The following is a 72,089-nucleotide window of genomic DNA, read 5'->3' as shown; positions in this document are numbered from 1 at the left end:
TGAGGTGCTTTGGAGAAGCAATTTGCATTCCATTATGAACTGACTCATTGGAAAAGACCCTGATGCTGGGAAAGACTGAAGGCAGGAGGAGAAGAGGATGACAGAGGATGAGATTGCTGGATGGCATCACTGACTCAGTGGACATGAGTTTGAGCAAGCTCCAGGAGTTGGTGACGGACAGGGAAACCTGGTATGCTGCAGTCCATGGGATCACAAAGAGCTGGACACGACTGAGTGACTGAACTGAGCTGATGAAGCCATGGTGAGACACTGAAGCGTTGTATGGAGAAAGGGGGAAAGACAGATATGGTATTTTTCAGAAATTACTCTGGTTGTGTGCAGATAGTGGAGCAGAGAGGTGCAAGCCCAGAGGAAGGTAAATTAAACAACTATTTTGGCAAAATGCAAGAAGAATTTGATGCCAACCTGAACCAAAACAATGGGAATTTGGATGGAAGGGAAGGGTTTGAGGACAGGGAAACATATGCCAGGCTTGTGTTAGTCAGTTATGCCAGTCTTCCCTGGTGGCTCACATGGTAAAGTGTCTGCCTGCAATGAGGGAGACTCAGGTTCAATCCCTGGGTTGGGAAGATCCCCTGGAGAAGGAAATGGCAACCCACTCCAGTACTCTTGCCTAGAAAATTCCATGGACCGAGGAGCCTGGTAGGCTACAGCCCACGGGATCGCAAAGAGTCGGACACGACTGAGCAACTTCACTTCTACTTCTTCTATGCCAGAGTAACGAACAATCATAAAGCCATATTGATTCGCAACAACAACAGTTTTTTGGTAGCTAATATTTATGTTCATCACAGGAACCACAGGAGTGCCATGACTCTGAAGCACCCCTTCTTTATCTGGGACATACTGGTCTTAAAGATGAGAGGAAAGAAGAGCCGCATGAGGATTCTAAACACTTCCATTCAGATTATCACATGTCACTCTCACTCACATTTTCTTGGCCACAAAAGCGATGTGACTGAGGCTGGTATCACTGTGGCAGGAAGGATTCTGCTTCCACAGAACTATTATTTCAGAGTAGAAAACATTTGCACAATCGTGTAGTCTTTCACCATCTTCCACACTGGTCACAAGTATTCACCTTCCTCCTTCAATCCTGCAAAATGGATTCATCTCTCCTCCAAGAGAGATGCTCTAAAAATCTCAGCCAAATCTCTGTGTTAGGGATCAAAATCCAGGGTCACATACCATCAGTATGTGAAGTCTGAAGATGGCTCTTACCCTTGCTAACTCTAAGAGTTAGCTGTAAGCCCAGCACCAAGGACAATACAAACGTGTTAGAAGGCGAGTGGCAGGGTAAGGGCAATGACACGCCTATTAGAGAAGGGAATAGTAAGAAGCAACCAGCACATTAGCTCTCACCAATTCCGAAATTCCGCTGGGCAGACATGTAGACACTTCCCTGCTCTAGGGATGAGGGAAGTCCTTGATGAAGTCTATGTTTTCCCAGGGTGGACCCTTCGATTCATCACATCATTCTGCAGGGTTTTGGAGGAAAAGGCACGCATTCAGAGGTGGTGACAGGAGTGCAGAATGAGGAAGGTGTTCAACTTTTTGTAGCATTTTGATCCAGAATAGTTATTTAAATCAATTGTATGGGTGTTGGATGTGTGTTTGAGCTACAGGTCTTCCCTGTCGAATTTTCCTGCAATGCAGGAGACCTAGGTTTGATCCCTGAGTCGGGAAAATCCTCTGGAGAAGGGAATGGCAGTCCACTTCAGAATTCTTGCATGGAGAATCCCATGGATAGAGGCGACTGGTGGGTTACAAAGGGGATGCAAAGAGTCAGACACGACTGAGCAACTAGCGCTACACTACCTTGAGTGTGTGTTTAGAAATACACTTAAAATACCAAGTTCAAGCTTATTTGCAAGGTTGGAGATCACACTGAAACTCTAATGGCCTTCTCTCTGACCTTAATTTTGTGCTTCTAGATTTTTCTTTGGACGTGGGCACTCTTGAGATTTCACCAGGGACTACACATGGTGCCAGTGAAGATTGCGGGTGTTGGGAACGTGGCCCCAGCTTGAGAAGAGAAAGGACTTCAAGATTTTGGGTAGGTTTCTAAAATCTGTGAGCTTTTGCCTTTTTAGTCTATGCAATAATGCCAGCAGCCCCACTTGACCTCTTTCAAATGATACTTCTCACAACCAGATTTCAACACCAGAGAGTAGGTGTTATGATTTCCACCATCCCCTCTGGGTATCTGCGAACTTCAATGATGCAACAATGATTCAGTCACTTCACTGGGGGCTGGGTGGGAAGTTTAGTCAGAATATGAAACGATGAAGACCACGCACTATTTCATCCCTTTTAAAATGTAAACTTGTATATTTGGGGGCCATTCAAATCTCACTCCACTCTATTTTAACTTGTTACTTTCATCTTCTTTTATCAAAGAAAAGAGACTAATTTATGACCTTATTATGGCAGATGCAGTGGGGATCAGCAAACATTCCACTTGCTTCCCTGTACATTACAGCCACCTTGCAATTAGGCAGAGCCATGTGGTTACTTCTAGACAGGGCTTATGCATAGAATTGACCTTTGAAACTTCTAGAAAAAATGTAGAAGACTCCATGTGCCACCTTTCAGCAATTTCTGTCCCTACCATGTAAATGAAAAGATGCTATATTTAGACAAAACAGTGACAGATTGATGGAATATGTGTAAGTGCAGGTCACTGGATGAAATCCCATAATGAGCTGCACAGGACACAGAGCTTGATCAAAAATACCAGTCATTATGGTATGACATCAAGATTTGGGAGTGTTTGTTACTGCAGCCTATGTTAGATTTTACTGACTAATATACTAAGAGCCAAGAGCTCTTCTTTGGCCCATGAAGGAGAATTTGATCACTGATCTTTCAAAAATAGCACTTTAAAGACATGTTAGTCTAAAAATCCTCCAACGGTACTAAGAGAAAGTAATACCCTGGGAAGAGAATCTGCTGGTCACAATTATTTAACACTTAGAAGAAGGACCAGAAGCACACGATTTGCTACTTAAGCTCCTGTCCCACAATGCAATTAAAATGAGTATTTTTTTTATATTTCATAGAGCCAGTCACATGCTTGATATCACATTCAATATTCAAAATTATGCAAATAGTTTCAACATCAGCTACTCTACCCCAATTAAAATTAAACTATTTGTACTACATGCATATTTATACAATCATCCCCTCTGACTAGATGTAGTCATGTGCACAGACATTGGAGCTAAATCATGTATTGTCTGAGCAAAACAGACGCCAGAGAAGGACGGATTGGTGTTGGGAGCTGGGGATAGCGTCTCCATTAGCCAGACAGTTCATTTAAAGTTTAAAAAATGGATTTTCAACAGCTGATACATGGCAGATTTAATAACCTGACATTTTCCCTCTCTCTTCCTAGATAGTCCGCTCAACTTTGACTGGACCTGTTGCGGGATGATACGATTACCACTGTGTGCACCCTCTGGCATTATTTTTTTTAAAGTGAATCCCTAATCCCTGCTTAATTTTATGAACTGTCAAAATGATTCTAAATATCTCCTCTGTTTGCATTTTCACCTCGGGACAGGAGTCCAGAGGTACAGATTGGGTGTACAACAGTGGACTGCAGGCAATTTTCATCTCTTAATGCCTGTAGCGTAAGAGGCTGAATTTGTAATAATCACCAGATTATCTCTAAAGATCGCTCTGTTGTACCTGCAAAATGGTTCTGCAGGAAAATGCAAAAGATATGGGGGAAAGTAATTGATGAGAGGCAGGAGATGATTGCTCTTCCTAATCCCTGATGGAAAAAAAAAAATGCATCAAGACAAATGTCGGTAATTTCTGTTAAATGCTGTTTGAAATTTTCAGTGACAGAAACCTGCCTGGGAGTCAAGGGTGGCCTCTCACCACAGGAGACAGCTCACCAGGCTGGGGCAGAAAGGCTGGCAGACAATGTTCAAAATAGATCCAGAAGGAGAAGCAGGACTCTAGCCCAACACAAGGATAAAGAAAGTGCCCCCCGCAGAATATGTGGAGTCAGATAGTGCAAGAATGTCCCCAGCGCATCACCTGGCACCTAGCAGGGTCTCCAAACAAGTGTGTCTTTTCTTTCTCTCACCCTGCTGGGGATAGGCAGCCTGGGGATGCTAGGTATAGGCCGGGGCTGAACCCCAGAGCGTGTGACTTTGGGCAAATGGCACTCTGACCCTCTCTAGGCTTCTGTCTCTGCACCTGCCAGTGGAGGATGGTGACAGCACACTGATGCCAGCAAGGATGCCATCAGCTCCCATGGGCAAAGCTGAGGGGGAACTGCGTTCCTTCTATTTGCTGGGAACTGGATTCAAAGCTTCTTTTCATCCTCGTTTCCCTGTGCAGTAGGTGTCAGAGAAGGGAAGGATTATGACTGCCCCCACTTCTGTAATCTCAGGGAAAGGAGAAAAGACTGAGTCCACCGCTAAGAAAAGGCCACGTGTTTGGGAAGACCTCATCTTACCCTGCAAACCCCAAAATTCGTGGGATTTTCAGACAGAAGAATCACACAGATAAAAGGCCACTGTGAAACCACCCCCACCTCAAAGCTCTGAGAATGGAAGTCCTAGGTAAGAAAATACTCTGGAAAATTGAGGCACGCTTACTTAAAAATCCTGCTTCCCCTCTAGTTCACTGGCTGAAGGGGGCAGGATCTAAGCCTTCCACTTTTAGTTTTGAGTTCACTGGGTGTGGAATGTGAGAGTCAATCACTTTTTCAGGTTTGACAGAAGAGAAATCAGAGCTTCCCATGCTCACGTGTCAGTGTACACATTTGGAAACAATGGCAACAGATTCCCGGGCAAACTGTCTTCCTGTGATGCTTTTCCTCTGAGAAAAACCCAGTCCACTTCCAGTTCTGGTGAGGTAAATGGGCCGCCGAATCCAGTCGCCCTTCTCACGAGGCCTCAGGGTTGTCACTGGGCAGAGAGCAGGCAGGGTGACTGGTTTCACCAGCCACAGCTCTTCTGAAGGAAGGGCTCAGGATGTGAATCTCAGTATGTCAGGGTGTTTGGCAGGGGGTGGCTGTTGTTTTATTTGAAATCTGTGAAACGTAAATATGTTTTAAATTTATTTATTTATTTTTAAATGCTTCCTCAAATATAGTTGATTTGCACAGTTGTGTTAGTGTCTGGTGTACAGCAAAGTGATTCATATATTATACACAATTTTTAGATTCTTTCCCATTATACGTTAATCTAAGATATTGAGTATAGGTCCCTGTGCTTCCTTTTGGTTATCTATTTTATGTAGAGTAGCTTGTATTTGCTAATCCCCATGTCCTAATTTATCCCTCTGCGCCTTCCCCATTTGGTCACCAAAAGTTTGTTTTCTGTGTCTGTGAATCTATTTCTGTTTTGTAAAGTTAATTTGTATCACTTTTTTTTTAGATTTCACACATAAGTGCGATCATATGATATTTGTCTTTCTCTGTCTGACTTACTTCACTCAGTATGATTATCTCTAGGCCCATCCATGTTGCTGCAAATGGCATTATTTCATTCTTTTCTATGACTCAGTAGCATTTCATTGCATATTTATATCACATCTTTTTCCACATATATGTGTGTGTTAGTTGCTCAGTCATGTCCAACACTTTGCCACCCCATGGACTGGTAGCCCTCCAGACTCCTCTGTTCATGGAATTCTCCAGGCAAGAATACTGGAGAGGGTTGCTGTTTCCTTCTCCAGGGGATGGTCCTGACTCAGGGATTGAACCCGGGTCTCCTGCTTGGCAAGCAGATGCTTTACCATCTGAGCTGCTAGACACTCTATCCATGCGTATCTCAGTGGACATTTACATTGCTTCTTTGCCTTGCCTATTGTAAACAGTGCTGCTATGCATATTGGGGTGCATGTATCTTTTCAGATTAGAATTTCTTCCAGACATATGCCTTGGAATGGGATTACCGGCTCATATGTTAACTCTACTTTAAGTTGTTTAAGGACTTCCATAGTGACTGCACCAACATACATCTTGGGGTCAGTTTATCCGATTTTCCTAAGTAGGGACTTTGATGCAAAGTCCTCCTATTGCATGCTAAGTTGCTTCAGTCGTGTCCAACTCTGTGCAACCCATGGACAGTGAAACGCCAGGCTTCTCTGTCCATGGGATTCTCCAGATAAAAATACTGGAGTGGGTTGCCAAACCCTCTTCCAGGGGATCTTCCTGACCCAGGGACTGAACCCACATCTCTTGTCTCCTGCATTGGCAGAAACATTCTTGGCAGCAACTAGTGCCACCTGGCAAGTCCTCATAGGGATCAGCTAAAATTGACCTCAAACAATCAGAAGGGGGAAGTTTTCTGAGGAAACTGGTAGAATGAATTTTTTATGCCTTTTCTTTTTTTTTAGAATACCCTGCATCAATAAATGACTAAGCTAATTCTCTTAGAAAAGAAAGATTTACATCTCTTTTACATAAATACATTAGATGCTAGAGAAAATCTAATGATACTTCTTGCTTTAAAACATTATAACATAAAATGATGTTTGTACACATTATAGCTTATAAAAAGATTTTTATACACTGTACATAGTACCAACAGTGTGGCTTATAACATATTTTAAATAACATATTGTTGACTCACAACATATTTTAATAACATCAATAATATTTAATAATATTAATAATATTGGGCATTTCACACATATTCAAATCAAATGAGGGAGAAACTGCTATAAAAACCCATATAATGTATGTTGTTTAGATAATCTTGCTTCATTTTTCACAGCAAAAGGTAGATTTTTATTAATCACATGATATATTAAGAAAATGAAGTTCAGATAGATAAAGCAATTAGTTGTTCCGTCCAGGTAGCACACCTGGATGATAGAGGTGTGCTCTATGATAGAGGCAGAATACAAAATCCGGTCCTCAGAGGACAACTGAAATAACGTTGAGATTGCATCTTATTAGCCAGGTTTAGATATGTGTTATTTGCAAATTATATAACTCTGTCTATATGTTTTACCATTTGCAGAATTTTCCAATGGTTTTCCAGAGTAAATTGCCACTCTGAGGTCCAAACACTGATTTGATACAATGGAGGTGTCTACCTTTTATGAAATCTGGAAAGGAATTATTAAAAACAAAACTATCTGGAAAACAAGGTGAACAGGCATTCTCATTAGAGAAAGCAAAATCCTTTTTCTTTTTTTTCAGAGAAGACATTTTGTAAATCATCACATGGGAGATACGTGTGCAAATTTTGTACGGCAGGGGCCCTGTGTGAGCATATGGGCCCATTAATCATGAAATATTGATTGTGGATTGAAACTATGAAACAGGTTCCATGACACATGGGTTTGTTTTGTTGGTCCGAAGTGTTAAGTAGAATAACACAAAGCCGTGTTAACATTCATCGGCCACTCTCCTTTTGTGAGCAGGTTAGTCCTCACCAAATTCACATATCCTCAGGTTTATGAATTATTAATCAAAAGAGCTAAAAAGTCAATCCAATCTGGTTAGATACTGTAGTTCTTGTGGCTTCCAAACTTTTAAATAATGAATGGTTTCATCACTTCCCCAGTGGATGTCGAGCAAGTAGAATGTCTGGAATCAAAATCCCGCTGGGTCACAAAAGCAACAGAGTGGAAAAAAAAACGTAGCAATTTTTAATAATAGCAACTCCTATCTATTGTATCATCACTGCCACTCTCTCAAAAGATCATTTCAGAATGGGAAGGAGAGGTGTCTTGACAAAAGGGCTATATGGGATCAAATACTGCCAGAAAAAGTAGTATATCATAAGGGGGTTAGTAAGTGATGTGAATATCTCCACACACTTATATTATACATTGTTATACATTGCTGTAACATAAACAATGCTTCTGCTATTCCGAATTATTCAAAAGAAAGTTTACCTTTAATTATTCCTTAGATTGAGGGAATTCTCTGATTAACCTCTCTTCACAAACAGGACCTTGGAGAAAATATCATAGAATTAAGGGGAGAAATAAATGGTGTACTTATATTGGCTGGATTGTCCTGAAAAATTAGGACCCCGTGCTGTCAGAGAGGTAGTTAGTGGGAGTAACAGAACAGAAAGACCAACTTAGAAATAACTGTTTGTATCAGAGAGGGAATGTGATAGAGAAATGCAGTTTGAAAGTGAAAAAGGTAAGAGAAGGAGGATTAATACTGCCGAGTACCAGGTTGACATGACAAAGCGTCGACTGTAAAGAAATGCTGTAACTAAATCAAAACAAATGTCCTAGAACTCTCCACTGTTTCCATAAGTCTGTTGAGTCCCTTTTGCCTCTAGGTGGGGGGGTCACCCCTGAAAGTGAAGACTGGAATAAGTGAAACTTGATTGGTCCCTTAATGGTTAGTACATGGTCCATCCTGGCCATCCTCTTGCATGCTAAACATTTCCATTCATTCTGAAAAGGCTCACTCACTCCAACAGCCCCATTCTTACAGCAAGTCCCAAGTCCCAAGTCCCTCGAGAAGTTTCAAGTCACTGGTGTTAGGAACCATTGGCTATGTTTAGGGTGATGTTACGCCTAGTTGACTAAGCGGGCTGTCTTTGGGTGATGTCTGTGCAGTGAACACTGGGAAAAAGGTGTGTGTTTATTATTCACCAAGTTTTTGCCCTGAATCCCACTGGGTAGCTTTTTGGTAAAATGGGCTCCAATATGCATATATTAATAACAAGCCCAAAGGCCTGTTATTTTTTTTCCCTTTCCCTAAGCTAAGATTCCCATACAAAATATGTCACCCAGAATGCATTTGAATTTCAGATAAGCAACATGTTTTAAGTATAAGTGTCTCTCAAATATTATACAAAGCAAATTAAGGAAAAAATATCCTTTGGTTTCCTGAAATTCTAATTTAACTAGGTGTCCTGTGTTTTTATTTATAACACTACCCTAAAGCCCAACTCAAATCTCCAGATAGCATCATCTTCTAAAGTTGTTTCAAATGGATAAAATACTAATGAAAGTACCTTATCAAATAACTCAGGTTTAAATTCTGTTTCCATTGCCTTTCCTCTCTCTTATCTGGTCTCCCCACTGCCCCCTCTTTTCCTTCTTTCCAGTTTTACTGAGTAGCTGTACATGGATCTGTTCTACTCCTGCTGCTCCAAATTTTGAAACTGAAACAGTCCCTGCCTCTTTCCTGGGAAAGCTCTCAGTCTCCCAGAAGAGAAAGGCATGTCCTAAAGAAGTACTTTAAGATAAGACATACCTAACTCTTCAGCCAAATTTCCATCATTCATCCAGGCATCCACTCACCCACTTACTCATCTATCCATCAGCCCATAAATCTATCCACCCATCCATCCATTCATTCATCAACCAACCATCTCATCCATTCACTTTTCCATCCATCCAATCACGATCCATCTCTCCACCCTCCACCTTCAGCTGGTCCACAGAAAAAGAATTCATTGCTTCTGCATCAAGAGAAAAAGCTTGGCTACACTCCGTGGTGCATCTCTAATATAGATAGCTCCTGTTATGGATGGTAGAGCTGAGTTTAGAGAAGCTACTCAGCCCTGCAGGACGGATAAGAAGCCAGTTCTGGATATAAATCCCAAAACCTCACTCTCAGAACACACCCTATTTTGATTCACAAGAGACAGAGCTAAATATTCACACCACCACCTTCTCTCCTTTGGCTGTGTTTTTTTTTTTTTTTTCTTTCTCACAGAACCTCTCCCTTCTCTGTGCCAACGCTCACACCTTTCTCTCTCTTGACATCTGTGGCGTTGGGCCCTGTGGCCCCGTCACCTGCAGGGAGCCCGGCTGCTCCTTGCCCTCCCCCGCCTTCCTCGCCCTGGGTCTCTGACCGCAGGGGCTGACAGTCTGGCCCCCAGCACCACTTTCTCAGCGGGGCACTTCCTCCGGCGCGCGGCTCTGGCAAGTTGTTTATCTCTCACAAGGATACTGACAGAGATCGTATCGGTGGAACTCTATCTGTCTGGGCACAGATGTCTGCCTGCGCAGCAGACGCCTCATCTCCCTGCTGTGTCTCACCTTCCAGAAGCCTCTTCTTCCTCCCCTCCTCCTCCCCCAGGCCCTCCTCTGTCCTCCGGAGCCCCTCCTCTCATGTTGCCGAAGATGAGCTTAAACCCGGTCAGGCAGAGCGAGGGACCGCAGCGCTGCACTCGAAGCCTTTCAGCTGCTGGGGGACACAGCCCAGACTGGTGTTCTTGCCCCAGTTTAGATAGTGGGTAGCGCCCGGGGTGCTGCGGATTAGGAGGGGCAGGAGGGGAGACCACAGGAACCCCTGATGGTAGTCAGGAAGGCAGCTCGGGAAGGACGTCAAGCATAAGGGGGACGGTCTGAACAACAGGACTCATTTATGCATATGTGTTTAGTCTAAAATTTATTTTATTGAAGTATACTTGAGTTACGTGTTGTAAGTTTCTGCTATACAACAAAGTGATTCTGTGTGTACTTAGTTGCTCAGTCTTGTCCAACTCTTTGTGATGCCATGGGCTGTAGCCCACCAGGCTATGTGTGTGTGTGTATGTATATTTATATATACATATGCATATATGTCGGAGAAGGCAATGGCACCCCACTCCAGTACTCTTGCCTGGAAAATCCCATGGATGGAGGAGCCTGGTAGGCTGCAGTCCATGGGGTCGCTAAGAGTCGGACACGACTGAGCGACTTCACTTTCACTTTTCACTTCCATGCATTGGAGAAGGAAATGGCAACCCACTCCAGTGCTCTTGCCTGGCAAATCCCACGGACAGAGGAGCCTGGTAGGCTGCAGTCCCTGGGGTCGCTAGGAATTGGACACAACATTGGAGAAGGAAATGGCAACCCACTCCAGTGTTCTTGCCTGGAGGATCCCAGGGACGGGGGAGCCTGGTGGGCAGCCATCTATGGGGTCGCACAGAGTCGGACATGACTGAAGCGACTTAACAACAACAATGCATATATGTATGCTTATATGTGTGTATATCACACACACACACACACACACTAAGTCGCTTTAGTCGTATCCGACCCTTTGAGACCCCATGGACTGTAGCCTGCCAGGCTCTTCTGTCCATGGGATTCTCCAGGCAAGAACACAAGCCAGTTGCCAGTGCTCTCCTCCAGGAGATGTTCCTGACCCAGGGATCAATTATATATGTATATGTATCAGTCAGAGCCTGCGTGCTCAGTCATATCTGAACCTTTGCCACCCCATGGACTGTAGCCCACCGGGCTCCTCTGTACCTGAGATTCTCCAAGCAGGAATACTTGGGTGGGTTGCCATTTCCTTCCCCAAGGGACCTTCCCTACCCAAGGATGGAACCTGAGTCTCTTGCCTTTCCTGCACTGGCAGGCAGGTTCTTTACCACTGTGCCACCTGGGAAGCCTTGTATTCTTTCCATATGCATTCTTAATCATATTCTTTTTTCATATTCTTTTCCATTATGGTTGACCGCAGGATACTGAATATAGTTCCCTCTCCTATACAGTAGGACTTGTTTATCTATTCTCTGAAGTGAAGTCGCTCAGTCGTGTCCAACTCTTTGCGACCCATGGACTGTAGCCCACCAAGCTCCTCCATCCATGGGATTCTCCAGGCAAGAATACTGGAGTGGGTTGCCATTTCCTTCTTCAGGGGATCTTCCCAACCCAGGGACCGAACCCAGGTCTCCCACATTGCAGGCAGACACTTTAACCTCTGCGCCACCAGGGAAGCCCTACATGATAGCTAATCGTAAACTCTCACTTCATCCCTCTCCCACCTCACTCCCCCTTGGCAACCACGAGTCTGTCCTAAAGTGCCTGGGACCAGTGGCCCTAGTGGGGCTCTCTAATAGAACTTTCTGCCATCGTGGACATCTTCCATATCTTTGATATCCAATAGAGTCGCCACCCACCCATCACATGTGGATACAGAGCACTTGAAATGCTGTCAATATGACTGTGAAATGCAATTTCTAACTTTAATTAATTAACAAGGAGATAACCACATATGACTAGTAGGAACTAAATTAGCACGGATACAGAATCTGCTGCCAGGTGCCCACATGGAAGCTACACCCCCGTGAGTCTGATCACATCTCTTTTCTGACCTCTTGCTAATGATCAGAGCAGTTACTGGCCTCTTTGCTCTTAATTCATTAGTTTCCCAATCTGCAAACCAAGGTTAATAATCTTCACTTTAACTTCTTCACAAAATGTTGGGAGAATCCAGTGAAATAACCACTAGTCACAATGGTAATCAATAAAATAATTGAGAATGAAGGTGCTAGTGTGTTAGTCACTCAGTCATGTAAGAAACTTTTTGCAACCCTGTGGACTGCAGCCCAACAGGCTCCTCTGTCGATGGGATTCTACAGGCAAGAATACTGGAGTGAGTTTCCATGCCCTCCTCCAGGGGATCTTCCCAACCAAAGGATCGAACCCAGGTCTCCTGTGTTGAAGGCATATTCTTTACCATCTGAGCCACCAGGGAAAACAAGAATGAAGGTAATCAGCCGTCAAATAAGCAGCACCACTTGGTTAGCATTCTGCAGTGTGTTCTACGTGCACGTCTCTCCCCTGGAACCTCCACACTGACTGTTTTAAGACATCTGAACATTTTCAGAGCTCCACACAAATGCGAGACTCACGGCCACTACCAGCCTTGTGTGCACATCCCTGCGTTTTGACCACACCCTCAGAGAGGTGCTGTCAAGGGAAAGCGAGTAATGAAGCACTCCGGTGTCTGAACGACCTGAGATCCAATTGCATGGAAACGGATGACATGGGATCAGATGGACAGGGTCCTTCACCTCCTGGAGATCCTGCTTCCTTTTTGTGAAACAGAATCATGAATGCTCATGGCATCAGGCTGTCAGTAGCAGTGATGGGGAGCCTATGTTTGAAGTGCCAAACACAGGGCCCAGGGCATCCAGGAAATGTCATCCCCTGCCCTTCCCCGTGGAAAACAATCCTTGATTTTGATGAAACATTTAGCATGAATGGTAGCCTTTGAATACCTGACTAAGGGCTACAGGGAACATTACAAAGGAAAATTCTGTGGGTCTGATTGCGGTTCTTATTGAGTGCAGCGAGGATTTTAGCTGCTTCCAAACCTCTGTCAAATGCCTTGACATTTCTAGACGAAAGTCACTCCTCTCCAGTGGGTTTATTTACACTCAGCAAAGCAAAGTCTCTGGCTTTTAAGGAAAGGGACTTTTAAAATCCTATTGAAACAATCTCAAAAGGTTTCCTAGACATCAAACAACCCTTAAAATAACATTTTGATGATTTAATTGTAAATAAATCAGGAACATGTGGATTATATTTCGATCAAAATGCATATGACTTTTAAAATCAGGGCACAGGGACTTGGCTTAATGCAGTTGGGAATTTTATTGAACTTGGAGTGTTTGAGCAAATCCTTGTGGTATGAAACGGGGCTCAGATGGAGAGGGGTGCACCCTGCCCTGTTTCTTTTACAGACGCCAAAGGACACTTTAGCCAGAAAGTGAGTTTTAAAGCTTTCACAAGATCTGATCTGAAGTGGTCCTAGTGACCTGTCCAGTGGGCAGCTCCCAAGTGCTGGAAGTCCTGGAGGTGTCCAGAGGGGGAAAGGGGAACCCAACATCCATCTTGATGGCAGAGTCAAAGAAGGGTGTTTTTGCAGTCAATTTGGTTCCTCCAAGCACGTAGAGAGGAGGAAGAGGAGGTCTGGCCACTGGTCCCATTAGCAGACATCCTCAGGCACACTGGCTAAGGCACCAGGTGGGCTAGGAGATGACCCGTGAATCATTCCCCCTGCCCCACACACAGACACACACATACGCATCCTCAGACGTGCATGGCCAGTGGAGGAAGTAGCCTTAGAAGATTGTCTCAGCCTGCTGCTAGGGCGGACCGACTGCCTCGTTACCCTCTGACCTCAGACCCTTTGCTCCTGCTAAGTGGAGTCCAGCAGGCACGGTGGAGTGGGAATGAGAGGTTCTTCTTCTCCTCTTCCTCCTCTGCCCTTCCTCCTGCTCCCCCCTCTCCTTCCTCCTCGTCCTTCTCCTCACCTCTCTCTCCCCACTTCTCTCTCTTTCTCCTCTCATTTTCTTCATTTATTTCACCTCTTTCTCTCTTTTTCTCTGATCTGGTCAATTTTAGCCCAAGTTTCCCATTCAAAATCTGCTAAGGTATGAGCTTCCCCGGTGGCTCAGTGGTCAAGAATCTGCCTGCCAATGCAGGAGACACAGGTGTGATCCCTGAGCAGGGAAGATCTCCTGGAGGAGGAAGTGGCAACCCTCTCCAGTATTCGTGCCTGGGAAATCCCACGGACAGAGGAGCCTGGTGAGCTACAGTCCACGGGGTTGCAAAGGAATCATACATGACTTAGCGACTAAACACCAACCAGGGTGTGGGACTAGGCATGCCGGCAGAGCTCTGGCTTATCTCCCGTTCTATGCACTCAGGAATCTGAATGCTGAGTCTTAAAACATGTGCTGTTTAGATGTGCCCATGTCTTGCGTTTCAAATAGACAGCAATGAATTACTCTGTCGGTCTTGGTCTCCTCTCAAGAATGGTCCATCCTTCAAAGTCCAGCCCCATCCCTGCCTTCTCTCAAAGGCCATCCCAAGCACAGGGTCTCTTCTCTCTCCCTGGATGTGCAAGGCATTTTTTTGCTGGTTGTTCTCACTGCCTTTTGTTACTGCCTCACAGCTGTATCAAAGACCCCAGCTGGGCAAGGGATGTTGGGAGGAGATACAGAGCTTGGCTTGAAACCGATTTCTGGTTCTGCTGTGTCCTAGCTAAATGGCATTGGCCAAGCTAGTAGAGCTCACTGCCCTTGGCTTTCTCATCTTGTCCATGGGGCTCAGGATCTCCATTGTGGAAATTGATGGCAACAGCGACAGGTCCTGCCTCTAACGGGGGATAGGGTCTCCCCCTCCCAGGTACAGACTCCACTCATGGAAGCACAAAGAAAATGCTATATCAAACATCCAGCATGGCGTAGCCTGGAGTGGGGGGGGACACAAACACACAGATGTGGCTCCAGTTCTATGTGCACAGAGAGACAGACATAGGGCAAGGCTAAGAATATTCTAGAGCACTGGTTTTCTCATCTCCAGAGAGAATGACGCCTGCTTCTCAGGATCAAGATGAGTTAAATGAGCTTATGCTGCATCCGCAGGTCTGGCCCTTGAGGATGCCAGGAGTTATTTTTATAAATGCTTGTCCTCTTTCGTTTTTCCCAGAGCTAATGGTTTCACTAATAGTGATAAAGAGGCAAGTAGGGAAAAAACATGGGGGAAAAAAGATGAGATAGATTCTCACTGTCATGGAGCACTTCATACAATCTCATATAACATTTACAACCATCTTAGAAGGAAGGAATTACACCCATTTTACAGATCTAGAAACTGAGGTCCAATTGGCTTTGATGAGATGTCAAGCTTGCCCAGGTGGGTCCATGGAATGTCCAGAAGAACTGATGCTCACAGATGCCCCCACCTGATGGGAGAGGTCCAGTTGTGGATGTGTGGATCCAGAGCCAAGGACACAGACATTGAGAACATGCCCTGTCGAGTCCCAGGTGGACTGAGATAACTGGGAGTAGGATGTTGTGGGGAGGCATGGAGGCTGACTGATGATCCCATTCTTTTGCAGCTTGTCTTGGAAAGATGAAAATATCCAATAACCTTTCTCTCCATGTCTGTAAGAATGAATGGCATTCTCTTCTAATTTTTCCCTTCAATTCTTGGCTGAAGTTTCAAGCTGTGATCAAAATAGGAAAAGGAGACTTTGTAAGTTAGCTCTCTGCATCTGAATGGCCGAGGCAGAAAGGTAAGGGAGGAAAATTCCTACACCCCCTGCCAGGCTCCACTGCACGTGCCCTCCAGTACCTTCCCTTCCATCCTGTTTCTGCATATCTGCTTCTGTAGTGCCCCCCCCACCCCTCCCTACTCATGGGCTAGTCTACACCTCTTCATCCTTCAAGTATCCTCTCTAGCTCCGAGATCCACTAGCCACTCCACACTCACCTCCCCCTACTCCCAACCTCCTGAATCGCACTCTATTGATTTAATGCATCTGAGTTTCTGACCTCTTTCTACTGGTCCCCAGGGGCCTCCAAAAGGTCAGCCAAGGTCTCTTTGGTGGTTAAGACTCAGCAAACTGATTCGCAGTTTCATCTGCCTCTAATGGCTCTGTCCCAGACTCTGCTGGTGTTGGCCAGCGTGGACCGCAGCCTCTGTCTCTGCTATTCACTCCTAAATGCCAGCATCTCATTCACCCATGACCCCTGACCTCTGATCTTGACTTTGCACCTCAGCCCCCTCTACCAAACCTAGGCAATCATTAACAGTTGGCATCTCAGGCATGCTTCTCCAGCTTTAAAGCTCAGTGTGCTCGAACTGAACTTGACTCCTGATCCCACAGTCCCGTAGCAAGAGAGACGGTTGCTCTCAATTTCTGCCCTGGCCTCTTTGGGCCTCCAGATTTAAGGTCAATCCCTCTTTGCTGTAGGAAATGACCGCAGACTTCAAGCTTGCCTCCCACCCACCAGTCACCTGCGCATGGCCTTGGCCTCGTTCATCTGCACGTCATCAACTTCTGACTGGACCATGGTTTTCTCATTTGCAAAGCTGTGCGATTGAACCACATGCTTGTCAGGTCCCTTTCGCTTCTATTGTGTCTTTTCAAATGACTGAATATTTCGGGTATCCTTTCTTCAAGTAACCTCAGAAAACTAAAGATCCAAACATCGTGTTTTATTTTTTTGTTTTTATATTTTTAATTGGAGTACAGTTGATTTACAAAGTTGTGTTAGCTTCAGGTGTACAGCATACTCATTCATTGGTATATATATATATATATATATATATATATACACACACACACACACACACGTTGTTGCGTTTAGTCACTAAGTTGTGTCTGACATTTTGCATCCCCATGGGTTATAGCCCACCAGGCTCCTGCCAGTATGGAAACCCCCTGTCCATGGGATTTCCTAGGCAAGAATACTGGCGTGGGTTTCCATTTCCTTCTCCAGGGAATCTTACTGACCCACGGATCAAAGCTGTGTCTCTTGCATTGGCAAGTGGATTCTTTACCTCTGAGCTGCCAGGGAAGCCCCATATATACATATATATATATTCTTTTTTCAGATTGTTTTTTATTACAGATTATTACAAGATACTGAATACACCTCCCTGTTCTATACAGTATGCGAATAGTGCATAATGGCACACACATCAACACAGGCAAAATTAGTACACGATCACACACAGGCAAGTGGGTAAAGAAATCCTAACATGACCATACAGGTGAATTCACGCATGAGAATACTCATACCCAGCAGGCAATGGTCCACAGGCAAAGTGTACGTAAACAGAGCATAACAGTGCACAGATAAACACACCCATAAGCTGTAGGTGGTCGCACACCTGTAAACACACAAGTATGTTAGTCAGATCAGTTGGCACATAATCCGTGCCAAGAGAGGAAGGAATAAGATGTGGTAGCAGAATGGGGAGTGAGTGGAGGTGATGGGGAGTGGGGGGTCATTGTAGATGGAGTGGTCAGAGAAGGCACGTCCCTTCAGACGTGCCACCTGAGCTGAGACCAAAGGGCAGGAGTGAACGGCCGGGGTCAGAGCTTTCCCCAGCCAGGGGAGCCCCTCATTCACCCTCACTGAGGCTGGATGAACTTCAGCCTTGCTGAGGACAAAGTCAGCGTGGCTGGAGAGCCAGGTGTTTATGGAAGTGGTGTGAAGTGAGGTTGGAAAGATGGGCAAATGATGACTCGTGCAGCACCTAAGCTTACAGGGAGGGTGGACCTCTGAGATGTGGTGAGCTCCCCACCCATGGAAGAATGCAAGGAGAGAATGATCACGATTCTGATGTGTCCAAGAGGGAGCTAATATTAGATGCAGGAGATTGAGAAAGGGATTCAAGGGCAAAGGCTGAAAGTCTGCCATAAAAATGCTCAGGTGGGGACACCTGAGGTTTCATCTCCTAGCAGATGTGATCAGACACATAGCCAACATTGGGGCACAGCTACCGTGGTGTGGTGGTAGTGGGTGGCACTGAAAATGCCAACCAAGAAGAGGACTGGACATCTCCTAGCGGATATGGTGGACATCAGGGGAGCCAGCGACATGCCTCATTTAGACTGCATGGCCACCTTCAGTGCCTCCTCCCAATAATTAGTAAAACCATTAACAGACAAATCGGTAAATTAAAAAGACCGTACGTCAGTTCTGCCCTTACTCTACACTGATGATAGGATATTAGAATTTAAATGCAGTTTGAAAGACAGCACCACCTCTTTGATCAAAAGGCCTCTGCACCAGAAGCAGAGCTTTGGTAAGATGCTGGCAGGCAGAGCCATGTTTGATGATTCTCCTGATGTCGTCATGTCACCGTGACAGCAGCTCCCGATATATCAACTTAATTTCGATTTGAAGGTTCCCTTAGTTCTGTATGATTTCAATACCTTTAGACCATGGCGTTTTTGCACCTTGCTTTATGTCCCTGGATATGTTCCAGTGGCTCCAGGTTTATAGTCTATGGGAATTTGAATAGACTTTGTACCCTGCTGTGGAGAGAAAATTGTATAAATCTTAATTATGTTGAATTGGTGCATAGTGCTTTTCAGGTCTACTATATACTTCTACTTTTCTGTTCATTCTATTAATTTTTGAGGGTTTGATATTGAAACTCTAAATAGAAATCTTGTTATCTAATTAAAAAAATTAATTGTAACATATAGTGGAACTATATATAACTTTGTTCTGTATTGCCCAGGTCTTCTGCAAATGTGTTATCATACTTTCATAATTAAGAAAAAAACCTTTCTTAGTTCTCCCCTCTGAAGGCAAATGGATTTTATCAGTTTTCAGCACAAAATGCTCACTCTTTTAGAGAAAAGAAAATGCAGGATGTGGTTGAAAGGATCATCACACCGGGGAGAGGAGTTTTCATACTTACTTGGAATTGAAGATTTCCCCAGGAAAACTCTGCTTCTGAGAATGGGACCACCGATTGAAGACCTGTCTGACACTGTAACACTAGTGGAATAAAATGGAAGCAGATATTTTGTCCAGATCACTTTTAGCTACTTTTCCAGACTCAGGTGTGTGTTTTCTCCCTCAGGACGGGTACCTGGCATGGACTCATCTGCATCTCAGCAGCAGACGTTCTTTCCCGCAAAGAGTGGATGTGGGATTTAGGAAGATCCCGGGAGGGGGGTTTCAGCAGCCGCTGAGGCGCATCTGATGTGCCCATCAGACGGCTGGAACCCCCTCTCTCTCAGCTTCTATGATACAGCCTGGGTCTGCTCAGCCTCACTGGGGGCTTCTAATCCTACTCTGGTTCCAGAAATCTTTGTTGCTGTTGTTTAGTTGCTAAGTGCTAAGTCATGTCCAACTCTTTGCGACCCCGTGGACTGTAGGCCATCAGGCTCCTCTGTACATGGGATTTCCTAGGCGAGAATACTGGAGTGGGTTGCCATTTCTTCCTGCAGAGGATATTCACAAACCAGGAGCCAAATCTATGTCTCCTACACTGGCAGGCGGATTCTTTACCACTGAGCCACCAGAGAAGCCTCTAGAAAGGTAGTTCAAGCTAACAATGGTGAGAGCTGACTGTGATGGAGATTTTATCTTCATTGTATTGTCAGAGAACTTGTGGCTTTGGGGTTTAAGGAACTTCCCCAAGATCTAGCAAGGAGTAGATTTATTTTTCAATCCCAAGTCTGTCTGATGTCATTGTCCAAGCTTTGCATGGTCAACATAATTGCCCATAAGAGCCATCTGCAGTGCACTGAAGCCAGAGACACTGAGTTACCAGCAGGACTGTGGACTGGCCTCCTGGAATCCGCCTACCCTGGCAAGTGACACCCCTCCACCCCAAATTGGTGGCCCATCTGATGAGGCCCCCGTTCCATCTGGTGAGACCTGGGAGCCGGTCATCCTGTTACCAAGTCAGTCTCCCAGCGCCTGCATCCTGAGGTCTCCAGGGAGAGAGGACTTGGGTCATAACCACACTAATGACAAAGCTCTAACTGAAGACCCCAGTAACCTCTAGGTTTCCTTCTTTCCCAGGGCCGTGGTAATGAAGCCGGGCAGGCGCTGAGGGAGTAACAAGATCCTGTTCAGAGTTAGCTAAGAGGTGGTTTGTGGTCAGGCGACCAGCAGATGGGCTCAAATTACCTGGCTTTAATTTCCAATAATTGGCAGGCTGGATTACCCTCCCAACTCAGGGGACCTGCAGCTAGATGGCTCCGGCTACCAGCCCTAAAGGAGGGAAGGCCCTGTCCCCAAGGGGGGTGCTGCAGGCAGAGGCAGGGAGCTCAGGGACACCCAGATGGTTTCAGAAACCTGGCTTCTCATCATGGGCCAGGAGCCTCTTGCAGAATTCACAAGGACTTCATCCAGAAGATGGGAGACAGTGGTAATCATGAAAGGCCAGATCTGGTTACATCATTCTCTTTTTTTTTTTTTTTGCTTTTGGGTTTAATTACCAAAATGTTTATGCATATGCCTGTATTCCCAAATGCCTGCTTAGTCTGTTCTGTATCTACTTACACTCGGAGTAACTGCTAGATTTGAGTGGAAACTTTCTAGGCCCTAGGCTGTTTCACGTGCGTGAGCTTACTTAATGTTGAAGTGACCTCCATAGGGTAGGGACTCTTTTTTTTTTTTTTTTTTTTAGGGTAGGGACTCTTATCCCCATCAATTTACAGTTGTGAGTCCTGATGGTGACAGAAGGGGACAGGCCAGCTGATGGTCCCTGAGCTCCTGGTGAAGAGCCAGACCCCTCCTAACCCCACACACACTGAACCCCCTTGGTAACCCCCTCTTATTGGCACGCAACAGCCACCAAACCATTCATTTTCTCATTCATTTATTTACTGGTGCAAAAGCATGTCCCCAAGCCGGCTCTTCACCTGTGTTTGGCATCAACCTGGTCTATACTAGACACTCAATAAACATTGATTGGGTGACTCAGTGAGCAAAAAATGTCATGATTAAGAGAGGGCTCTTCCATCCAAAGCTTGTGCATATCCTGGTGAGGAAAACAGAGCTATAAATAAATCTACATGCACTGAGATGTTAGGTTTTATGACAGAGAATGGTAGAAGGAGTTACCGTAGTAAGGATGCATAAAGTTCCATGTACAAAAAGTGAAGCACCTTCCACAACGTGAGGTGTGTATAATGAATGCTCAGTGAACCGGTTGGCTGGTCTTTCTGGTATACCCTTCTTTCCGGGGTGGAGGGTGTGCGTGTGTGTGTGCAGGTATCTGTGCTTGGGCATGTCTTCCATCTCTCCTGCATTCCCAGGGCTCCTGGTCCACACCTGGCCATATCCTTGGCACTCACTATGACGGATGCTTAAGGAAAGGAAAGCAAGGGCCTAGATGAGAGACAAGGCAATTAAAATGTCACCCTCAAGCTTCCTGAGTGCTCTTGAAGAGGTATGAGTTATTTTGTATTCTACATTTGTTCTAAAAATTGCTCTCTGTCAGAGCATCTGGGAATAAGACCAAGAGAAAATATAGCCATCTTGTTCCTACCTGCTGAGGAGCTGTAAGCCACTGCAGTTCAGCGATGTTCCAGGGAGAAGGAGGCGCTGGCTGGGGAAGAGGACTGGGCTGGAGGCTGGGCATGTCATTGTCTGCAAAGTGGGAACACTCTCAGCCTTGAGGGGTCATTGACAAATAATGTAATTTCAGCTGGGATAGTCTCTTGGCCAGTTTTGTGCTCAATACATAGGACGGGTCCTTGACTTTGATAACCTTCACTACCCACATCTGTGAAATGGGACCAATGAGGCACCAGTAACTCCCTCAATGAGACCATGCCTCCCCTGACCCCGAGTGCTTTATCGACAGTGAGTTGCAGCAGGGGTGCTGACTAATGCATTAATTCCTAATATATGCATTTATAGTACATTCCTCTTCAGCTAAGGTGAAACTGGCTCCTTGGGTGCGTTATGTAATTGTCACAGTCAACTGAACAGTTCTCACAGCAGGATTGTCTGTGCTACTTAGCTGGCCACTGAGAGAGCTCGGGCCCCCAGACAGTTAAACCACGCTGGGGCCACCTGGTACTTGAAGCACCTCAAGGGCCTTCATAAAACTGCTGGCTGACCACAAACTAACCACCAGTTCCTCTGACGCCCAGCCCAGCAGCCTGCAGGAGAGTCGCGGGAGCAAAGGGTGACGCGGCGATTCGCGGCTCTGGGCACCTCGCCCGCGGCGCACGGCCCGGTTATCTGTCAACTGGAAAGTCCCACCTGGCGAGGACTCTGCTCCTGTCCAAGGCCCCACGTGTCCCCCAGGGTGCGCTTCCCTCGGGGACTGCCGACCTTGAATCCTTAATGTTTACAAGACTTACTTTCAGTGACTTCTGGTTTCAAGGATGTTGGCCTTTCAGATAAAAGTGGCCGCCATTGATTTTCACTGGGCAAGCTTAAGAGGGCTAGGGCAAACCACCTGCTGGGCAGCGCACCCCCGGATGGGGTGTCTGACCTGTGTTTTCTCTTCCTGGGGCTCAAACATTTTGGGACAGAGCCCGGGACTATTTTGATAGCACCCATTTCCTCCTCAAATCCTGGGTCATCCTAATTCTGCCCCTCCCACACACACACATACACACTCCCTCATCCTGTTAATTTCCTTCTTGGAAAACCAGCAAAACGTAAGATTGCTTCCTTCATCAGAACATGACCTTGCAAGTCAGCCCCTGGCAGCATCCCCGTGATCTGGCTGTGTGCTTTGGGCAGCTCATCTAACCTTCCTGAGTGCCCATTGTTTCAGTAGGTCTGGGGGGTGGTCTGAGAATATGTCTTAAACAAGCAAACCCACCTGGGGTTGAGGCAGTCGTGCACGAACCATACTAAGAAGCGTTGCGTTAGGGGGTCCCTGGATGAAGCCCAGAGGATTCCTATCACCTGTGTGATCCCATGAACAGAGGAGCCTGGCATGTTGCAGTCCATAGGTTGCCCAAGAGTGGGACACAATTTAGTGACTAAGTAACAGATTAGCAACAATCCCCTGTGTGTGTTTCAGGTGGGTATCATAGAGTCCCAAACAGACCTCTGATCGCAAAACAGCTTAGACCCAGAACACAGAGGTGAAAAGATGGGGAGCTGTTAGTAACTCCAGCGGTGAAGGGCTGTCTTCCCTGGGGAATGTGGTGGCCCTGCCCGTGGGAGCGGCCTCAGGGTGGTGTGAGAGGAAGGAGGACTTCTGATTAAGTAAGAGATGATCCAGAAATGTGGGTTGACAGCAAGATATTTAAAAGGTGATGTCCCAGGGAAAGTAAGAGGCACCAACCAGGTCCAGCCAAGGACTGGGATGTGGGGGCTGCGCATGAGCAAACCAGTGACAACGCAGGACAGTGTAGACCCAGAGAGTAGTTCCAGGGAGCTGAGACCTTGGGGAAATTCTAGGTCACCAAACACTGGCTGTGGAAGGGACGGGGCTTTACAGTTGAGGCAGCACTTGGGGCGTTCCTGGAATAATGCTGGCAGGCTTATTCTCAAACACAGCTTATAGAGAAAGAAAAAAGATTCCAGGAACACCAGAATGCACAGGGTTTCAGGAATTCCGCCCCCACCCTGCCACACACACACAAACACACACACACACACACACACACACACACACACAGAGTTTCACGACTCCCTGCTGACACAGGGGCTGAATGGAACAGGCTCGGACCCTTCCACGTGGTATCCTCCACCTTGACTCTCCCCCAGAAAGCGAGATTGTCTTCACTTTGAACACTGTTTCACTTAAGATGTTTGTTTCCTGACATCCTTGTCCACACATCGAAGACTCTAGCCCAAGAGTCTGGTGGAAGGCCCATCTTGCAGGGTGGAAAGCCAGCATACCTTGGCCAGTGGCTCAGGACACAGAACAGAGCAGAACAGCCAGCAGACCCAGAGTTTGCCGAAGTACCGATTGCACAAGGCAAGCCACCCCGTCAACTTCTGGCAGGCTTTTCAAGAGATGAAAGAGAGCTGGGCTGCTTCTGTACCACTCGGCATCCCTCCTCCCGCTGCTGAAGAGAGTGGGGAGGGAGGAGAGAAGAGAGATGGAGAAAAAAAATCTCAGAAAGACTTGCTTCGATCCCATTCATGTTTACTGAGCACCTACTGTGTGCAGTGCCAGACCAGGGCATAAAGGGAGAAGGTTCTGGCACCAGAGCCTGGTTGGAGCTCCTGGTCTCTTGCTTCTCCCTTTCGTTGTTAGACTCCAAGGCAATTAGGACAGTCTGGCACTGCTCCCTTGCCCTGTGGCCACATCTCTTGAAAGTCATTCTCTGAGCCTCAGTTTCCCCATCTTTAGGAAGGCTCGGAGAATAAATAACAACATCAACTCGAAAACAAGGTTTATATACCTTAAGAACAGATAAAAGAAGAGGCGGCGCATATATCCAGCGGAACACTACTCGGCCATAAAGAGGCCCGGCTACTGCCATTTGCGGCAACGTGGATGGACCTGGAGATGGTCATGCTGATGGGATAAGTCAGACAGAGAAAGGCAAATACCATAGGCTATCACTCACACATGGCATCTAAAACAGGATACACATGAACGAGTATACAAAACAGATTCGTAGACATGGAAAAAAAAAAACTATGGTCACCAACAGAGGAGGAGGAGGGAGGAATAAATTAGGAATTTAGGGTTCGCAGACGCACACTGCTATATACGAAGTAGGTGAACAACAAGGGCCTACTGTGTAGCACAGGGCACTATATTGTTTCCTATGATAAGTCGTCATGCAGAAGAATATGAGAAAGAATACATATACGTGTGTGTGTGTGTGTGTGTGTGTGTGTGTGTGTGCGCGCGCTTTGTTGCTCAGTTGTGCCCAACTCTTTGTGACTCCATGGGCTGTAGCCCCCCAGGTTCCTCTGTCCCTGGAACTCTCTAAGCGAGAATACTAGAGTGGGTTGTCATTTCCTTCTCCAGGGGACCTTCCTGACCCAGGGATCGAACCCCCGTCTCTACGTCTCCTGCATTGGCAGGGGTCCTTTACCACTAGCGCCACCTGGGAAGCCCTATATATATATGCACACACACATATATGGACATGAATGCATATGTATACGAATCACTTTGCTGTAAGCCAGAAACTGGTACAACATTGTAAATCAAATATACTTCAATAATAAATAAAAATAAAAAAGAATCATCACTCGTCCTCCTCATTCATGCTCCCGCAACAGGAAACTGAGATGAGAGAAGGGGTAACACAGAGACAGGTTTTTGAAACGGAAACTTCTTAGGTGGGAGGTGGGCTTCACACTCTGTTCTTCCAGTACTACTCACAGGTATTTTTGAAGCCCAGTTTTCTTTCCCTCTGTAAGTGTCTGAAAATTGAAAAAAAAAAAAAAAATCAACATTGGCAGTTTCTTCTTTTCATTTAAAGGTGGAGGCCACCCACCACTCCTTGAGAAGACGTGAGTTTTGCAGCGTGTATCCACACCCCGTATTAAAAACCTTGAGCCACATGCACTTTGATTTCTGAAATGTTTCAGCTTTCGGACGGTAATACGTTGCATGCTCAGTTTTATTTAACATGCACAGTGGGGCCTGGGGCAACACCCTGCCATCAAAGCACGTTAATAATTCTTCAGGAAAATGTATGAATATAAGCATGAAGTGTGATCGATAAGGACTATAAATAGCCACATGTCAGCCCAAGTCAAACTTTGCTGTCAGATGAGTTCAGTTCAGGTCAGTTGTTGTAGCCAAATTAGTTACAAAATGTAGGCTTTCAGAGTGCTGGAACTTTCAGAATTGTAAGTGAGGAACTGCGGACCTGAGATAAGAGCCAACACTGAATGTGTAACCAGTGCCAGACTCTGTGCCAACTGTGCCCAGTCACTGCCTTCTAAGGGCCTTACAAGGGTGGTTCTGCCCTCACCCTAGTGTCACAACAGGGAAACTGAGGGTCAGCAAGGGTCACGTGAGTAGTAACTAGCAGGGTCAGGGTTGCTGTTTCTCCTCAATTCTAAAGCTTGCATTCTGAACCAAGATATCAGATTAAAACCCCATGACTGTCACCTGGGAGGTGCAGAAATAGCTCTCCAGTACTTTGGCCACCTCATGCGAAGAGGTGACTCATTGGAAAAGACTCTGATGCTGCGAGGGAGGGACTGGGGGCAGGAAGAGAAGGGGACGACAGAGGATGAGATGGCTGGATGGCATCACTGACTCGATGGACATGAGTCTGAGTGAACTCTGGGAGTTGCTGATGGACAGGGAGGCCTGGCGTGCTGCGATTCATGGAGTCACAGAGTTGGACACGACTGAGTGACTGAACTGAACTGAACAGGGGACAAGAAAGCAGCTCATTCGGCCGTTCTAAATTTACTGGTACAGCCATCCAGCCAAGAAGAACGGATCATGCCAGCACAAGGAAAATCAGACATGGAGTCCAACTTAGACATGCCAATTTTTCCCCTTGGGTGTCCAGGAATCAGGAGTCTGGGGTCTAACCAGGTTGGAATTTTCACCTCCAAACCTTGGAGTCTCCCCCTTACTTTTCCCTTGTTCTGTTGTGACAGCCCCACAGCAGACTGCCCTGTCTCAGACTGGCTTCTTCCAGTGTTCTCACCATCAGTAATAACTTGATCTTCACAAAGCATAAATATCTCTAAACATGCCACTGCTCCACTGAAAACACCCCAGCGCTCCCTGCCAGCTACGGAAGAAGTTCAAAGGTTTTGACCTGGCCTCCAGGGCCCCGCATACATCCCCAGGTCATCTAGACCACCGAATGTGCTACGGCAACTCCCATGATGGTGACTTAGTCATTAAGTCCTGTCCAACTCTTCCAACTCCATGGACTATAAGTCAGCCAGGTCCCTCTGTCCATTGGATTTCCCAGGCAAGAATACTGGCATGGGTTGCCATTTCCTTCTCCATGGGATCTTCCTGACCCAGGGATCGAACCCATGTCCCCTGCACTGGCAGGTGGATTCTTTATCACTGAGCCACCAGTGAAGCCCCCATACCCCCATATTCCACACTAAATGCTATTGCCATCACAGTCTGTGTCCTTCTCTTGCATTTTGATCAAAAGCCTGTTTGAACTGGAAGGCCCGGCTCAAATGTCACTTCCTTCCAGAACACTTGCTTTTGGCCCACAAGATGGAAGGAATCTTGTATGCTCCAGACTGACACATCTCTTGCTTTTATTGGTCTTGCAACAGTTTTAAATACCTTTTCAGTTGAACTGGGCTTTCCTGGTGGCTCAGCTGGTAAAGAATCCTCCTGCAATGTGGGAGACCTGGGTTCAATCCCTGGGCTGGGAAGATCCCCTGGAAAAAGGAAAGGCTACCCACTCCAGCATTCTGGCCTGGAGAATTCCATGGACCGTGGGGTCACATTGAGTTGGATACAACTGAGTGACTTTCCCTTTTCAGTTGAACTATTTTTTTAGGTCCATTCTGTTGGATATGGCAAATTAGATTCCATTTTATTAATGAACTTATGATTATCATTGAATCTGTAGCTTTAGATAAAGTTTTGTTGAATATGTGAGACTCAACAGGAGGCAAATACAAAGTGACATTAATTTAGCTCCAGAAACTTAGGTTACAAATGAATTCCCCTGCTTTCATAGGCTTCTAACCTGGGTGTTCAGTAATAGCCAAATGTTAAGACATTGCTTAAGACAAAATTTTCCCTAGATTGCAATAACAAGAAATCTAATATCAAATGATCCCTTGTAAGTGATTATTTATCTCCCCAGTCTGACCTACTTACATAGATTGTAGTTACATGATTCATTCATTCTTTAAAAACTCACAAAACTTACAAATAAAAGTGAAAATCAGTCATTAACTTCTTTTAGCTCCATATTATTCTAAATGCCACCTCTCCTCTCTGCCCATTTTCTCAGAGCAGTGTGGGTATCTCTAGGACCTGCAGCTGTTCTTTAGGTGTTCTTAGCCTTGAGTCACTAGCTTAAAGCTTTGAAGAGAAGCCCAGGATGCTTCAAACATAGCACTGGGGTCACTGGACGGGCCCCTTGTTTTCTGTACTTCCTCATGCGGGGTCAGTCAGGTGTGGTAGGTCTATAAGTACATTTCTAGGGACTTTCTGTGGAATTCTGAGTGACAGATAAAGGATTTCTCAATGATTTGATCTCTAATGGTGTTTTAGGGGAGGTGAGGGGTTGATCTCTTTATGATAAAGGCAGCTTTTCATACAGAGTTCAGCCTTTCTGTGATTCTTCAAATAAGCAGGAGGCTTCAGTGCTCATTTAACCACAGAGTAGGACTCTTCTTTTTCCTCTCGTCTATTGGGGCCTTTGGCATTTCTGCCAGATCCACAGTCCACAGGGAAGCCCTTCTAGCACACTGTGCTTTTTTCTGATCTTTCTAAATGATTCTGATCTTTCTCGATGATTCCTACAAACACACCCTCCTCCATTAGTGTCTCAGCCTCCCATGTTGCCTTTAGCTGTCGTTCCAGGTCTGATGAGGAAGACACCCAGACCCTCGTTATGTGCCCAGTAACCAAATGGCAGGCATAGACATCCTCAGTCAGTTTGGAAGTTGAGAAGCCTTTGCCAGCCATGAAAAGCCACAGCGGCATGGCCAGGATGTCCCCAGGGGACACTTAGAGGCCAGCTCGGTCCTCCTAACAGAAGGCATGCCTGTCTGTTCTACTCTCTGCTGCCTGTCCCCACGTCCTCAGCTCCTGCTCACATAAAGTTGCATGGATTTGAATTTCGAGTTTTATTGTTGTTTTGTCTGCCTTCTCCCATGAACTTTTAAACTTTTAGGGCTTTGGTAATGCTCTTGAAGCAATGTCATTAAAATAATAAAGTTACAGTCTGAAAATAAAATTAGTTACTATTCTAAATAAAATGTCCCTTCTGGATCTGCCTCTCATGCATCTCTTTCCTCACCATGTGTCAGATTCAGTTCAGCAACAATAACCACAGCACTTTTTGTTGTGGTGGTTGTTGTATCTGCATTAAAGTTCTGCTTTGCGCCAGGTCCTGCGTCTCATGTCGGTGTTGCAGAGATGATTAATTCTCGGTCTGCTCTGACCTCAAGGATCCTCTCGTTCAGAGAATGAGGTGGGCATTGAAACCTGACTTAGATCCTTCCTTTTTCTCAGCCCTTGGAGCTGGTGGGAAGGGCCTTGACCCATCTCCCATGCTGTCCTTGGGAATGTGGGCAGCTTTGGCAAGCCTTTCCTTCTGGAGTCTGGGCCCCCAGGAGTGGGCGTGCTTCCGCTGTCACTAAGCAGAGTTGACACGAGTGGGTACAACTGACAGGTTTCTTCCTTTGGGAAGTGTGGGTGTTGCAACATTCTCTTTTCCTTCCTTCCAGAGAATGCCAGTGAGGAATGGGCGGTTCCAACCATGCCATCCAACCAGCCACCCTGAGTTCTCTAAGTCTTAAGCCTCTTTGTTGGTGTGGGGTTGAGAGAATCAGACAGCATGCTGCTGGCTCCCTTGCCTGTACTGGAAGGTGCTCGGAGAGTTGCCTGAACAGGATACTGAGATGATAGAGATCTTCATATTAACAGAATGTCAAGGCTACTTCTGAGGCCAATGCTAGCACACACTAAGAATATGGCGCTATGTTCCTATACTTGAATGGTTCAGCTCAGATTTAATTTCCCTTAGTTTCCTCAGGGAAAACTTCTCAGCTTCCTCTTCTCAGTATTGTCAATGCCCTTTGCACTCTTATGACCCCCGGCTATCCCATACCTACCTTTGCATTGCATTCTTTAAGCATACGGAGATATGTTTAGTGTCTAGATTCACCATTAGACTGTAAACTTTATTAGAAGATATAAATGACTAAGTCTTGTTCACCATTGTTCTTCCAGAGCCATGTATATGGTTATCTGGCCCAGCATAGGTGTTTAATCTGTATCTGTACAGTGAAAATGGAATTCAGTATTTTATTTGATGACTACACAGATCTTTCTTTCTTTGGCTGCAGGAGGCATGCAGAACTTCCCCTCCCAGGGATCAAATTCATGCCCCCTGCATTAGAAGTGACAAGTCCTAACCACTGGACCATGAGGGAAACCCTACAAAGACCTTTAAGTTGTGAAAACCAGATCTTATTATCCAAATGTACAGATGAAAAAACAGGTTCTGAGCTGGTGAGATCAAGTCAAAGTGCTAGAAACTATGTTTTCTAATTCTTAGCAATATTATTCAAAACAAGCTTATGTGCAATCTTGCAAAAGAGGAGAGAAATGCTTGGGAGTCAATGTCTATAGAATAAAGAGTTGGTGGTCCTTATGGTTCACTTTAAGGAGTAAATTTAGGAAAACAAGTCATGCTTACAAAGGATCTTGGAGAGAGTCTTGAGTATGGAGGCAAGAATATATAAGAATGAATGGCAATGCCTTAGTTTCCTTTCTGTACAATAAGAGTAAACATGAGTTGTTAGCTCATTGTGTTGTTCTCAGGAGCAAATACATTATCAAAGATGTGAACCATAGGGAGCCTTCTCTGAGTCAGATGATGGGGATTTATCCCTGTGACCTCCTCAGTTTTGGTACCTCTTCACTGTGGCTCTGGTAAATCCTTGGGGATCGGCTGAAAACTCAGTAGCAAATGTTTTAGAAAAGATGCTTCTAAGACTTCTGCTCTTATAACAGTAATTCCATAGGGAAAATAATTCAACAGCTCCAGTCTATGTCCCCCACCCCAAGCCAGTATGTTTAACGCTAGGTCTCTGAAAATTCTAGTTCAATGTGTATGGTGATCTGGTCCCGGGCTCTGAGCTTTTAAGTTTATTGAACAGGGGGGTGAGAAAGTTGCCTTAGATTTGTCTTTAGTATTATCATGGCAATATACTTGTCAAGGAAAAAGTTGTCCTTCAGAAAGAGAAGTTGGAACTTGCATGCTGCACTGATGTCAGTGCTTACTGGTACGAGATAACTGGCAACATGCAGAACCTCCCCTCCCAGGGATTGAATTCATGCCCCCTGCATTGGAAATGACAAGTCCTAACCGCTAGACCATCGGGGAAGCCCGACAAAGACTTTTAAGTTATGTAAAACAGATATACATATTAATATATAGTTGACATGGTCAGGAGGAGAAGGTGACGACATGAGATGGTTGGATGGCATCACCGACTCAATGGACATGGGTTTGGGTAGACTCCGGGAGTTGGTGATGGACAGGGAGGCCTGGCGTGCTGTGGTTCTTGGGGTTTCAAGGAGACTGAACTGAAGTGACATGGTACTTTCAGATACCAACACCTCCAAAGGGACAGAAGACAGATCTACAACCAGGAAAATTTCCCTTTTGTAATGTGAAGTTTTTCCAACAAAATTTCCTTTTGCATAACTAGGTCTTTTAACCAGCTTCTCACAGTTAATGATGTGAAACAATCTGTCTCACTCTCAAGGTTTTTTTTTCCCCCAAAGTTAATATAGGTGGCCCCATCTTGACGAGTAAGTGGTGCTGGAGAGAAAGGTCTATGCTCGTCAATGGTGGCAGAAAACCTTTTACTTTTAAAATGCATGAGATTCTCAATGAGGGGTCCGTATTTAGAAATGTATCCTGTATTATTTAATGCCAAGATCTGTTACAAAAATAAATGATTTGTTTTTCAGAGACACATTGAAATGCGTAAGACTGACCTTTCCAACTGTGTGAAAAAGAGCATCCCAATTGGGATTTCTTCTAGGTCTAGGGGTCAAACTGAGGTTAGTACCACAGTCCTTGAAATTCTGTGTGCCGTTCATCTGATTCCTGTTTCATTTGGAATCTGTACTTATATGGAATCGCAGTATCCTCCCCCTGCCATCTCTCTCTCTCAAGAGCTCTTGGGGACATGCTTTCACAGCTCCATCTCATCCATTTTCTGATTGGAATTTGGTAAACTGTTTTTGCTTCCTCTATTTGAGGCAAGAGGCCTCTCTGTCTCTCACACCTAGGGGATGTGACTAGTCTGTGCTTAGTTGCTCAGTGGTATCCAACTCTTCGTGACCCCATGGACTGTAGCCCGCCAGGCTCCTCCGTCCATGGGATTCTCCAGGCAACAATACTGGAGTAGGTTGCCATGCCCTCCTCCAGGGGATCTTCCCAACCCAGGGATCAAGGACAGGTCTTCCACATTGCAGGCAGATTCTTTACTGTCTGAGCCACCAGGGAATCTCTGAGACTAGCTTAAGAACAGCTTATTTGACCAAGAGCACTTAATAAGAGAGTTAGGTCAATATGCGGTGGCATGGATACACCTGATCTAGGGACATGGGGACCATTCTAGCAGTGAGCTGTCCTTCTAGCAAACCTTGCTGTCATTCTGTAATTAGTATGATCATCTCACACACTGCAGCAAAGATCCTTCTGAGAACGCATTACAGAATTCTGGTAGGTTCCTAGAAACCAAGCAATTTATTCCTTGTACAACTAGTTCTGGTTCTTTATTCATACATATACATCAAATATTTCAGCCAGAAGATACTATTTTGTACCAGAAGATACTGTTCTGACACTGAAAATACAGAGTTAAATAGAATTTTGGCTTCAAAACTACTTTGTGAAGGGAGACAAGCATATATATAATCACCTAGAAGAGGAAGCCTGGTGATTTCTGTTTTTCTGTTTTCCTTTTCTTTCATTTCATATATGTCTTAGACTCAAATGCCCCAATCCTCAATGATATAAAATATCAATGGCCATTTTTTGCCCAACCCCCTCTCCCCAAATGAGGGCAAAAGCAGGGGTGGAAGGACCACTGGACTAGGAGACATCAGGGATGATGTGCCGTGTCTGTCCTGCTCAGCATGTGTGGGTCCACACGGCCAGCCAGGTTTCCTGGGCTGTGAAATGGGGCTACCGGTATCTGCTCCTGCCGCTGAATCAAAAGAGACAGTTTTATGTGAACGAGTCTTGAAAAGCCTCCACCACAAGGCAACTGTGGGCTGATGGTACAAAACAAGTCTGCACAGCCACGTGGAACTTCATGCAAACTGTGAACGGTGCTGAGCGAAGAGGCGGGCAGGCAATGGACATTGAGTCATCTACTCTCTTGAAAAATACGGAGGCCCCTGTGGGAAGCACACAAACCAGTAACGTTTTTCAAACCATGTGACGGGGTTCACAGGTTCTCTGGTGGCCCGTTTATGGAAAGCTGGAGAACTCTGGAGCCCTGATTGAGAGCTGTCTGTCTAAGGCAGCATCTTTGGAACTCAGTGGGGATGACCAACTCAGCTTAAAGACGAAAGAGCCCCAGAGGCGTGGAGGTCCGCGCGCACAGGGCCACGGGCCCCTTCTCCATCCTGCCCTGCTAAGGATGGCCCTGCATATTTACGTCTTATCGTTTCTTCTAGTGAAACAAAAGAGCACCATCTGCGCAACCACATTCCGCTTCCAGGAAACTGAAATGAGAGCGGATGTTGTCTTTCGCTGCATGTTTTCATTTTGTCTTCTTCCTTTCATGCGTGACTCTATTTTTGTGATCACCCTCTTCAAAGAAAATATATACTTGGAGCGACTTTTTTTCCCAAATGACTCCCCAAATTTTCCAAAGCCTGGGTCTTCTTTAGGTGCAAGACACCTGTCTCCCAGAAGTGGAGAGGATTCCTGTGGCTTGTTACCAAAATTGGTTTCAAGTTGCCTTGTCGATACTCCTTGACACCTGGCCCTGGCACAGATAGGGCCTCATTCTACTCCCACCCCCAAATTGTCAGCCCCCAGTAAATACGGATTGAGATTTTATGACTAGAAGCAGATCAGGAGGTATTGTGAGTGAGGGGGCCCCAGGAAATAATTCAATAGACCAAGGGAGCCAGGGTATGGCCCAGAGGGGCCTTTCTGTGAAAAGTCTTATTCACATCGATCTTTATAGCTCAGGCTTCAAGACTGAGAGTCCCCAACAAGGCAAATTATTCCCCCAAGGACAGAACTCTGGTGGTCTGCCCAGTTTGAAAGCTCAGTCCTACCTGAAAGAACAAAAATTAATTAACAAGCTGCAGGCTCAGGAATCAAATAGTCCAGAGGGCTAAAGGACATCTGAGAATCGCCTAAGAAAGATAGAAGCCATGGCTAGAATTTGATGTCTGTCCTTCTGTTTATTTGCCTACACAGTGCCTTGGTTAATGCAGTCCTGTAGGCAATCACTTCACTGAGAACCTCCTGACTTGTCTTCAAGGGTCAGTAATTTGTAAGAAGCTGCCCATGATTATGGGCAGAAAATCACACGTAGGTGGACAGTAGCAGTATTGAGTCCCTGGGGTACATGTCGGGTTGGAGAGGTGAGGAATAGACCAAGCTGGTCTCAGGAGTGATGTCAGGGTTTTAATGCTTTAGTGAGAGAAGGGTCTGGGATTTCAGCTGGGAACTCACTACAATTCCTTTGAACCTCCAGACAGGGAAGCTGAGCTTGAACTCCAGAGTATGTCCGGGACAAAGTTGGATGTCCAAGGCAGGGGCCAAGAAGGTGGACGAAGAATTAGAGAATGCATGTCCCACCCTGACAGGGTCAGGAGGGAAGGACTATGTGGCTGGATAGGCAGACTGCAGAAAGATATTTTTCCAATGAAAAGTGAAGATGCTGAAGACCTAGGTACCGTTTACTAGCAGTGAAGCCTGAGGACACTCCCGAACTCCCCTGAGACTCACTTCCCTCTTTTATAGAAACAAGATAAAGACAGTAGCAGTGCCCAGTTTCTGCCACCAGCCTCTAGCCCCAGGCAGCTATAAGGTTGCAGTGCGAAAATGTAATTTGTATGAAGCTGCTTTGTAAACTGTGAAGTGCTGCTGCAAATGCAGAGCCAGTCGTCCTGTATGGTGAGGAGCTGTACTACGATTGCTGTGCATTCTGCAAGGCCTCCAAGCTCAGAAAACCTACAGTCTCGTTGGAAAAGGAAGAGGCATGAGCTAACACTCTTAGGCAGAAAAGACTCTTCAATGTCAGCTTCATCAGTGGTATTTTCACACCCTTCACCTTGTTTAATTGTTGCAGCTTTAATGATCTTCCAAGGAGATCTCTAGTTTCTTCCTTTTGGAGGAACACAAACACTAATTGGTTAGAAGCAGGATGTGACCAAAGAATTTCTTGATTTCCTACCTTCATGGGCTGGGCAGGACTTCCCTGAACTACAAATCGTAAGTGGACATCAGCTTTAAGTTCTTTGGGGGCTCCCAACCACACTGGTAATCATGCGTGCATGCTAAGTCACTTCAGTCCTGTCCAGCTCTTTGGGACCTCATGAACTGTAGCCTGCCTGGGTCCTCTGTCCATGGAATTCTCCAGGCAAGAATACTGGAGTGGGTTGCCATGACCTCTTCCAGGGGATCTTTCTGACCCAGAGATTGAATTCATGTCTTTTATGTCTCCAGCAGTGGCAGGCAGGTTCTTTACCAGCAGTGCCACCTGGGAAGCCCTTTCAACTGCTAATCTATGGTACTCATGAAATTGTGTCTTTTCTCCATTTCCCATCACTAAAGTCCCCTAATCATGCTAACTTTCAGGTTGCCAAGACCCAGTCAAGATAAGTGGGATGGGTGACTTGTAACCGATCCACTAGGGGGAACATGCAAAGATTTCCTCCCTTTGAAGATGCAAAGATCTGCATGTGTGGCCCCTGGAGTCATGGAGAGCAGGAAGAGCAGGACAAGGAGGTCATTACAAGCTCAATCAAGGGAAGGACTTCCCTCTAGAGCCACTCGTTCCTCAGGAAGGCTCTGGGGCAGGAGACATCCAAGCAAGCCTGGGAAACTCTTCCTCTTGCATTTCAAGAGAGAATCTCTGGAGCAGGTGAACATGCTGATATAAGAATGTACAATACACAGTGTGATCATAGCAAGAGCTGCATAATAATTTCTTCTTAATTGTAAAGACTTAGCCCTTCAGCAAGTGTTTTCACACATTCATACATAGCCTTAGAGCTCTTGTTAAATTACTTTTGATTGGAGTATAGTTTCTTTACAATGTTTGTAGTTTCTACTGTACAGCAAAGTGAATCAGCCATATATATATATATCTATATATCCCCTTCCCTTTCAGGCTTCCTTCCCATTCAGGTCAGCATGATGTATTAAAGGGAGTTCCCTATATTGTATAGTAGCTTCTCACTAGTGAACTATTTTATACCTTGTTCTGATGGTGTATATATGTCAGCCCCCATCTCCCAATTTATCCCACCCCATCCCCTTTCCCCCCTTGGTACCCATACATTTGTTTTCTATGCTTCTATTTCTCCTTTGCGAATAGGTTCATCTGTACCATTTTCCTAGATTCCGCCAATATGTGTTAATATACAACATTTGTTTTTCCCTTTCTGACTCACTTCACTCTACATGACCCCTCTGCCAAGTGCTGGAGAAACAGCAGCTGTCATTGCCCTTGACATGGAGGACTGAGGAGCTGAGGGTCTAGGCATTGAGGACGCAGCTTCCTGGCCCATACCTCCCGTTACTAAGGAGCTGCCTGGTAAGTGAGGCATCATTGACATGTTCACACAGGAGGGAGAGATGCCAGCTGACTGACCTGCAACAAAACTCCTAAACTCTAAGGCCCTGGGGGAGGAAGCTGAATCTTGAACTCCTGGGTCCTCAGTGTCAAAGGCACTAACTGATACTGTCTCTCTAGCACTTGGTATAGGAGTTAAGGTTGTATCCCCCTAAAAAAAGTTTGGCTGGGAATGTGCTGATTGTAGACCCAAATCTACATCTTCAAACCCTCTCACCAGTGACCCTTGTTCTGTTCTTACAAGACAAAGTTGTCAAAGCATCACCAAAGAAGTTGTTCAAAAGTTCTCAGTTCAGTTCATTCACTCAATCATGTCTGACTCTCTGTGACCCCATGGACTGCAGCATGCCAGGCCTCCCTGTCCATCACCCAGAGTGTGCTCAAACTCATGTCTATTGAGTTGGAGATGCCATCCAACCATCTTATCCTCTGTTGTCCCCTTCTCCTCCTGCCCTCAGTCTTTCCCAGCATCAGGGTCTTTTCAAATGAGTCAGCTCTTCGCATCAGGTGGCCAAAGTGTTGGAGTTTCAGCTTCAACATCAGTCCTTCCGATGAGCACCCAGGACTGGTCGCCTTTAGCCTTCTCTTCTCTGCTCCTTCCTTCTGCCTTTCTCGCTGGGCTGTGTGTGCTCACTCAGTCATGCCTGATTCTTTGCAAGCACATGGATTGTAGCCTGCCAGGCTTCTCTGTCCATAGCATTTTCCAGGCAAGAATATCGTAGTGAATAGCCATTCCCTACAATAGGGGATTTTCCTGACCCAGGGATTGAATGTATGTCTCTTGTGGCGCAGGGGACGCCTGTACCACTATCGTCACCTGAAAAGCCCTCTTTTTGTCTGCCTATCTACTAAGCCCCTGGCTAAGCACCAGTATTACAACATGAACAAGAAGGACATGGTTCCTTGCCATTATGACTCATGGTTAAGAATTAGCATTAGTGGTTGACAAAATAAGGGGAGCTTGGTTCTCTGCTAGTGAAAAATCAAGGCTGCAGGAACTCATCAATGTTAAGTCCAAAGGAGATAATATCAGAAAGAAGGTCAATTCCTGTAATGAGCAAATTTCATCTTCTGAAAGAATCCACCATAATATACTTCCAAGGTCAGCAAGAATTTCCAAGAAGATCCAACAGTGGACAGACCCTCAGGAAATACAATTAAAAATGAAAGCTAAGCTGGAAACTGGGTCTTGCCCTGTAAATCATAGACCTCTAAAACACCTAAACCTTTAAAACAACCATTTATGCCTCCCAGCCTAGGAGGCTATTTTATTGACAATTGAAACTTTCCACTGTCAGGTGCTGGGACCCACTGATTAAGAAGAAAAATTCCCTGCCCTCACAGTTCTTGGAGACTGTTACCAAGAACGAGACAACTGTGTTGGACTTCCCATCACAAAGGATAAAGACAAAATTTTTGCTAGATGACAGTTTTTCATCTTAAGAAGGGCCTTTCATGTATGCAATAAGATCTTTCTTTATTGGTTGGGAAGCCAAAAAAACGTGCTGAGGATCCAAGAACAGATGCGTTTGGTTTTAGCTTTCTTGATTTTCCTGGTTGTTCACTGAAAGTATCCAGGTGGACAAGCCACAGGATCTAGGTTTCAGTTGCCAGTTTTCTTCTGAAAGAAAAGTGAAGGAGTCGATCTGTGATCTGGTGTTTACGTAACTGATCATAGCGACTGCTTTGGCTTGCTATGACTCAACTTCAAGGTGTGTGAAAAATATATATATTTTTTTGAAAAAAAAGAATGCTTTTACGGCAAAAGAGATGATGAAAGAAGAGTGAATTCTAAGGCAGAGTGACAAAGAATTTCTCTTCGCACTCTTTCAAATAATAATAATACTAGTGATGCTTACTGTCTGTTCACGCTGTGCTCTGAATGCTTCCCAAAACCCTGAGACAGTAACTCACTCAGTCCTCACTGCACGCCCAGCACTCTGGCAGAGCTCTCATCTTGGTGGCCTCGGGGGCAGGAGTGTTGACCAAGAGCGCGGGGGTCTTCAGCTGTATCGGAGATTTTGGACTTTGTACAGGGGGTCTTCCCAGGGAAAGCTTTAGCTCCTTCTTGATATTTTCGTCAAAGTTGTGTGAAAATTCATTCAGGGTGGCAGAGGGGAAGAGCAGGTGGCAGGAAACATATCTGGTTTTGTGACCACACGTGGCTTCAACCTTCATTCACCTTCCTATGCAATGAGAGGGGAACATCACAGACCCCCAGAGCATGTGCTTGAGGTTTGCAGGAAAAACTAGAAGAAATCTCCTAGGAGCCAGGCAACAGCCTTTCCTGGGGGCAGGTGGGAGCCCAGGTCATGGCCACAGAAGACAGTATTTTACTCCAAGGACAGACCTCAGGAAAGGTTTTTTGAATGAATATTTTCTAGGCAGCCATGCTTCCCAGGCCAGTGGAGAAGGCAAAAGGAAGTGTCACGAGAGTTCATTAAATGTCAGCAAACAACTCTGCTTGTTTAGTCTATTTTCAAGGAGAGATTATTGGAAATTATTTCATAATTCCCTCTCCAGCAATTTATATTCATGTCCCATAAACAAAGCTCTTTGCAAAGGACCATTGGTCACTCCTATCTTTAATCACCATGATATACAAGAGAATCAACATTGTTTGATAAATTAGCTTCTAGTGTAAGAAATAAACCGTTTTTTCCATTTAATTTTTGTTTTATTAGAGTATTTTGGGACTTCCCTGTTGGCTCAGTGGTAAAGAATCCACCTGCCATGCAGGAGACTGCCTGCCATGCAGGAGACTCCCTGCAATGCAGGAGAGCTAGGTTCGCTCTCTGGGTCAGGAAGATCCCCTGAAGAAGGGAATGGCAACCTATTCCAGTATTCTTGCCTGGGAAACCCATGGACAGAGGAGCTTGGCAGCCTACAGACATGGGATCGCAAGAGTTGGACATGACTTAGCGACTAAACCACCACCATTGTAGTTAATTAACCATGTTGTGTTAATTTCACTGCACAGCTGAGTGATTCAATTATACATACACATATATCCACTCTTGCAGATTCTTTTCCCATAGAGGTTATTACAAAATCTGCCGAGTTCCCAGTGCTATACAGTAGGTCCCTGTTGATTATCTATTGTATATATTTGTATATGTTAACCCCAGACTCCTAATTTATTTCACCCTGACCACATTACTCCCTCCCCAAGCAAGTCAGACAAAGACAAACACATGATATCACTTATTTGTGGATTAAAAAAAAAATCACCCAAATAAATGTATTTGCAAAAGAGGAAGAGACTCAAAGAAATAGGTTTTTGATAATCAAGCGCTCGGGTACCAGACTATCATCAATGAAGCCTCTATTCCGTCTTATAGGATTTCCTTGCCATTCAAAATGAAAACACCACTATGTGGAGACATTCAGCTTTTGTTCTGTTGTTGTTTGGTTGCTTTTGGTCACACCAAGATGAGATTTCACCAATTGGAAGCTGGCTCTTCATTTTATGATTGGGTTTTCCTGTGGCATTGTAGGTACCCTCTCATAGGGTCTAAACGTTGTTCTTCCCTGAAACCACAAAGTACATGGAAATATAAGAAAATGAGATTCTGAACAGGACTGCTGATGAACAGTTCAAGATTTATAGTGAAATGATGCCAACTGCAAGCCATCCTTTTTATTTTGAGGAAATGTGTCTACTGAGGCTCCCTGCCTTTCTGGACCCAGATGGAGGAAGGGCATGCTTCAAAACGCTCCAGAACTGTTTTTTCTCTCCCTTCTAGAGAGCTTCAATAATGAATGTTGTATTCATTTTTTTTTTTTATAGCTGTCCATTTGAATACAAAGTGCCCTGTGCAGCCACATAGGATAAAAATTCAGAAAGGCCCAGGAGGAAATCTCCAAGCATGTGACAACACAGCAAATGCCAGGGACAAGTCAGAACGAATTTCAAAAAGATCTCAACACTTTTGAAGTCGACCTGAAATCTCAGTGTGATTCTCTGTCATATATATGTATGATGGATGCATACATATACATCAATAGTCTATGCTTTACATGTATATATATATATGTGTATGTATTCATATGGGCTTCCCTGCTGACTCAGACAGTAAAGAATCTGCCTACAATGCAGGAGATCCAGGTTCTATCCCCAAGTTTGGGAAGATCCCCTGAGGAGGAAATGGCAATGCACTCCAGAATTCTTGTCTGGAGAATTTCAAGGACAGAGGTGCCTGGAGGGCTACAGTCCATGGGTCGCAAAGAGTCGGACATGACTGAGCAACTAACACTGATGATATATATATCATCTTTAATTCTTCAACTTCACAGAAACTTATGCCACATAAGTAGTGAGCACACACGTGCACGCAAGCACACACGCACACATGCCTTTCCAGCGCAGAGTTCCATGAACTCTAAGAATTTAAGATGAAGTGACATTTCACTCATTACAAGGGAAGTCCCCTAGCTGCTTATGCAATAAAGGGGAAACACGCCTTTAAGTCGCCTTTATTTATTTTTTTTTTATTAACCTGATTTGAATTCGAGCACATAAACTGAAGCTCAGCTCTTTGACTATATGGAACTCAACCAAAGCTAGCTGCAGACTGCTGTGAAGGAGGCATTTCAGTCACAGCCCAGCACGTCCTGTGATGCAATACCTCCTTGAATGAAGCTTTGAAGTGCACTTCTTTCTCGACTTCCCATCAGGGTGTCCGGGTCAAAGGGGGTGACCACTCCCTGAACCAGTTATCTGCTACAGCAAGGCCTCTGTGGGAAAACTGCTGGGGTTCTGATCCTGACCTGTGCCCCTTCATGAAGATCCTGGGGTATCTTTCAATCCTTTCTGTGTCTCAGGGTCCTCCTTTAGATGTCAGAGCAAGTTCAAGGCCATGGGGAGGAAGCTCGGTGATGTACAGGAAACGGGCTCATTAGGAAATCACCCGCTGTACAGTTGGCCTTCCTCGTGTGTGAGCTGTTCCTTTCCTCGAGGTTTCATTCTTGTGGGAGTTGGGACAAACGAGTAGCGGCCTGATCCAACTAAAATGTAAGTTACCTGCTTTTGAGCAGTTCAAGTGGCACCTCCTCCAGGCAGGCACCTCCGACTCTGTCAGAGGGAAAGGATCTGCTCTGCTTCCTTTGATCATAGCGAAGATCGTTGCCAGCACCTCTGTTGTAGCTCTTGCCCCCACCTGCCTTTGGTCCCCGAGAACACAGACTCTGCCAAGTCCCCGTGGCCCCCTGGCGCACTGCCAGGTACACAGCAGTGCCACTCTTGGGCATCAAGTCCAGGAGGCAAACACCGTAAAGCCTGCTTGGGTCTGAGGCTCCATTGACTAAAGTCCCAGAGATGCAAGTGAACAGCACAGTTCCTCAGCCAGTTTACTTGTCTGTTTGTTCTCAGAACTGATTTCCTGCTGGGGATAAAGTTCACACAGGAACAATCCATGACCAGGGCTGAGCAGAACATTTGTCTCCTGGACCTGGGACTTTCGGAGGCTGTTTCTAATAGATGGCTACTTAATCTGCCTTTGGCATCAAACAATACAAACAAGCAACACAGGCCTGGTGCTCTTCCAGTTAGACGGTTTTTATTTTTTAAAAAATAGAAAAAAGGAAAAGGAAAAGGGAAAAGAAAATAAATTGTCACCTTCCACGAATAGCATAAAAAGAAATATTGGTGGGGGGCAGTGGTGGGGATGCTCAAATTACAACCCCCCCAAAGAAATTTCAGCTTCTAGTATGGACATGACTTAAATTTTCATGAACAAATCAGCTGGTTTGCACAAAGGCAGGAGCAATGAAAAAAAGTAATAAATCATGGCAGGGGGACCGTGACCCACCAGGGTCCCCTGGAGGACCCCTCTGACCAGGCTCCAGTGCCTGCTCCTTGTGGTGGAGAGCACTTCCTGCAGTGGGCTAATTATCTTTTAAAATTCATATCTGGAGCCATGGGCTGCCTCATGGGATTAAGCACAGGATGCTTTGCAAATTGAAAATAAGATAGCTGTTAGGAATATATACTTGCCTCTATGATTACCACAGCAAACAAAGGCAAAACATTAATTTACATCTATTATAATAGTGAAACAAAGCCAGAGATATTCCTCACATCTCAGGCAAGAGACGAGTTCGCAAAGGTGATGTTCTTGAAAGATGATGAGATGGGGGATGGGCTACAGAGGTGAGGGCTGGTGTCGAGACCACCTGCTCCTCTCTAAGTCATCCTGTGCCCCCACCCCACCCACCTTATAAATAAGGAGACAGATTCAGAAATGGGAGAGACAGGGCAACCGTAGAGGACAGGGCAACTGTTTGGGAACGGTAGAATGGGTAGCTTCTAAATCCACCCTTGAATTTCTAATAAGATGGTGGCTATTGGCTTTTGTTTTTTTTCAATTAAAAGTTTGTTAGGAGCACATCAAAGCTCCCCAAATAATGTATTTCGTTACAAACTGGAGACTTATTCCTAAACTCTATTGGACAGAGGACAAAAAAGAGGGTCAAAGAAGCTAATAAACACGTGGTCATTTTTCTGTGCTTACCACTGAAAGTTACCTGCCACGATGGGTACTACTGGTATGTTTCCGTTTTAATGAATGAAGACATTGACATGTGCAAGGCTAAGACATTAGCCTGAAGCCCCCACAGCACCCAGTGTGTACCTGGGCCACTTCAGCCTGGATGCAGGGTGCTTGGGGCCCCAGTGCCAAGCTTATGGCCTTCTCCTGGCAAGGTCTTCCCATACTCTCAACCTGGATGCTCCTTGTCAAGTTCAAGTCATCTTGTCTCAGAATCCTCCCAAACAACCGAGAGATGCTATCTGCCCTCACCCAGTCTGCCGTTTCACTCATCAAACCCCCTTGTGATGTGGGGCATCAATGGAGCTGGGAGCCCCAGGAGGGCCAAGACCTCCTCTTTCTATCAGAGGCTCCACGCCCACCCTGGGTTGAGACTGCAGCAAGTGTTCATTTCTACCTTTGCCCTCTCCACGGAAGCTTTTTTGTTCATCGGCCGGTTGTTCCTTTCGTGCGTCATCCCGCTTGCACACGTTTATCGCATTAATCATCCTGGGTCCTACCCGGGCCGGATGCTGGCTTTCCAAATATGCCCTGTTGATCTGACGATGCTGAGTTCATTCTTCCTGAAAGCATGCCCTTGACATGGTCCCAGTGGTTGACTAGGATGAGGTGGAGGAAGCTGGGCCAACATCAAGATATTTACAAGGATTTTGGACTCTGACTTGAGGCAGCTCTTGCAATGTGGAGCCTCGCTGACTACGGGAGATGGAAAGAGTCCAGATACAGCAGGTTAGGGTGGGTGGACACCGCAAGGCGAAGATTTTGAAATCTTGGGGGTACACTATTGTTTGGTGCTTTCTGTTAAAAAGTAGAAGCATTCTCTGTTCCTGAAGTTCATTATGAAGATATGTACAACTTTTTTTCTTCCTGGGCAAGGATCCTCTGGAAGAGTCAAGTCATGTTGATGTGGTCAGCAGACTGCGTGGTTTTAGCTGTCACACATGTAATCTCAGGTCACCACCTCATATCGGATCCTGTGGGGAGGCTAGCCCCCTGGTGACCTCCAAGCTACTCAGAGGACACTGGGCTTAGAAGGAGCAAAGCCTGGAGTCTGATCTGAACGATGTCGCTCTCTCATTGTAAGCTGTTACAGTGGGACTTGTAAGGACTTGTAAGAGGTGCTTGAAGGACCTCTCTGACCCTCTGTTTCCTCTTCTGTCCAATGGGGCATGGAGGCTGGTTTCCTATTCATCCCATGGCTCTATGACTCAGTGAAGGTTGTGGCTTTGGGTGGTGAAATGACTTCCTAAGAGAGGCAGGAAGGAGGAGGAGGGGAGGGCACCAGAGGGAAGAAGAGGAGGTGGAGAGACGATGAAAGGGGCAGGTGCAGAAGGGTCTAGAACAGCAAGGCCCCTTTCCTCAGGTCTGGGATGTTTGAGGGTTTTATCTGGCAGACATGTATACAGCACTTCCAAATTGGAAATAACTCTGTAAACTCAGATAAGGTTGTCCCAGTAATACTGTAGCCAGAAACAGCTCACCGGGGCTCCCTTTCAATTAACCATTTAAATCACAGCCCATACAAACCCTACCCACTGCTGCCTCATAATAAAAAAGCAAGTTAGACCAGGGTTGAGGAGTTTTGATTCGTGCTGCTGGGTGTGAAATATCCACAACCTTTATCTTGGAGTCTATAGTCTGATGTAGCTCTTTGAAGGAACATTCCTTCAGTGGCTGGCAGACACATCTCCCCCAACCCCCTTCCTTCTGAACTGAATGGTGATTCATTATAGATAACCCCTTCTGATTAATTTTGTTTTGACTTTAACTTTGACACTAAAAAAAAAAGCTGTAATCGGTAAAATTCTCCCGTCTAACATTCACCTCTCAGCTATTTTTAGCTGGCTTTGGTGTTGAGGGGAAAAAAAAAAAAAAATCTAAATTTAGAAAGAAATTAAATTGTTGATTGTCATCGAAAGTCCTAGCTGTCAGATTAGAAAGTCATCACGTTAGACCCTCTGTGATGAATAATAAATCAGCGATTTCCTTGAAATTCTTGAGTTCTTTTCCTTCTGTCAATTGGAAGCATCAGAAGATGTGTTGGGTGAGGCAGGCGCAAGCTGGTTCATCGACACAGAGCTTCTCAGATACGTAGCTACGGATCTGTCAGAGTTCTGTATGGCCTGGCCTCCGGGGAGGGACTGGTCCATCATCCATGTACCTGGACCAACAGGGGCAGCTCTGTCCAGCAGCACATCAGAGAGTTCTATACAGCCTGGTCTCCGGGGAGGGAATGGTCCATCAGACACGTACCTGGACCAATAGGCATATCCCCATCCAGTGCCACAAAGAGGGGCAGACAAGTCTGATTTGAATCCTGGTTCCAACTGGTGCTGGGATCCAACTAAGTTCCTTTGTTCCTGCGGACCTCAGTTTTCACGTCTGGAAAATGTTTAGAATACTACACCTTATATAGAGAGGACAAAGGATTAGGGGTGTTGTATGGAAACTGTGAGCACAGCATGCTATGTAGGTGTCCAAGATCCACAGCAGCTATCAGAATTACAGTAATTACGGGGAGTGCTGCAGACAGCTGCAGTATCCGGATACTACAGACTCCAGAGGGAACCCACAGGGAGATCTGAAAGTGACTTCCAACTGTGCTCTGTCCAGTTTGGACAAAAGGTCATGAATAGCAGTCTGAGGTCAAGCTTTCCCTCCCTTTCATGACAGGAGGCAAGGCTCTCTTCTAAACAGCTCTCAAACATCCTCATCGCAGCTAAAACTCACAATGAAACATGCAAAGCAAACCCTTCAAGCAACAGTTTAATGACTGAACTTAGACTAAGTGTGACCTTTGGCCATTTAAAATCAGGCAGATTTTTTCCCCTGAGTCTCTGCACATCGCATTCTTTTCCTGCCTCTGTGCTCTGACCCGCCTAGTGATTTCTCTCTTCCCTAAATCCTGTGGGGTTATGGTGCCTGGACAAACTTCTGAGTAAACTGTTTTCTGTTGTTGTTGTTCAATCACTAAGTTGTATCCGATTTTTTTACAATTCCATGGACTGCAGCACACCAGGCTTCCCTGTCCTTCACTACCTCCCAGAGTTTACTCAAATCCGTGGCCAATGAGTCTGTGATGCCATCCAATCATCTAATTCTCTGTTACACCCTTCTCCTCCTGCCCTCATCTTTCCCAGCATCAGGGTCTTTGCCAATGAGTTGGCTCTTCACATCAGGTGGCCAAAGTATTGGAGTTTTTCACTTCCGGCATTAATCTTTCCAATGAATATTCAGGGTTGATATTCTTTAGGATTGACTAAGAGATCAAACCGGTCAATCCTAAAGGAAATCAGCCCTGAGTATGGATCCTGAATTGGTGGAAGAAATAAAGAATAGGAGGAAAAGGGAAGGAAGAAGGGAGGGAGTGAAAAGGAAGAGAGAGAAGAGAGGTGGCGAATAAATCTTTATAGTAGGAGGCATTTTACCGATGTAGAGTGTGATTTTGCAGTTTCTGATTCACAGAAAACAGGACTTCTTGTGCTCCGCACACAGTAGTGCTATGCATGTAGAAAATACCTAATACCAGTGATTCATTCAAAAGAAAGTGAAGTCGCTCAGTCATGTCCAACTCGTTGCGACCCCATGGACTGTAGCCTACCAGGCTCCTCTGTCCATGGAATTTTTCAGCCAAGAGTACTGGAGTGGGTAGCCATCTCCTTCTCCAGGGGATCTTCCTGACCCAGGGACTGAACCCAGGTCTCCTGCATTGCAGGCAGATGCTTTACCATCTGAGCCACCAGGGTTCAAAGGGAATGTGAAATTTAAGTTTGGATAACAATAGTAATTTTTATCATTACCAGCAGCCTTTATTCTGCATAACACATGGTCTATGTTATCTCATCTCTTTTTCTCATATTCCAAAGATTCCTTGAAAGTGAAAATGTTAGTTGATCGGTGGTGTCTGACTCTTTGCAACCCCACGGACTATAAGCCTGCCAGATTCCTCTGACCATGGGATTCTCCAGGCAAGAATACTGGATTAGGTAACCATTTCCTTCTCCAAGGGATCTTCCCGACCCTAAGATCAAACCCAGGTTTTCTGCATTGCAGGCAGTTTCTTTACCAACTGAGCCACCAGGAAAGCCAACGTTTAATATATAACTGGAAGACCTAGGAGTCATCAGTCTCAGCCTGCCTTCTGCTCTGCCATCTACTGCACTTCCTCCTTCGTCTTTGGTTCTGAAAATCATGAGTTCATTAACATTCAGACAGGGACCTCTGCTTTTGCAGGACAACATCAAATGAATCCACCCAAGAACCCTGACATGGGACAGACCTTGGCCATCTCAATCCTCTTGAGCTCTAAGATCTCTGAGGCTCATCTTCTCCAGGCAAGGGTCCTGCAGAACTAGCTTGGAAGACCCTTATGAGAAGCCCCAAAAGGGCTTCTCTGGTGGCTCAGATGGAATGGCAGCCCACCCCAGTATTCTTGCCTGGAGAATTACATAGACAGAGGAGCCTGGTGGGCTACAGCCCATGGGATCGCAAAGAGTCAGACATAGCCGAAAGACTAACACTTTCACTTTCATCACTTCCAATCATCTTCCAAAGCTACTGACTCTGGTCTGAGAAGATGTGTCTGGTCTAGGGTCACGCATCCAAATAGGGGTAAGACTCAGGTAGAAAACACATTTTTCAGAATCTCTCTGAAGGACTCCCTTATCAGGTTACTTCCTCTTAGTTACTACAGAGGGAGTTTGAGGTAGATCTCTCTAGAATGAGATCCTTCTCTTGAAATGTCTGGATGTGGATGCTTCCTTCTTTGTAGGGGACTTCGTAGTATATAAATCTAGGCTAACTAGAATTGGGGTAAACAGAAGAATGAATTTAATGAAAAGCTTCAGACTCCTTTCCTTCTCCCAAGAGGAGGAAGTCATGCAGAGCAGGGTCCTCCGAGCGTGGCATTACTAAAGCCAGGGAGCTGCCAGCAGTCAGCCCCATGTTCCCAGTTGCCTGGGCAGGGTCTGCAGTGCTGCAAGTTTGGGATATAGGAGGCATTCACTCAGCATCTGAAGAACTTGAGAAATGTACCTTGGCATGAGTGAGATTGTATATATGCATTATATATGTGTATGTACAGATATGTATAAATATATGTGGATATATACATATATACAGATGCACATATATATGTGGGTATACTTATGTACATATACATAAATACACACATGTATATGTGTATATATATACATGCATATCCACATATATATAATATTTATTTATTTGGCTGTGCCGAGTCATTAGTGGCACACAGGATCTTTGCAGCATCATGTGGGATTTTTGGTTGGAGTTCGTGGGCTCTCTGGTTATGGCTTAGTTGTGAACTCTTAATCACCGGGCCACAAAATTCCAGAGTCAGAGAACCCTGGCGGGATACAGTCCTCTTGGGTTGCAAAGAGTCAGACACGACTGACTACACGCATGGACACATGAGGGAAGTCCAGCAAGATTGTATGTTGTCCATGATTTACTTCTTGGTTCCATGACACATGGTGAGTTTCACATATTTGGAATGAAAACTTTGTCTCCTTTTTAATTTTAGGATGAATTGTTTCTCTTGAGATATGGGCAAGCACAGATTATGAATATTTATCATCAGCTCAGTATCATCCCTTTCATTAACCACTCTCTCTTCACCTGAATAATGTCCAAAACACTGGTCCCCTATATATATTTAGACAGATTTGTATCAACATTGCATTGTTACACTTGACTTCCCCCTTTTTTTTAATTATGTAAAAAAAATCACATTAAGCCGAATCTAATTACTGCGATGTATATTAGAAGCAGGGCACCATCAAAATTTTATTTAAATTAATCAGGTTTTGATTTAAGATATTAAATTCAAATTAATCATGTAAAAATGGAAATGATCCTTGACGTGCTTCCAGCTGTGACTTCAGTCTGTTTTCTCGTGAGTCACTTTGGGGATGTCTTGGGGGGAACATTACAAAAATTCACGCCGGTGCTATTTCAATTAGAGTTATTTAGCAGGACAGATGTAAAGAATATGGTATAATTAAGAAGGAGCTGATGATGTGGCTACAGATTTTCAGGATTAAACGAGGAAAAAAAAATACATGAACTAAAGTGAAAATTTGACTGGTGGCCATGATGCCCAAATGCAAGTGCAGAGAGGTGACACACTCATTAAAGACGGAAAGAAGATTTGCAGAAATGCGCGACGTTTTCTCTGGAGCCATCTGCAAGACTCCTACTTTGGTTTCAACTTTGAAGTTTCATTAACAAGCCGGTACTAACTGATATGGCAATTCTTATCATTCCTGAAATGATCTTTCCCCATGGCAGTCATAGCCGTCGACTAATTTGATTCCAGGCCCATCAGAAAGCTATGAGAGTTAAAACAATACTTCAAGACCCATTTTTAAAATCAAATTGCATATATTGGCATATATAACACCACATATATAGATCCATTTATTATTTATACTCACACACACACACACTGGGTGTGATTATATCAATAAATTCTTTAAAGAATGTTAATTCTCTTCTATTTATAATAAATATGACAGATTACAGAGTGTTGTAATACAGCGACTCATTTTTCATAGCACTTAGATGGAGTGGGTGATAGTCCTTTATTCACGGGTGATGAGATGGGCTTATAAAGGTTATGCAATTTGCCCAAAGCCTCATATCTAATTAGACACTCTTGGCCTGCCCACAGAAGTATCTTGTTCTCCACACCCTCACCTCTGTATGAAGTTGGTTTTTGAGGCCTCAGAAAATCCCAAGAGTCAGAATATGATCTTAAGGGCCCGTTTAGGGCATGACTGGTCAGAACAGAAATCCTGGTGTTGTGATTGCTGTGCCGGGGCCCCTTGTTTGTCTCCAGCAATTTGGCTGAACCCCAGGGAGGCACTGGGGTGGGGGCTTTCCTACCAGAGGATGTGAGTCAGCCTGGGTTTCAGAGCCTTGAGTGATCACTATTTCCATGTAAAGAGCGGTGCATATCCTTCCCTGCATCCACTCTGACAAGCACCGCTGTTCCCACGGACAATGGCTGGCCCCTCTGTCCTGCTCTGATGCCCTGGAGCCCCCAGACTGGGGCTGCACCCCTTCTCTCCAAGGCAGAGCCTCTTCCCACCCAGGTCCTCAGAGTCTTGAGAACCTCGGCTTCTTCTCTCCGGATCTCAGGCCATATTCTGATGTCACGAGTTACACATGCATCCCTGGAATGTGAGGGTTTCGAGGGAAGGAACCTGGGCTGGTTTCTCATAAATAAATTTAACTCAGGAAGAATCAAGGGCTTCTTGTTGGTCTTTAACTTTTCATACAAGCAAGGGGCTGGAACCCCAGTAGGTAGCAGGTAAACGTTTGCGCAAGGAGAAAGGGAGGGAGGGAGAGAGAGAAAAAGGAGCAGAAAACGTGAGTGAATGAACACTTCCATCCCTCAGTGAAGTGACTGCTCTTTGTGAAGGAGGATGGGGAGGCAAGTGGGAGCCTCTTCCCTCCTCCATCTCAACCCTCCCCCCACAACTGACTATCCAATCAGGGCAGGGGTCCCACCCCTCAGACATCAACTTTAGGTTTATCGCACGTGTCTGGGCTGATGCAGAGTTGTAGAAAGCAGGTGATTCATTGACGGGCTCTGCTTCCCACTCATAGGATATAAATATATGTAATTACTCTTTCAAAATCACGTTTCACTCTTTAAAAAGGAATCAGGTGGGAGGTTAAAATAATAACTTTTTTTTTTTCTCTCGGTGGAAAAGTGGTCTTTTGTCAGTTAAATGAAGTTGCTGATTTCTCAGAAATCCGATCAATCCAATAAAAGGAACTTTTCAAATACCAGGATGACATTTTTGTTTTTTTCTGGTCTTCTTTGTTTGGACTTTCCCATCTCATCTGTATCCAGCGCCATCCAACGTGGCGAATGGTCAGGCTTTGGATGGAGACCTCACTGCTTACAAGACCTGGATGAGATGCTCAGCCTCTCTGAGCCTCGGTCTCCCTAGTTCTAAGTGCCTCCTTGTTTTGTGATAAAGAACCTGCCTCCCAATGCAGGAGAAGTAAGAGACGAGGGTTAGATCTCCGGGTGGAGAAGATCCCCTGGAGAAGGGAGTGGCTACCCACTTCGGTATTCTCGCTTGGAGAATTCTGTGGACAGAGGAGCCTATGGGCTACAGTCCATGGGATTACAAAGAGGCAGACACAACTGACTGACTAACACTTTTACTTTCAACCCATCCTTAGGCTGCTCCTCTTAGAAGGTAGAGCCTGGATTTCCGTGGTTGTCACTTGCCGTGCAGGTTGGGATAGTTACTAAGTCCCTACAGCTCTTAGTAGATACGGCATCATTAGCTGGCTGGGGCTTAGACAACTTTTTCTAAATTCTCCAGCTCTAGAAAGGTATTGTGGGAAACGGTCTGTGCTTTGTGGACTTGAGTTAGGATCCTCTTTTGTAACTTAAAGTTTTGGTGACGTGCAAACACTCCATTTTCTGATTCAGTTTTGTCTTCTGTGAAATGGAGTGGATGACCTCTATGTAGTACAGTGGTTCACTGAGAAAACATTTGGCTTCTCTGACTCTATATTCTAGCCTCATCTCTCCTACAACCTCCTAGAGAAGTCAAAGAGTGAAAGAAATAGTCACTAGGTTATGTACAACTCCTTGTGACTCCATGGACTGTAGCCCACCGAGCTTCTCTGTCCATGGGATTCTTCAGGCAAGAGTACTGGAATGCATTGCCGTTCCCTTCTCCAGGGGGTCCTCCTGACCCAGGAATCGACCCATGTCTCCTGCATTGTAAGCTAATTCTTTACCATCTGAACCACCAGGGAAGCCCCACATCCTCCTTGATTGTCCTTAAAGATGCCAAGCAGGCTTCTGTCCCAGGGCCTTTGAACTCTCTGTTCTGTCTGCCCCTGGGCTGCTCTTCCCAGTTAGCAAGACGTGTTTTTTTTTCCCTTGGTCACTTAACTCGTATGACCTCAGTGTCCCTTTGTCAAAGACCCTTTCCCTGATCATCCACTCCTGTTTTCTTCGTAGCACTTATCACCTTCTGAAATTCTTTGCTTTATCTCTATACTTCTCTCTTGCCCACCCCCCCCCCCCAACATTAGATCAAGCACTTTCTCTCCTGTTCCCTACTGTATCCTCAGGATCAAAAATGTGCCTGGCAAGCAGCTGGCTTGACTGAATACCTATGTCTGAAATAAAGTGGAAAATCCACCCAGGAAAGGCAAGCTCTCCTGCATTTTATGAATTACCTTCTTTGGGGAGCTAACCCTGGGTTCAGTGGAGAAGAGCCAGGACCCTCGGCTGTCCCATCCACAAAGCTTTGTGCCCAGAGGGCTGCTTGTGCTCGGTGGCCTGAGTGCCCCCCTGCAGTGACCGTCCACAGAGAGACAGGAGAAATGCCTGGAGAGAGAAGGAGAGGAGCTGAATCATAATCTAACCGTCAGAGCAGAAGTGGGGAGGCTGAGTACGGGAGAACTGTCCCTCCCCACTGTCCTTCCTCCCAGTGTCCCCTGTCTGTCTGTCCAGAGAGCCTGTCTCACACCTGATCCTAGGGAGAGCCTTGCATCATCGCCCTTGTCGCTTGGGAAGCCAAACTCTGTCCTATTTATTCAGCTCTCCAGGTCAGGGCTGCACTCCTCCCTGAGTACCCCCAAGAGGCTGGGAGTCCCGGCGGCACCAGGTCAGGGGCAGCTAATTAATACTGAAGAGGTCTTGGTAGCTCCTGCTAATTGCTGCGGACTCTGCAGGTCTCAGTGTGTCATTATCGCCCCTGCCCAAGTTCCCTGGGGCCGCATCTGACTTCAGGCTGAGGGCAGTGATCTCCAAAGAGGTGAGAGTTTCACTGCATCTTTGCATCAGGCCTGAAAGCCACTTACTCAGAGCAGATGAAAATGGGGACCCAGTTGAGAACGCACCCAGAGGCCATGCCTATGTGGTCCTTTCACACATCAGCCACATCAACCTCCCTGCAGTCCTGCAAGGGTGATGCTTTGTTATCTCTTCCTGTCCTGAAGATGGGAAAACTGAGGCTCCCCTGGTGTCCACCTTCTGGGAATGCTGCAGGCCTCACCTGCATCAAGCAGACTCGAGGGCAAAGTTGATCTGATCTCCAGTGCCTACAGCTGCCACCACCCTACACTGTGTGCAGAGTCCAACTTTGAAGAGGGCAGCAGATGTGATTCACAGCCCGCCATCCTTGTTTGGAAACTAGTGGGGCCAGATGCCCTTCAGAAATCAGAATTTGGCCCTTTATAGAATGCTACTGTGTGTCAGAATTGTATGCTATACAACAGCAGCCCCCCCACACATCCCGCCTCCATAAAGACTCTGGGGCAGCACCTCGTGGGATAGCATGCATTCAGATTTCTGCAGCAAAATGTATGAATATTCATACTGTGTGGGGCAAAAGGACTATAAATAGCGTTATACCCGTCCCATCAGTTCACGTCCAGTTTTGCCACCAGATCAACAAGGAAAATGACTTTGGTTTGCAAAGCTTTTTGAAACTGAGACTCTAAGATTATGGACTGGTACGAGCTAAGAGACAGGGGATGCTCTCTCTTTTCTCCATGTGACAGACGGCACGTATGGCAGCCCAAGGATCATGCACAGTTTCAGTTTATAAACTCGATGTCATTCGCAAGCAGAGCATACATGCAAAGCAGAGAAGGTTCTTTAGCAGAGCGGTGGACGGCAGTGTGCCACAGCCTGGCCGCGATAGCCCAGGATTTGAGGCTTGGTAAACATTCTGCAGACAGTGCTTGTGACTGTCATCACCTGGAAGAGCCTGGTGTCAGTCAGATCAAACTTCTATTAAATAAATAGACACATGGACCAGGGCATTCAGGACATGGTCATTCCTTCCTCGAAGCTTTTCTCCATCAGTGTTGGGTGACACTGCATTTGACTTGGAGCAGTTTGCAGATGTCCCCCTGGCCGACCAAAGCTCAGGCATCACCCTTGTTGCAAAGGGTGGCATGAGGCTGCGATCATGAGGAGGTGGTGTTTTTTCTAAGACTTTAATTCAGAGCATCCTCTCCAAAATCCGGAAGACTCTTTCAACCTACTCCAGGCAGCTTACAAGAAAGAAACAGGCCCGTCTACATTTAAACTAGTGATCTGACCGCAGGCCTGCGCTCGCGTGGGAGACGGGCTATTTTGCTAAGGCCCTGAGAAACTTTTCCTTCCTCCCATCTGATAGGGTTGTTACTTCCTTTACAGTACGAAGAGCAGAGAGAGATGCAGCTCCCATCCCCCACCCCCCGACCCCTCTGCCACGTGGTGAAGGCCGAGAGCAGAAAAATAGGCCAGGTTTTCACAGAGACACACGGAGGCTGTGATTACGTAACTAGGCAGGGTACTTGCCAGTTTAGGCTCGGGTGGGTGGGAAGGGAGGCAATCCTGGGGCTTCCTGTAGAGCGAGTGCCTGGGTAGCTGTCCTTGAGATGGGCTGAGTGGGGAGGCTCACTATGGAACCCCAGCTCATAAAAAAAAAAAAAAAAATTTTGCTGCCTCAGTTTTCTCATCTGTGAAGTGGGCTTCTTATGGCCAGTTCACAGGGCCTGGAGGACAGAAGGATCTCAAGCCTACAGCAACTCACCTAATGAACCAACCCTTCCTCACTGTTCATGATTTTGCAAACATCTTATTCAATCCTCACCGTGGCATTGATTATTTTTATCTCCATTTACCAACAGGAAGACTAAGACACAATATCCTTAAGTGACTGGCTCGAGATCGTAGAGCTGTTGGTGGACCTGAGACCACATCTCAGGGCTGTCTGACTCTATACTGTATTAAATCCACTCACTAGGTCAGGTTTGAAACTAAAGTTACAACTAAGAAGCAAATCACTGATAACCTGTACTAACAGCAAGAAAAGCATTATTCTTCTAATCAAACCATCCAGCTTCACAAAGACTAAAATGAGTAAATATTCCGAGTTCTCAGTTTTTAAAGTACGCTGGGTTCTCAACCCAGGACAGAGGGTCAAGAATAGTTTAGTTTGCATCCAGAGAGCAACCTTTCCTATAGGCACTGCAGGCTGAAAAGGGTCTGAACTGCAAAGGTGGACCCGCCCTTCACCGAGACCCACAGCATGGCTCTAGAGTATCTCAGAGTCTATCTGGAGAACCTCTGGGGCCGAAGGTTAACCTTTGAGGCCATGCAGAATGATGACCTGTGTCTTTAACAGACTCGCCAGCTCCTGCCTTTCCAGGGCTGAGCCCAGCAGCTGGCTACCCCCAGGCCCAGGCTGCCTGTTTTCTACAGCCTCTGAAGCCTGCCCGGCTGCTGCCCTGGGAGTCTCCTGGCCACAGGTGAGATGCTGTGGCCCCAGCAATGCCCAGGGGGCCAATCAGGCTGGGCCTGCATGAGGTAAGATGGAGAGTCACCCCGTGTGCTCTGGGTTCGCTCAGAAATCTCAGCAGATCAATGTCACCATGGCTTTTAATTACCCCTCCTAGGTCTCATCATTATTTCATGGCCTCTAATACGCCCAGCAGGCAGCCCCGGGCACACAGATAAACAGCCACCCAGCGTGACCTGGCCTCCAAGGAGGTGCCCCTCGTGGCCTCCCAGCCCAGGGGAGGGTAGCCTGACAAGGGCCAGGCCCTGCTGAGTGCGAATCCCGTGGACACCTAGAGCCTCCGAGGATCTTCAGTAGCCTTGCTTTCTTAAGGCCTTTAAGCCCTTGCTTTCTTAAGGCCCTTAAGGGCCTTGCTCTCTTAAGGACCTTAAACCTTGCTTTCTTAAGCCTTGCCTTCTGTGTAACTTAGCACCATTCATGGAGGATCTGCTTCGTGCCAGGCAGTGGAACCAGGCCAGATGGCCTGCAGCGGGCAGCCCTGGCTTCTGCAGGCTCACTGCCTACCCATGTCTCTCTTGTCAACCCCAGCTGCCCTTCCATGCTTGCAGTCTCTCATCTAGAGCCGGATTCTCAACAGAGTGCCAGCTCATCCCCTAGAGGATACGCGACAATGCCTGGGAACTTTTTCTGTTGTCACAGCTGGGGGAGAGATGTTATGGGTATCCAGCGGATGGAGGTTGTGGAAGCAGATGACATCCTACTTTAGGACATGGAACAGTTCCTCCAACAAAAGGTCATCAGCCCCAGACATCAACAGGGCCGAGGTCAGGAACCCTGACCTGGAGGTCACCAACAATCTCGTTTCACGTGGTACATGTAACACTTTCTGCATCGCTACTGACTTCCCCGGCCACATCTGCCCCAAACATCAACAGGGCCGAGGTCAGGAACCCTGACCTGGAGGTCACCAACAATCTCCTTTCACGTGGTACATGTAACACTTTCTGCATCGCTACTGACTTCCCCGGCCACATCTGCCCTCATATCTATTCTTCAGCAACAGAAACACTCAAGGTCTCCCACCTACATCTGCTACCTGCCTTACAGAAACGTGCCTCCTACCAGTCCCATCCCTACCCCCGGAACGCCCTTCCCAGTTTTCTCCAATTACCAGCTGATGTGATGAGGCAAAGTCCTGCCTCTCCTTGGAAGACCCGCCAGTGAAATGGTCCTAGCTCAGCGATCAGCATTTTCTCTCTCGGGACCCGCAGGTACATATTTTCCCACTATCTCTATGCCTGAAAACCAACTGCTCGTGGGTTACTCCCCTGAATGATTAATAATCACCGTTGATGCTCTTGGAGTTGAGGATGGCTTTCATTTTTTAAATGAGCCAGAAAGATCCGATGTCCTTGCCCTAAGAGGGCCTCCGCGGCTCATGCAGGCATTGCTGTGTTTCTCCACATGAACGAGGGCCCCATGGCATTGAGGCAGGAGCTGATTCTGGCCCTTTCCACCCCCTAGGCACACAGTGCCACATGTCCCCACAAGCGGAACAACAAGTTGCTCCAGAAACACCTGCCGTATCGACGTGTGGACAAATCCGTCACGTGGTCTAGGATAGAAGAGTTGGAAGCCGTGGGCCAGGCTGGGACCACCTGGAAGTCCTTGTTCCTCCAGCCCCTGGCTGCTGCGTGAGCTAGCTTCGTGAACATTCGATCAACTCTGGGACCACACGCTGCAGCTCCTGCCCTCAGAGACCTCGACGTTTAAACGCCGGGCCCCCGAACTGTTCAAAGTCTCACTGAAGCACTTCAGCGATCTCAGAAACCATCCCTGAGGATAACATCATGCTTATTCCTCTCTAGAAGAAATGGAAAGAGGTGAAGCAACCGGTTCAAGGTTACCAGCTGAGGTGTGATGGAATGCAGACTGGCCCCAATAAAGCTGAAGGGTCGTCCAAACCTGCCCAGTGGATAGTCTTTCTGTTTGCACATAAGCCCATTCAATACATTTGAATTATACATGACTCTGGTCCCGGCCAGCCCAGGAAGGAGATGGACCAGGTTTGTCCCCTGTGAGACTCACAGTCAGAGCAGCTCATTTCAGGGGTCGGCGGCTCTCTGGTCCTCAAGGAGGCAGGCCTGGGGTCTGCATAGGCTTTGGCCTAAGAAGGCCTGAGCTACTTTAGCCACTCTCTGGTCTGGGACCCACGGATGAGAAGATGGAAGTCAGCAGTGATGCTGAAAGTGTTATGTGGACCACGTGAAAGAGGTTTATTGGTGACCTTTAGGCCAGGGTTCAAGACCTTGGCCCTGTTGACATTTGGGCCTGGATCATCCTTTGTTGGGGGGTCTGTTCTGCACCCTAAACTAAGATGTCAGCTGCAGCCCTGGCCTCCATCCTATCAGAGCAGACAGGGGTGGTCAGCCCTCCACAACTTCTTTTTGAACTTTACTATCATGTGAGCTCATGGGTGAATGTTTTCATCTTCCTTTAGGTTCTAAACCACAAGCATGGGCACTCCAGAGCAATGCCCTTCGTTCTTGAAATTGTGTCCCCTGCACAAAGTCCAGAATCTTCCATGGGGGTTTATCATCCTGCCCAGCCCTGACCCAAATTTATTTTCTTGGGCTCCAAAATCACTGCAGACAGTGACGACAGCCATGAAATTAAAAGACACTTGCTCCGTGGAAGGAAGACTGTGATAAACCTAGACAGCATATTAAAAAGCACAGACATCACTTTGCTGACACACATCCGTATAGTGAAAGCTATGGTTTCTCCAGAAGTCATGTATGGATGTGAGACCTGGACCATAAAGATGGCTGAGAACCAAAGAATTGATGCTTTCAAACTGTGAGGCTGGAGAAGACTCTTCAGAGTTCCTTGGATAAGAAGGAGGTCAAATTAGTCAATCCTAAAGGAAATCAGTCTTGAATATTCATTGGGAGGACTGATGCTGAAGCTGAAACTCTAATATGCTAGCCACCTGATGTGAAGAGCCAACTCATTGGAAAGGACCCTGATGCTGAGAACGATTGAGGGCATGAAGAGAAGAGGGTGACAGAGGATGAGATGGTTGGATGGCATCATCAGCTCAATGGACATGAGTTTTAGCAAGCTCCAGGCGATGGTGAAAGACAGGGAAGTCTGGAGCACTGCAGGCCATGGGATTGCAAAGAGTCAGACATGACTGAGCAACTGAACAACAACCACCATCCCTGGAGTGCCCTCCACAGAGTCCTGAACCCTGGTGGGGGTGGGGGTGGGGGGGCGGGTGCCCGCAGCTTCTCTTGCCCTGTAATCCTCACAAGAGAGGGAGGACTCTTTTGTTTGAACTTCTCTGTTTCAAATCTTGAGATGGGCTGGCTCTGAACTTGACCATCCCTGGGTTACTACTGTATGTGATTTCTTAATGGAAACTGAATTTATACTATTTTTATTTGGTCAAATAGGTAGTTTCTGATAACAAATCAGTAGTAGTTGATCACTGATGAGTTAAATTTATAGAAATAAAGAAAAAAATGTGTATTTGTTTAGGAGAGATTTTGTACATAAAGAGCTTGTCACAATATCTCCATTTACCTAAGGCTAATATTCTCTGGGGAAGAAATTCTGGAGAATAAGGGGGGAAAATGTAGGGATTTAGATGCTAAATATAGATCTATTTATAAAGCTTTCTCCTCTCCCTCTCTCCCTCCCTTCTTGCTCCTTCCTTTCTCCCACCTTTTGCCTGCCCTCCTGCACACAGGTCAGGCCTCTGTACAAGACTTACGGAAGAAGGACTCCTATTTGTTGAGGATCTAATTTACACTGGGGTCTCTGTGAGAAGCTTTGTTTTCAAACGCCACCCTTATAATGGCCCCTTGAGAGAAGTATTTTGTTCCGTGCATTTGCAGACATTCTGCTCTGCTCAGGGTCACAGGACTTGCATGTCACAGAGCTCAGTTTCTACCCAGAACAGTCTTCCTTCAAAACCAACATGCCTCCCTCTAAAGACACACTCACAAGACTCCAAAATTAGAATAAATAAGGGGATCCAGGGAGAACCCTCCCCTCAGCACTGATGGCTCATTTTGAACTTTAACCTCAAGTCGGGGGTTGGATGATGGTGGGGACTTCTGGAAGTTTTCCCAGAATGGCAGTAGTGGACACGTGTGTCCTTTGAATCTAGTTAGCAAATCCTTCAATATTTCTTAAAGTCCCTTGAAAACAGGATTACTCCTAACATTGCTGAAGGCAAAACTCTGACTGAACTTCGGGGTCCTTCGCTGAACTTGAGCACCTCTGACTGGATTCTGGATGTCTCTGAACTGAGATCTTGGACACCTTTTTTTTTTTGACCTTTTATTTTATATTGGAGTGTAGCCAATTAACAATGTTGTGGTATTTTCAGGTGCACAGCAAAGGTACTCAGTCATACATGTACATGTATCCACTCTCCCCCAACAAACCCCCTCCCATCCAAGGTGCCACATGACATTGAAACTTAAGCAACTTTGATTAAACTCTGAGCATCTGATGAACTCGCTGTATCTCTGAAGGTTTCTGAAGTCTCTGACTGAAACTAGGTGTCTCCGAGCCACACATGGGCATCTCTGACTGAAATCTGAGCATCTCTGATTAAATTCTCTGACTGGCTGATTCTGGCTCTCTCTGCCTCAGCCTGGGCCTCTCTGATGGAACTCGGCATCTTTAGAGTCTTTGCACTGCCTGGTTCTAAGCACGGTGCATGGTCTGTGGAGGCTGGGGTGGGGGGACCCATGTAGAACCTATTCCTTCCCCTCCCCTCCCCTCCTGCTTCCCCTCTCAGAGTCTCCCCTTTACTTTCTGTGAGTTTAGATAACACTTTAACATGAAATCCTCACACCTTTTCACGCCCTGCAGTTTAGTAACGCTCACACCTGTTCCCACCTCTGAGTGTCCCCACAAGACACAGAACAGCAGTTATTTCTCCCGCTGACAAGTGAGCAAACAGTCTTTGAGACCGTGGTCACCGTTTATTCTGTCTAGTCCTCAACCTTTCCAACAACTTCCCTTCTTCCTCTTACTCAGGGACACGTCTTTACCTTCGTTCGAATTTGATGTATTTCTTTTTAATGTGGTGGGAGAATTCGGGGCTGAAAGACACACCTCTCATACACATTCTAAGAAAATATGCCTCCCTGCCCCACCCTGGAGACTTCCACTGTCTCAGGTCCTTAAGAAGACACTGTGGGTTAGTCACATCCTTTGCTGCTAGAACTCTGCCCTGGTCCGGTTTGCAAATCACCCTGGAAGGCCCCTTTCAGGGGGAAGCTTCAGCAGAGCAAACCACAAGCCGTGGTGTCAACTGGCTAAACACTCACTCCGGGGCCCCGGGTGGCATCTCTGGGGCCGCACCTGTGCATGTGCTCACAGCCGGGCTTGGAGGTCAGTGAGGCTGCACGTGAGCTTGGAGGCCACAGGGTCTGGGGCCAGAAGGAAGATGGCAGCCTGTGCCAGCTGCCAGGCCCGCTGTGGGGCTGAGGTTTCTCCCACGTGGAGGATTCTCCTGGCCAGAATGGGGACAGAGGGACAGAGGGGACACGGCCACTGTGCCATTCAACTGAACTTGCCTCTTTCAAACTAAACCACTCTCAAAGCAACTCTTTGAAAGAGGCCTGGGTGTAGAAGCACATCATTTGAACTAGTTGGTTTGTCAAGGGACTTATCATGGTGACGAGGGGAGGTCCTCACCAGAAAGAAGCTGCGTGGGCTGCTGTGGGGTGCAGTGACCCCAACACATATTTCCCAGTGCCCCATCCAGCAGGCCCCCACTGATTCCCACCAACAGGTATCTGGTCCTGGGCCTCTGGGTGTTCACAGCCAACCTGAGGATGAATGGGAAGAGGCAGGTGGGAGCACCCACCACGGTGTTTGACACAGAGCGGGTGCTTGACAAGGGAGGTAGACGGAAGCTGGAAAACACTGTCCACCAAGGTTATTTCTGTGGGGGTGTGGCAGGGCCTGTGGACAGAAAGCTGAGCTTTGGCTGAGCTTTCTAGAAAATTCTGTCTCTATACTTGATATAGAACATCAAGGCTCACACCCATCTTCCCCTACAGGCTTGCTAAGATGTGACCAGAGGTTGACCACATGAGTTTGGTTTATAAATGCTGAGCTCCCCTTCCCCACCCAGCCCTGCATCCCATCCTGCTTGCTCTCCCTTGATTGAAGAAAATGCTCTGTTTTTTCTCTTGGGCCAGCAAGCGACCCTGACACTAGCCAGGTGAGTTCTTCAATGATTGTTGTGGAAAACCAAGGAAGAGCAGGTTGCTTTTTGGCAAAAGGAAGCCAAGGACTTGTTTGCAAACCTCACCTCTTGGAAGCATCATTGGTGGGAATTTTCTAGGAGGAAGAGATGAGCAGAGCTGGCCGGCCCAGGGATGGGGTGCAGAGCCGGGCCTTCCACGTCACCCTCGGCAGTTCTCAGGGCCTGGATGAAGAACACTGGCCTTCACGACCCTTCGGCCAGTGTGTGTCCACGGTGCCCCATCCAGTAGGCCCCCACTCATTCAAAAGAATTAGGCTGACAACTGGGGATGATACATAGCTGCAATTCATTTGATGCAACCATAAAACTCCAAAGTTTGGCGGGATGACGAAAGTGGCTGTGAGTGTAATGTGAACCTGATACGGTTAAGTGGAAGAAAATACATCTATAAATCACATGACATATTCTGATGTGGATTTCAGATTCACGTGCTCAAGTTGACAGCATTTTGGGCTCGGACACCAGTTTTACACAATGGTCACAAAATAATTGCACAAACAGAACAAATTTTACAAATTTGAGGAAGGGGCAGGCAGAAAGGGAGACTTAATAGAGTCCTGGTCTCTACATGTGTGAATTCCCAGCAAGGAATCAACCCAAAGAGGGGCACTTCCGCAAGATGGATTCTTAGGATCACTAGGGCTCATTGAGCATTTATTGCATGTCAGTCCAGACTCTGAGGCTTCTAAGGAGTATCTCATTTCATCCTCACAAGAGCGCAGCAAGGTAAGTTCCTCATTACAGATGAGACAACCAAAGTGGAGAAGTGAGGCAGTCATCCCAGTTGACTTGGCTTTCCAGTGGTGAGGATGAGAATCCAGCCCATGCAGGCTGACTCCACACCAACCCCCCAACACACACACGCACCTCACTGTCCAGGTGGAGCCAGAAGATGTAGTGCAAGGAGTCACGGGGTCACAGAGTCTGTTCCCTAGTGCCTGAGACGCTCCTGTCACACCATCTTCATCATCTCCCAGGTGGGCTCAGCCTCTGCATCTGCAGATGGGGATAATGAAAAACCCACTCCTTAGGGCTGTTGTTAGGACAAGAATTGACTTTATCTGATCAATATGTCGCTCTCCCCCTGTGCTTACTGCCTTGTAGGCTCTCAAGGTTTGCCAGCTTCTCATTTTCCCTTTTCCTCGCTCCTCCAGAAGGTGAACTTGACTTGGGTTTGCGCTCAGCAAGCTGGATGTCCTTTGACAGGTGGAGTCAGGCTCCCAGGGCCTTTGGGAAATGCCCCCCCCGCCCCACACCCTGTACCTGGGGTAATTGTTTCTTGGTGAGCTCCCAGTTGCGTATGGGTGATGTTTGGAATTCTACATCGTGGCTGATTGGGACAGGACAAATAACCATTCAGGGGTCAGCCAAGGTCAATTGCAATGGTCATGCCAACTGGTCCATCTATCTGATCAGAAATCATACCAAATAGGGAGGGAAAGGGAACTGGCAGGGGGAGCTAGGGACATTTTCTCAGTGCCTGAATTACCAAGATGACAAGATCACAGCTATATGTCCCTAAGGCAGGGCTGGTTTAGCCTGAGAAGGTGAGACATGACTTGGGTTCCCAAGTCCCATATGTTCACGAACCCATGAACCAAGCTGGAGATCCCAACTTCTCACGTGGTTTGTCTGTGGATGGTCACAGCCCCTTAGCCGATACTATTGTCTCTACATATTATTAGTCTCCCAGGACGGTCTCCCAGGACTTAGTAGAGTACTTGAAATAAAATCAACTCATAATTTATTGCAAGTATTACATGTGCATTGCAAAAACTCCCCACAAAAACTTCAAATAGCATAAAATGGATATATAAGGAAAAGTTTCTTTTGCAGCAGGAGTGACTACTATTAACTGTATTTATCCTTTTATAAATAGACCAGAGGGGCTTCTGATCATTACTGGGGATGCTGACACACAAACAGATGATGTATAATAACACTCAGGGAGTGCCATCCACTATCAAGAGGGGAAGAAATGTCTTCTGGGGGTCTTTTGGGAGTCTCTAATGCTTATGAGGAATAAATGCACAAAGAAGCAAAGGTTTTTAAGGGTGAATATGAGTTTTCTTTAAAAAGAAAGATAATTCCATGTAGGGGGACATCATAGGCAGAGAAGAATGAGTATAGGAATAATAAAGTGTGTCTGTGTGTGAATGTATGTGTGTGAGTGTGCATATGTGTATGTAGGGCCTGTGTGTGTTGGGGGGTGATGCGCAAAGGAAACCAGAGCCCACGGCACCAGTCCTGAGCTCTGCAGAGACATGAGCCACTGCGACCTCAGGTGAGACTGTGACGGTTCAGAGGGACAGAGGACACCAAGACGACACAGCGTTCTCTGGCACCAGTGCTCTTCCTGAGCCCCTGCTGTGCCACAAAGCTGTTTCAAAGCCACACTATAACCCCCTCCTTCCGGTGCTTCCTGCCATTCACAGAATGGACCTGAGCCTGCTGGGCTCAAACCCCAGACCAGCCACGCTAACCGGCTAACCTTCAACAAGACACAGCCCTCTTTCTGCTTCAGTTCTTTGGTCTACAGAAAAGAAAATATGAGTAGTCCCCTGAAGCAGATTACTGGGAATTTTTAATGGATTAATCTATGCACACAGTAGAATGCAGAGAGGGAACCTGGGGGGGAAAAAAAAAGGATTTGTGATACTCCTAGTTAATCCTGCCAAGTCTTGTAGACACAAGGCACTAGGGTGGAGGACGTGCCCCTGGCCTGGAGAAGGTCATGGACCAGTGGGCGAATCAGACCTGGGACAGACACTTATCACAGCAGAGCCCTACAGAGCAGGCCCTGAGGAAGCATCAGGAGGAATCAAGGGACCTTCCCCAAGGAATGTGATTTGATTCAATACGCCTCTTTGCCAGGCAGGAATGGGGAGGTGGATTCTGGGGCCAGGTCCTTTCTGGATCCTTCCACTCTCTCCCAGGAGGCAAGGAAGGCTGTGCATTCACAACCAGCATCTCCCCTGATCCAGATGCTGCCCCAGACTCCACTGGCATTTGAATAACGCAGCTTCGGTGGGAGGTGGGGTGGGTGGCAGGCACTTCCTGCCTCGCTGTCCCCCCTGCACGTGGGTGCCGCTGCATAATGATCTGGGCTGGCTCTAAAGAAGGGATCTTGGTTCAAAATGTATGAGTTCATTTTTATGTTCTACTGAGAAAATTTATTCAGTGTGATGCTCGGTAGCGAGTGCCGTAAAACACCTTAATCCCTGGTTGAAGAAAGGTAATACCTTGACAGATGTGTGCCTCCTACTTTCCTCCCGGCCATGTTTCAACAACAAACCTTTATTTCTGCTTCTCGGCTGTAGCAGGGAAGAGAAAAAAAGAAAAAATGAGGAGAGCAATAAAGCAGTCAGAAATCTCAGGAGCCAGGCGGCGATGCAATCGTAATGACAGATTTTTAATGTGGCGGGAGAGATTGACAGAGAAATGTCTTCGGAGCAAACGCTTGCCAGATGGAATGCAAACGGTTTATTGGAGTAGAGAGGTGCAGCTCAACCGCGGAAAGAGCGGTCGGAAGGTGGTCTTTCTGGATGCTGCGAGTAAACACACCAGGGAGGAGGGATGGATGGGGGGAGGGGAAGCGGAGAGACAAAAAATCAATTAATTAACTGAGAGAAAGGCATCGAGGTAGACCCCAGATACGCCTTGCAGAAAAAGATCAGCCTGTCCTCAAACATCAACAGAGTGTAAGGTCCCCAAAAGCTGAGACAGGGGAGAGGGCCGCATTTGGAAGTAGAAAGATCTGGATTCAAGGCTATAGCTGGTTCAACTGATGAAGTTCTGTTGAATCCTGAAGCTCAGGTGTTTCTGTAACTTTGAGCCCTTCGAATATTTATTGTTCTACTATCATTTTCAGCGTCTAAGGGGTGCCAGGCCCTGCAGCCAGAAAGGGAAGACGACTCTGTCCTGAAGACGTTTGAGGAGATTCACATGCACAGCGTTTATTAATTTGATCTCCGTGAAAAGCAATGCAAGATATCCTTAAATTACGCATGCGTATATAAATACATATGTTGGAAGGTCAAAGTGTTAGTTGCTCAATCGTGTGCTACTCTTTGCGACCCCATGGACTGTAGCCCATCAGGCTCCTCCGTCCATGGAATTCTCCAGAATACTGGAGTGGGTTGCCATGCCCTTCTCCAGGGGATCTTCCTGACCCAGGGGTCAAACTGGGGTCTTCTGCATTGTAGGCAGATTTTACTGTCTGAGCCACTAGGGAAGCCTTATATATGTATTTATCTGTCTATATATCCACTCATCCATAATATCCATTCATCCATCCATCCATCTATCCATGCAACCACCCTCCATTCATCCGTCTAGCCACCCACCCATCCATCCATCCCTTTTTCCTCCCTTTTAAAATCATTTTCTGTATACAGCTCACAGTCTGTTGGAAGTGGATAAAATTGGTGGTATTCTCCAATTCAAAACTCAATAAAAGTGTACAATAGCACTTAGGAAGAGTGGGAAAATCAGTATATTAAATTCTGCAAAATAATCAAATATTAGTAACACGCTCACATCGATAAAGATACCATTATATGGAAAGGCTACATTTAAAAATATAACTAGCTGCAAGATAAGAGAACGACTAAATCTACCAAAGTAAAATGAATATTTAAAGCCTCCGCAGGACCATGTCAAAGACCCCAGGGATCTGAGGTACCCTGCTATTCTGACTCAAGTTCCAACATTTTCATGAACCAGCTCTGACTTCGAGAAAATCAGTTCTCTTTTCTGGCCTCAGTTTCCCAATCTTGTAAAATCAGGGTGTACTGAATCAATACACTGTGATTTACAGGTGACATGATGCCTTACATCCTTGTGTAGCTAGCACTTTTAGGGGGCTAAGTGGAGCTTTCTGCCAGTGGATATTCAGTAACTTTAAAACAGTAACAGTAACTAACAGTAACTTTAAAACAACTAAGCGACAGAACGCCAGGCATAAGTGGGACGTGCTTTCACAACATAGGACACAATAAAATCCTTTTCTGAAAGAATCCACAACAGATGAATTCATCTTCTCTTTAGAAAACTCCAATCAAACATAAAGATGTCCCTTTTCAGCACCAGGAGCTACAAACCTCCTTGTCCTCAAAAACAAACAAATGTAACTTCATGTTCCCAGGGATGGCAAGTCAAGTTGAAACCTGCCATCACAGCCCTGCGGAAAATGTAGACCCGTAAGATTTCATGCCAGACGTTGGGTGCCAGACATCTTGCAGCGGGGAGGGGAAGCATAGGGGGAGTAAGAAAAATAGTGGCTAAAGAGAAGAACAGAATGGGAGAAAATAAAATCTTACTCCTAAGCCATTTAGACAGCATTCTTCTTTGACACGTTCAAGATACTAATCTCAGCCAAGAAGAAAGTTCACGATGAGCAGCACTGTGAGCTCCTTGGGGGTAAAAGGTGTTTTGTGTAAGGACTGGCTTGGTGCAAACGGGTGTTTTTAATCACTTTGCATATAACTCTATTTTCCAGCTCTGTAGAGTATTGGGGGCTTTAGCATCTGAGAAAAAAAAAAAGAAATAACCAAAGCAGCGTGCGACAGAAAGTTGTATTTGGACTGTGTGCATCTGGCGTGCTTTCTATTCACGTTTCATCCTGCCCGGTCTTACGGTCTCAGAGGAAATAGCCTGAAGCCTCCTGATCTGTTCAGCCCAGTGTTTTTACTTCTGTCTTAAAACAAATGGCCAAATAAGCAAATGATGTGTTTTCTCATAGACTACTGTTTTTTGGAGCTCTTATATTGTCTTGTTCAGATTTACTTCTTAAAGAATTAAAACCCTGCTTGGCATGAGGATCTGGCTGAGTAAGGACATTTCAGTTCAAAAACCAAACAAGGTAAAGGTTTAGTTTAGTTTAGTTAAAAAGGTTTGGAAGACAAAAAACAGACAGCTGGATGTTTAGAATACACACAGTTGCCTTCTTTGGGTTAATTAAAAAGAAAAAAAAATGCAATACAATAACTTCTTGATTTGATATTTGCACTGCCTCTCCAAATTCCTGACGAGATTTTTTAAGTTGTAAGTCTATTGTACAAAAGCATTTTCCCATTCTTTTATGTAAAAAGAACAATGGGCTAGGTGTCAGATGACTTGTTCTGGCTCAGTTCCATTCCTGAAACGTGACTGCAGGTAAATGGGTCAGGTTATCAGAACCTCAATATACTCAACCAGGAAATGGGTACAAGAATGATGCAATATAATCCTCAGGAGAATCCCAGAACCTGTAAGCTATAAAGTTCATATACACATAGAGGAAATTAACCCTGAATATTCATTGGGAAGACTGATACTGAAGCTGAAGCTCCTATACATTGGCCACCCGATGCAAAGAGCCGATTCACTGGAAAAGACCCCGATGTTGGGAAAGATTGAAGGCAGGAGGAGAAGGGGACGACAGAGGATGAGATGGTTGGATAGCATCACTAACTCGATGGACATGAGTTTGAGCTAACTCCAGGAGATGGTAAAGGACAAGGAAGCCTGGCATGCTACAGTCCTTGGGGTCCCAAAGAGTTGGGCACTACTGAGCGACTGAACAGCAATATAGGACCTACAGCTATAACCTGATAATTATCCTATTGTCATTGATGTTAATGATAACAGTTTCTAACTCCCTGCTTTCTGGTAACTCAGGGTTCATCTACAATTTTCTAGAACCACATCTGATCAGTATAGGCTTGAACAATGTTTGTTTAGAGGTAAAACACCTTAATCCTATGGAGAGTTTCTATGTTCCACAGGTCCTCATTTTCTCTTTGATTCTGTGCAGGACCTAGAGCCGTATCTATTCCATGGGGTTTTAGCGATAGTTGTTTAACTTTGTTCTGCTTTTGTTGAAACAAAGAAAGTATCATGGAATGACTAACAATGTGGGGATATTTTTTTCTCCTCTTGTTGCCCTCCATCATTTGGGATATTGAGCAGAACTCGGCAGAGGATATTGGAGAAGGAAATGGCAACCCACTCCAGTGTTCTTGCCGGGAGAATCCTAGGGACGGGGGAGCCTGGTGGGCTGCCATCTCTGGGGTTGCACAGAGTCAGACATGACTGAAGCGACTTAGCTACTTAGCAGGCAGAGGATTAAACAGGATCACACAATAGAAGACAGTTATATACTAACGTTGAAAACACTGGAAAGTGAAGTCAGTTTGAGTTGAATTAGGCTCAAGTCCTGCTTGACTCCTCCTGACTCTTGGGGACTTCAGTTTTCTACTGTATCTGAGGATAATTCCCTAGGTCCTTTCCTCCCATCAAAGCCTGTCACTGAACTCTTCCATATCATGAAAAGCAAAATTTGGAATATGACCCAGGACTCACGTTATTTTATTGATCCTCATTATTAAGAAATCAAGTCAAATCAAATCTTGAGGCTGCTGAAATGTGTAAATTAACTGATTTATCTGTTAATGGAATATATAGCTCAGCTTTGACTTGCCATCTTTGTCAGTAGCTTTTTAATTTATTTTCTTGTATTTTAAAGCAGCAAATAATGAAAATTTAGAAAATAAGAAATTCTGGAGATGCTTGCTACTGCTTAAAATTGGTGTATAATCTTTCTAATATTTTGGAAATGTATATATGAATATTTTTACTTATTTACACAAATGGCTTCATACTGTGTGCACTGTCATATAACCATTTTCACTTCTTAGAACATGCTTTTTTTCCCCAATGTCATTGAATATATTTCTGCAACATCATATTCATATTTAGATGTATATTTCCAATATTTTCAAATAGAATGCAAGCTCTATGGGCACAGGATTTGTTGCTTTGTACATAGCTGTATCTCTTAGATTTAAAGCTGTGTCTGGAACACCGGAGAAAGGCCCCAAATAAATATCTAGGCAAATAAATCCACTACCATCCACCTAGTGTGTACATCATAACTTGCTCAGTTTAGATGACCTTGCACTATAATTGGGCATCCTTGGGCATGGAATCTTATCCAGTCTTGTTCTCTGTTGCACTCTCAGTCCTTGGAACAAGGCCTGGCACTAAATAGCTGCTCAAGAAATGTTTCTTCTTCTTTTTTATTTATTAATTTTTTAGTTTTTATGGATAATCAGCTTTTATTGCATAGAATTATTAATGAAAACAATACCTTTCTGACAGTACTTGACACTAATTTTGTCATTTACAAATTTCTACTAATTGATATTCAGCTCTCCTAATTAAATATTCATTGGAAGGACTGATGCTGAAGCTGAAACTCCAAAACTTTGGCCACCTGATATGAAGAGCCAACTCACTGGCCAAGATCTTGATGTTGGGAAAGATGAGGGCAGGAGAAAGGGATGACAGAGGATGGGATGGTTGGGTGGCATCACTGACTTAATGGACATGAGTTTGAGTAAACTCCAGGAGCTGGTGATGGACAGGGAGGCCTGGCATTCTGCAGTCCATGGCATCGCAAAGAGTTGGACACAACTGAGCAACTGAACTGACTGACTGACTAACTTATTTGAAATGGATAGCACATAAAAAAAAATCTTCTTCAAAATAATCTCATTTTGGAACCCAAATGATAAAAATGAATAGAGGTGTGTAATGAAAGTGAATACATGGTAGAAAACATATTAAAGTTTTTACAATTATTTCCAAGGACAGTTTATTAAAGAAATGCTTCTTAGTAAACGGCCACAATCTTCCCATGCTGGACTCTAATGCTTCCAATATTTTGTAATTATAAATAACACTGTGATGAACATCTTTTACTTACACAGTCATCTCTAGCTGTGTAAAGAAAAAGTGCAGGAAAATCTAATCTCTGGGTCAATGGGTGGGAATATTTAAAGGCTTTTCATGCATAATGGAAATTCTCTCCCACTCCTCAAAAGGTGGTCTTTGTTGATTTGTTTTTACCAATTTACATTCCTAAGAATAGTGTAGAAATCACCTCTTCTCCTGATTGCCTAGCACCAATTTTTTAAACCTTATTGATAGATGGAAAGTCCTCTCTCCTTAATTTCATCTTACATTTCTCTATGAGGATATTTAATATTTTATGTATTATTTTAGTGTTTATTTCATTTGTTCATTTTTATTTCAGTGTCTTTTTCCTTTTCTTATTAATCAAATAAAAATACATAAAAGCTTTAGTAATATTTGGGAAAGAGTAAGCATTGTTCACCATTATTGTAACTCATATTCTATTGTTATTGTCTCCTTTTTATTGGTTTGTAAGAATTTAATATTACATACCATGTATGCATATTCATGTAACATTGGTTGACACATATGTAGAAAATATTTTGTCTGTTTCAGAAATATGTCGTTTTTATGTTGACACATCTACCTAGCGTTTCTTTGTCTTTTGTCTTCTGTCTTTGTGACTGATTTATCTTGCAGGTATCGTTCAATACACTTTGCAAAAACATAAGATATTTATAAGATAAATCAAGTATAGAAAAAAATACAAGTAGACTATTTTATTTAAAATAACCCTAGTTTTTGGTGATTTACAATTTTTAAAACACTTACTATATGTTTCTTTTGAGTCTTCCCATAAGCCTTACTGTGGTAGATGAAATATTACAACATCCATTTGACAGATGAGGTAAATGAGACGGCACAAAGGGAACACAGATAAAGTTGGTAATTGGGGTCTGGCAAATATTCTGATTGCAAGTTCAAAAGCTATACATTTTGCTATTTTTCTTTAAAAACAAACAAAAGGAGTAAAGGGGGGTTGGCTGAATTGAAGGATTGGGATTGACATATATTATGTATGTGTTAGATAATTAATGAGAACCTGCTGTATAGCAGAGGAAACTCTACACGGTGCTCTGGGGTGACCTAAATGGGAAGGACATCCCCAAAGGAGGGGATAGATGCGCACATATAGCCGATTTGCTCTGCTATACAGCAGAAACTAACACAACATTGTGAAGCAATTATGAAGTGAATCAAAGCGTTAGCTGCTCAGTCACGTCCAACTCTTTGGACTCCATGGACTATACCCCACCAGGCTCCTCTGTCCATGGAATTCTCCAGGCCAAAAACTGGAGTGGGTTGCCATTTCCTTCTCCAGGGGATCTTCCTGACCCAGGAATCGAACCCAGGTTTCCTGCATTGCAGGCAGATTCTTTACCATCTGAGCCACCAGGAAAGCTTGATAAAGATTTGTATCAGAGTAAAGCAACTATACTTCAATAAAAATTAAAAAAAAAAACACCTGAGGAAGATGATCATGATGATGGTAATGATGCTTGTGGTCTTTAATGCACAGTTCAATGCCAGCATTTGGGCGATCTCCAGGTACCTTACATTTCCTAAGTTCACAGTCTATGAGGAGGTGTAAGATAATGAAGGCGCCCCACACGCCTGTGATGTGCCTGGTGCTTCTGTGTATGTGGTCTTAGTTAATCCCTGTCGCAAACCTGGGCAGTAAGAGTTATAATTCCAGGTTTCTTTCTTCTTTTTTTTTTTTTTTTTAAAGGACAAGGTTCTCAGACTCCCCTGTCCCACCGCTTGCACTGTG

Source organism: Capricornis sumatraensis, chromosome 19 (assembly GCF_032405125.1).
Source record: "Capricornis sumatraensis isolate serow.1 chromosome 19, serow.2, whole genome shotgun sequence".
NCBI lineage: Eukaryota > Metazoa > Chordata > Mammalia > Artiodactyla > Bovidae > Capricornis > Capricornis sumatraensis.
The sequence above is the reverse complement of the archived record's forward strand: the minus strand, read 5'-3'. Positions refer to the sequence as shown.